At 45.2% G+C, this 72089-nt stretch overlaps 1 protein-coding gene across 2 annotated transcripts; it reads right to left on the reverse strand.

Annotated features, from left to right (window-relative positions):
* Nucleotides 1-27153: 27153 nt before the first annotated feature.
* On the reverse strand, nt 27154-39881 carry SMIM20 (small integral membrane protein 20). Of its 2 annotated transcripts, XR_009519448.2 has the most exons (4): nt 39670-39881; nt 39187-39241; nt 28708-28764; nt 27154-27944 (listed from the first exon to the last, which is right to left on the reverse strand). XR_009519448.2 is itself a non-coding variant. In XM_060011776.1 (3 exons), exons 1-3 carry the CDS (start codon nt 39776-39778, stop codon nt 27907-27909), a joined length of 204 nt encoding a protein of 67 aa, XP_059867759.1. In that variant the 5' UTR covers nt 39779-39880; the 3' UTR covers nt 27177-27906. The 2 variants fall into 2 exon arrangements, 1 of the variants encoding a protein (XP_059867759.1); XM_060011776.1 differs by lacking the exon at nt 39187-39241 and having other exon boundaries at nt 27177-27944; nt 39670-39880.
* Nucleotides 39882-72089: the final 32208 nt, after the last annotated feature.

Genomic DNA, 72089 nt, shown 5'->3' on the forward strand with positions numbered 1-72089 from the left:
TTGCCTGCCATTCTTCTCCATTAGCCATGCCTCAGAGAGGGTGTGATACCTGTGAGACATAAATCTGGAGATCCCTTGGTACATCTCAGTTCCTTCTAGCTTCTCAGGCTAATGGTGCAAACATCTCCGTGCACTGAATTCCATTCTAGTTTAAAGATGTGTATTTTTTTTCATGCAGCACAGATCCTCAGATGCAAGCCAAATGTTTCATCTTGTGTTCTGCTAAAGAAATAGCTGTCTGTTCTCACGCTGGAAGAAAAACTGCTGCGTGGGACTCACTGAAAGATGCCGTGGATGCAACTCTACTATAGTATTATTGCTACTGTTATTCTTCATAAAAGTATAGTATTTCAGGTCCATATTAAATTGCATGGGCTAGCCTGGGCACCTAATCATCATTTAAAACATCATCCTGCGATCCCTCGCCTTTCTGCCTTTCCCTGGCTGGTCTCTCTTCTTGGCGTGCCCTGAATACTTTTTTGACTGGCTAATATTTACTCATCTTTCAAAATCCAGCTCAGGCAGGCATTACTCCTCCTGGAAGCCTTCTTTTACCCACTCTGGTTGAATTGAACATCCTATCCTGTACCCCAGCGAATGTGTTGCTCTGCATGGTCAAGGGCCCCTAACGTGTCTGGTTCCTTCGCTGTTAGGGTCAATTCCTTGAGGGTAGGATAATGATTTTATCTCCATAATCCCTGAAGGCTAACCCATGCCTGGTTCCTAATAGACTTGGAACAAGTGTTTATTGAATGGATATGGAAAGTACTTGAGCATGTGCTGCCTCTCTACCTGGGATGATGTTCCCTTCTCCAATATACACAGGTTCTCGCTCTCACCCACCCCCTGCAATCTAAACTGTATTCATCCTTCAGTCTTCAGTTAGCGTGTCCACTCCAGGTCCTCCAGCTACAGTGCCGACACCCATACCTGTGCTTCTCTAAGACTCGTCGTCGCTCAAGTTACTATTTTCTCAACATTTGTCTTCCTGGCCAGACTGTCAGCCCCATAGGGACCAAACTTCATCTGCTGCCCCTTCCAGTGCCAACCACAACATTGGACACCCAGCAGGCACCCAATCACTGTTTGTTTAATAAATGAACAAACAAAGGAGTCAGTGGACAATTATATTTTTGAGTGCCCCAAAGTCAAGACTTCCATTTGTGGCCAAACACTGGGATTTCTACCCAGGACCAAGAAGAGTGAGGAAAAAGAAGTGCTAGGGGCACCAAATTTAAGAAGGGGCTCACATAAGATGCCAGCTGCGCAATTTCAGGAGCCGGAGCGAGGTCTCGTTGCACTGTGGGCCGGGGTGCCTCGCTCACTCGCCCCAGCCCTGTGCTGTGCCCCTCCCTCCTTATATAGCTCAAGCCTAATTTTTTTTTTTTATTTTTTTTATTTTTGCGGTATGCGGGCCTCTCACTGTTGTGGCCTCTCCCATTGCGGAGCACAGGCTCCGGACGCGCAGGCTCAGCGGCCATGGCTCACGGGCCCAGCCGCTCCGCGACATGTGGGATCCTCCCAGACCGGGGCACGAACCCGCGTCCCCTGCATCGACAGGCGGTCTCTCAACCACTGCGCCACCAGGGAAGCCCCAAGCCTCTCTTGATGTAGGCAACAGAAATCTAATATACTCATATCAAGCAAAATGCTGGAATTGATTGGCTCATATATAATAAAATCAGAGGAGGAGAGGGCTTAGGCGTTCCTGGAACCAGGAAATCCAATGTTATTGGAACGCTGTTTATTTCTCTTCTTCACTCTCCTCTGTTCCTGTGTCTCATTCTCTCAGAACAACTTATTTTACACATGTAAAATCTCCTCTTGGTTCTGTTTCTTGGAAGAGCCCTGACAATACAATGCCGATAGAAGTTTTTGGAGGGAATGGATTCATACTACCTCCTACTTAGCCCCCCCTTGCCCTGCCTCACTGTGCACTTGGTGTGTGGAGAAAGTGGCAGGCAGCTTCCCAGGCCACCCTGTGCTCCTAGGCGCTTCCTTCTGTATTGCTCACATCATGGTGCTAAGACCATCCAAAGGGCAGAGGGGGCCCTGAACCCCACAAGGGAGTGCAGTCTGTGGCTCTCAGAATGCCTGCTCCAAATAATTCAGGGAAGCTACAGGGCTGGGAGGGAGATTGTGGCTGAGATGAAATGAAACGGCTGGGTCTCTTCCCGTCAGGAAGAAGCGGAACAGTTTAGCCTTTCTTAGCAACCCGCCCAGAGCCTCCCCAAGTGATGCTGCTCCCACAAGGGCTTGAGGAGAAGATAGAACCTACCAATGCGCAACCGTCCATCCCCTCCTCTCCTTGCATTATCGCTTGCGGGGGTGTTTCCAGATTGTTAGAGGGAAATAAAAGTCCCTGGCTCAGAGAGTGGCTGGGACCATCGGAGCTCTCTGCAGTCAGAACCCGGCTCCTGCTACTATGATTATCGCTCCAGAGGGAGGGCCATTCTGAAGAGAAGCAGACAGACTGGTGGTCGTTTCTGCCACCAAAATGCAGTGTTTCTCGCACTTCGGTGTGCGTGAGAATCACCTGGAGGACGTGTCGAAACAATTCATCGGGTCCCACCCCCAGAGTTTCTGGTGCAATAGGGCAGGGCAGGGCCTGCGAATCTGCATTCCCACCAAGTTCCCAGGTACTACTGCTGGCCTGGGGGCCACACTCTGAGAACCGCTGGTGTCACGTGGCAGCGCGCGGGCCTGGCCGCACGCGAGACTCACCGGGGAGCGCTATACACACCCTCGCTGCCATTCTGATTCAAGTGGTTTGGGGTGTGGCCTCGGCACCACATCTTTTCATGCTCCCCACCTTTTCTGCGTGTGCAGCGCTGGGGATCCCTGGCTCTCTGGCTGTGCGGGGGTAGTGGCCGTGCACACGACGTCTCGGTTAGTAGACTGGGGGCTCTGCCAGCTTAGCCTCGAGTCTTCCTGGGGAGGATATGGTCCAGATCCCACACTCAGTTGAAAATTTTCCTCTCCTGGTGCCTTCACCCAGCCTCGCCTCCATTTCTCCACATTGGCATCTCCCGCTGCCCATGTCTGGGTCCTGTGAGGTCGCCACCCAGGTCCGGAGCCCCGAGACCCAGGTCAAGGCTCACTGAGGTGGCAGGTCCTGCTGACAGGCTTCTGTCTCTGGGTTTAAACCTCTCTTGTGTTGAGCTTCCAGGGCCAGGAGCCCCACCACTGACCACCGGGTACCCCCTGGATCTGGGCTCTGACCTGACGCGGGCCGAGCTCTCCTATCACTGGGCCCGGCTGGGCGCTCGCCCCCTGGACTTGCCCCGGGACCTGCTCCCTTTGGGCCCAACTCATGCATCAGGGCTTCTGTTTCCTTTGTGAAGCCTGTGATGTTCTAGGCGTTAATTTAAAACAGCAGCAAGGGACTTCTCTTGTGGTCCAGTGGTTAAGAATCCGCCTTCCAATGCAGGGAATGCGGCTTCAATCCCTGGTCAGGGAACTAAGATCCCACATGCTGTGAGGCAAATAAGCCCCCGTGCTCTGGAGCCCACATGCCACAACTAGAGAGAAGCCCGTGTGCCACAATGAAGATCCCGTGTGCCACATCTAAGACCCAATGTAACCAAATAAATAATAAATAAATATTAAAAGAAAGAAAAACAGCAGCAAGACAGGTAAAGCCTTACTTTTTTTTTTTTTTTGCGGTGTGCGGGCCTCTCACTGTTGTGGCCTCTCCCGTTGCGGAGCACAGGCTCCGGACGCGCAGGCTCAGTGGCCATGGCTCACGGGCCCAGCCGCTCCGCGGCAATGTGGGATATTCCCGGACGGGGGCACGAACCCATGTCCCCTGCATCGGCAGGCGGACTCTCAACCACTGAGCCACCAGGGAAGCCCATAAAGCCTTACATTTAACTTTCAGAAGGCGACTCTCCTTACCCTTTGATGGTCCTGGTACAAACCGATCTGCAAAGGGTATAATATTTACCTCAGCACCTCAGCTCCTTAAAAGAAAAAAATGCTTTATTGTTGAAACACTTCATTTCTAATTAGAGCCTCGGCCAGGCTGAGGACGCAGGGGAAGGGCCCCTCCCACCTCCTGCCTCAATCCTCCACACCCAGGATCCTCAGACCCTGGTCCACACCCCAGCACGCACTGCACCTTCAGTCTCATCTCCCCACTCCCTGCCCCCAAGCTCTCCTTCTTGAGACCCGCTCGCTAAGAGGACACAGTTAGGACCCTAGGTACCAGTCAACTTCCAGCCACCTTCTGGGATGGAGGTGGGTGGGGTGATTTTTTTCTTTTTAACTATTTTCCAGCATATTTCCAAGTCTCAGCAGGGACTTCTTCTCCACTGCCTAGGGCACCTCCTGGCCTGGGTCCTCTCCTTCCGTGTCGGTGAGGATGTGATAGGTTATGCTCCATCCCCAAATCTCAGAGGCTTACCCCACTCCTGGGGTTTCTTCTCACTTAGGCTAAATCTGATATAAACTGGGCTTTCCTCTTCCATCTTGAAGCTGCGCTGTCTTGAAACTGTGGCCTCCACGGTTTCACTGTGTGACAGCAAGAGAGGGATGGAGGAGGGACACTGGCTCCTAACCGCTTGGGCCAGTACATGACCCATGTCACCCCTGCTCCCAGACCATTGGCCCAAAGCAGTGGCGTGGCCCTGAGCTGACCATAGGACACACATGGAGTTTGGGGTGAGCACCGGCTGCTACATCTTCTCTCCCAGTCGGTATGACTCGGGAATATACACCGCTTTCAATACGTTGCCCTGGATTCCCCAGTAAGAAACAGTCTTTGGGGGGCAGGGGGCTGTGGATTCTGCATTTACCTCTCTAGATCCATCCTCTGTCCTTCTAGGCCCTGGAATCTGCTGGATTCCACTGTCCTTTGACTTCCAGGTGGGTTCAGTCAGGGGAAGATGAGTGCTGGGAAATCACCAGCAGGAATGGGAAGTTACCAGCGGGGGATCGGGAAGCTGGACGAGGGGGAAGGCAGAAGGCACTGTTCCTCCCACTTCCTCCCTGCCAGCCTTGGTTTGGCAGCGCTGCTTCTCCCCACAGCAACAGAGCCTGTAAGGCAGCCTCAGTCCCTATGACGATGCTCGTCGGATTCCACTAACTCCCCTTGCTCTTCCTGACATCCTGCTGTTGCTGGTCCCTGGATGCTTCATCATCCTTTCTTGGCTGCCTTAACGCCACCTAAGCCTCTGAAAATATAGCATCTTTGTCTTCATTAACCTCTTTTCGACTTCCATTTGAATTAACCATCTTTCCACTTGGAAAGGATCATCTTTCCCAGCCCTACCCCAGGAACAACGTCCACGAACATGTGGGGGGCAGTGACGAGGGGTCAGGCACCATTCTAAGCTCTTCTTCTGGATAGACAGATATAATCCTCATGATAACCCTTTGAGATGGCTTATATTATTCTCCTCAATTTTCAGATAAAGCAACCAAGAAACAGAGAAGGTAAGTAACTTGCCTGAGATCACACAGCACTTGAATTTGAACCTAAATAGTCCTTGCTCCTAACACCTACCCCCCTATCCCACACTTCAATCCACAGGTTAAAGAATAGGCTCTAGTACATGTTGGAACAGTGGATCCCACCCGTATAGGTGGGATCATGTGGCCCCAGTGTACCTCCTCCATCCCCTGTGGCCTTGCCAAGTGTTCCTGTGGCCTCCATCCCCTGGTTTCATTGATTACTCTGGCTCCCAGACCCTTAAACTTCTAGGCTCCACGGAGGCTGCAGTTGTATGGTCTCTGGGCCTCTATCTAGTGTGAGGCCTCTGCTATCTTATGGTTAAATAATGCATTTTGTTTCAGCTCTCCAGTTCAGCAAAGTATTGCCCTTTGTTATGAGCTGAACTGTGTCCCCCAAAAAGATTTGTTGAAGCCCCACCCCCCCAGTACCTCAGAATGTGCCCTTATTTGGACATGGGGCGGCTACAGATATAATTACTTAAGATGAGGTCATACTGTAGTATGACCCATACTACATACATATACATACTAGTAAAACCCAATACGACTAGTGTCTTTATGAGAAGAGGGAAATTTGGACACAGACACGCATAGGGAGGATGCCATGTAGAGACAGAGGCAGACACTGGAGCAGCGTATCTACAAGCCAGGGAATGCTGAGGATTGCCCACAACAACCAGAAGCTAGGTGAGAAGCCTGGGATGGATTCTCCCTCACAGCCTCCAGAAGGACATGACCTTGCCAACCCCTTGATGTTGGTCATCTAACCTCCAGAACTATAAGACAGCAAATCTTTGCAGTTTGAAGCCACCCAGTTTGTGGTACTTTGTTATGGTGACCTTAGTAAAGGATCACACCTTTTACCACCACGGTTACTGCCTCTGTCCCCATCTCACACCACTGCCCTCTCTCTCAGCAGTGCTCCAGCCCCACTGGCCTCCTTGCTGTGGTCAGGAGACTCCAGGCAATTTCCTGCCTTAGGGTCTTTGCACTCACTGTGCTCTCCTCCTGGAGTGATTTACCTCAGATGTTCACAGGACACCTTCCTTCATAAAACATTCTTAGGAGGTGGAAAGTTTTAAAGACAACCACCCACCCTTCAGGCACTTGGAGCCTCTTGGAAAATACATAAATCTGCCAATACTATAAAAAGCAATACCTAAAATCTCAAAAAGTATTCACTAAAAGTACGCAAACCTATTGCAAAGATATCTCTGAGGAGCAGACATTCTAGAGCTAAATTGAATCAGTTTTCCCACCTTCGCTCTTCTGAATCAACTATTCCACTGCTTCATGTCAGAAACTGACTCTCTAAATGGAAACTTTACAACACATCTGTCAGAAAAGTCTTTGGCCTCCAAAATCTGTACAGACACAAATAATAAATGTCTTGGTACATTTGGAAAACAAAAACCCTCAAGAAACTGACAGACTTGTTAAGGACTATAGCAACAGAGTAGGATTGAAGACAAGGGATCGAGTCAAGAAAAAGAAACTGACATCAGGTAAATGCACAAGTAGACATTTCTGCAAAGAAGACATACAGATGGCCAAGAAGCACATGAAAAGCTGCTCAACGTCACTAATTATTAGTGAAACGCAAATCAAAACTACAATGAGGTATCACCTCACACCAGTTAGAATGGGCATCATCAAAAAATCTACAAACAACAAATGCTGGAGAGGGTGTGGAGAAAAGGGAACCCTCTTGCACTGTTGGTGGGAATGTAAATTGATACAGACACTATGGAGAACAGTATGGAGGCTCCTTAAAAAACTAAACATAGAATTACCATACGATCCAGCAATCCGACTACTGGGCATATACCCTGAGAAAACCACAATTCAAAAAGACACATGCACCCCAATTTTCATTGCAGCACTATTTACAATAGCCTGGTCATGGAAGCAACCTAAATACCCATCAACCGACGAATGGATAAAGAAGATGTGGTACATATATACAATGGAATATTACTCAGCCATAAAAAGGAATGAAATTGGCTCATTTGTTGAGGTGTGGATGGATCTAGAAACTGTCATACAGAGTGAAGTAAGTCAGAAAGAGAAAAACAAATATCGTACATTAACGTATATATGTGGAACCTAGAAATATGGTACAGATGAACCGGTTTGCAGGGCAGAAATTAAGACACAGATGTAGAGAACAAATGTATGGACACCAAGGGGGGAAAGGAGCGGGGGGGGTGGGGTGGGGCTGGTGGTGGGATGAATTGGGTGATTGGGAATGACATGTATACACTGATGTGTATAAAATTGATGATTAATAACCTGCTGTATAAAAAAATAAATAAAATTCAAGAATTAAAAAAATGAAATGTACACAGTTCCAGGATTTTTTTTGAATTTTGTTTTATTTAGTTTTTTATACAGCAGGTTCTTATTAGCGACACATTTTATACATATTAGTGTATATATGTCAATATATACACTTTCATCAGTGAATGAATTTCTTACTATGAATTTCTTTCATAGTTTTCTGCATACACCTCTTTTGTCTCCCTAGATACTTTTATTCCTAGGTATTTTATTCTTTTTGTTGCAATTGTAAATGGGAGTGTTTCCTTAATTTCTCTTTCAGATTTTTCATCATTAGTGTATAGGAATGCCAGAGATTACTGTGCATTAATTTTGTATCCTGCAACTTTACCAAATTCATTGATTAGCTCTAGTAGTTTTCTGGTGGCATCTTTAGGATTCTCTATGTATAGTATCATGTCATCTGCAAACAGTGACAGTTTTACTTCTTCTTTTCCAATTTGTATTCCTTTTATTTCTTTTTCTTCTCTGATTGCCGTGGCTAGGACTTCCAAAACTATTTTGAATAATAGTGGTGAGAGTGGACATCCTTGTCTTGTTCCTGATTTTAGAGGAAATGCTTTCAGTTTTTCACCATTGAGAATGATGTTTGCTGTGGGTTTGTCATATATGGCCTTTATTATGTTGAGGTAGGTTCCATCTGTGCTCATTTACTGGAGAGTGTTTATCATAAATTGGTGTTGAATTTTGTCAAAAGCTTTTTCTGCATCTATTGATGATCACATCGTTTTTATTCTTCAATTTGTTAATACGGTGTATCACATTGGTTGATTTGCATATATTGAAGAATCCGTGAATCCCTGGGATAAATCCCACTTGATCATGGTGTATGATCCTTTTAATGTGTTGTTGGATTCTGTGTGCTAGTATTTTGTTGAGGATTTTTGCATTTATATTCATGAGTAATATTGGTCTGTAATTTTCTTTTTCTGTAGTATCTTTGTCTGATTTTGGTATCAGGGTGATGGTGGCCTCATAGAATGAATTTGGGAATGTTCCTTCCTCTACAATTTTTTGGAAGAGTTTGAGAAGGATGGGTGTTAGCTCTTCTCTAAATGTTTGATAGAATTCACCTGTGAAGCCGTCTGATCCTGGACTTCTGTTTGTTGGAAGATTTTAAATCACAGTTTCAATTTCATTACTTGTGATTGGTCTGTTCATATTTTCTATTTCTTCCTGGTTCAGTCTTGGAAAGTTATATGTCTTTCTAAGAATTTGTCCATTTCTTCCAGGCTGTCCATTTTATTGGCATAGAGTTGCTTGTAGTAGTCTCTTAGGATGCTTTGTATTTCTATGGTGTCTGTTGTAACTCGTCCTTTTTCATTTCCAATTTCATTAAGTCCTCTCCCTCTTTTTCTTGATGAGTCTGGCCAATGGTTTATCAATTTTCTTTATGTTCTCATAGAACCAGCTCTTAGTTTTCTTGAGCTTTGCTATTGTTTTCTTTGTTTCTATTTCATTTATTTCTGCTCTGATCTTTATGATTTCTTTCCTTCTGCTAATTTTGGGTTTTGTTTGTTCTTCTTTCTCTAGTTCCACTAGGTGTAAGGTTAGATTGTTTATTTGAGATTTTTCTTGCTTCTTGAGGTAGGATGGTATTGTTATAAACTTCCCTCTTAGAATTGCTTTTGCTGCATCCGATAGGTTTTTGATCATCGTGTTTTCATTGTCATTTGTCTCTAGGTATTTTTTTTATTTCCTCTTTCATTTCTTCAGTGATCTCTTAGTTATTTAGTAACATATTGTTTAACCTCCATGTGTTTGTGTTTTTTACGTTTTTTCCTGTAATTGATTTCTAATCTCATAGCATTGTGGTCAGAAAAGGTGCTTGATATGATTTCAATTTTCTTAAATATACTGAGGCTTCATTTGTGACCCAAGATGTGATCTATCCTGGAGAATGTTCCGTGTACAGTTGAGAAGAAAGTTTAATCTGCTTCTTTTTGGATGGAATGTCCTATAAATATCAATTAAATCTATGTGGTCTATTCTGTCATTTAAAGCTTGTGTTTCCTTATTAATTTTCTGTTTGGATGATCTGTTCATTGGTGTAACTGAGGTTTTAAAGTCTCCCACTATAATTGTGTTACTGTCGATTTCCTCTTTTATACCTGTTAGCAGTGGCCTTATGTATTGAGGTGCTCTTATGTTGGGTGCATATATATTTATAATTGTTATATCTTCCTCTTGGAGTGAAGACTTGATCATTATGTAGTGTCCTTCCTTTTCTCTTGTAACATTCTTTATTTTAAAGTCTATTTTATCTGATATGACTATTGCTACTCCAGCTTTCTTTTGATTTCCATTTGCAAGGAATATCTTTTTCCATCCCCTCACTTTCAGTCTGTATGTGTCCCTAGGTCTGAAGTGGGTCTCTTGTAGACAGCATATAGATGGGTCTTTTGTATCCATTCAGCGATCCTGTGTCTTTTGGTTGCAGCATTTAATCCATTCACATTTAAGGTAATTATCAATATGTATGTTCATATTATCATTTTCTTAATTGTTTTGGGTTTGTTTGTTTGTTTGTTTTTTGCAGTACGCGGGCCTCTCACTGTTGTGGCCTCTCCCGTTTCAGAGCTCAGGCTCCAGATGCACAGGCTCTGCAGCCACGGCTCACGGGCCAAGCCGCTCCGCGGCATGTGGGATCTTCCCGGACCGGGACATGAACCCATGTCCCCTGCATCAGCAGGCGGACTCCCAACCACTGTGCCACCAGGGAAGCCCCCTTGGGTTTGTTTTTGTAGGTCCTTTCCTTCTTTTGTGTTTCCCAGTTAGAGAAGTTCCTTTAGCATTTGTTGTAGAGGCTGGTTTGGTGGTGCTGAATTCTCTTAGCCTTTGCTTGTCTGTAAAGCTTTTGATTTCTCCATCGACTCTGAATGAGATCCTTGCTGGGTAGCGTAATCTTGGTTGTAGGTTCTTCCTTTTCATCACTTTAAATATGTCATGCTACTCCCTTCTGGCTTGTAGAGTTTCTTCTGAGAAATGAGCTGTTAACCTTATGGGAGTTCCCTTGTATGTTATTTGTCGTTTTCTCATTGCTGCTTTCAATAATTTTTCTTTGTCTTTAATTTTTGCCAGTTTGATTACTATGTGTTTGGCGTGTTTCTCCTTGGGTGTATCCTGTATGGGTCTCTCTGCACTTCCTGGACTTGGGTGGCTATTTCCTTTCCCACATTAGGGAAATTTTCAACTATAATCTTTTCGAATGTTTTCTCAGCTCTTTCTCACTCTCTTCTCCTTCTGAGACCCCTATAATGTGAATGTTGTTGTGTTTAATGTTGTCCCACAGGTCTCTTAGGCTGTCTTCATTTCCTTTCATCCTTTTTTCTTTATTCTGTTCCACAGCAGTGAATTCCACCATTCTGTCTTCCGGGTCACTTATCAGTTCTTTTGCCTCAGTTATTCTGCTATTGATTCCTTCTAGTGTATTTTTCATTTCAGTTATTGTGTTGTTTTTCTCTGTTTGTTTGTTCTTTAATTCTCCTAGGTCTTTGTTAAACATTTCTTGCATCTTCTTGATGTTTGCCTCCATTCTTTTTCTGAGGTCCTGGATCATCTTCACTATCATTATTCTGAATTCTTTTTCTGGAAGCTTGCCGATCTCCACATCATTTAGTTGTTTTTTTGTGTGTGTGTGTTATCTTCTTCCTTCATCTGGTACATAGCCCTCTGCCTTTTTATCTTGTCTATCTTTCTGTGAATGTGGTTTTTGTTCCACAAGCTGCAGGACTGTAGTTCTTCTTGCTTCTGCTGTCTGCCCTCTTGTGGATGAGGCTATGTAAGAGGCTTGTGGAAGTTTTCTGATGGGAGGGACTGGTGGTGGGTATAGCTGGCTGTTGCTCTGGTTGGTAGAGATCAGTAAAACTTTAATCCTCTTGTCTGTTGATGGGTGGGGTGGGGTTACCTCCCTGTTGGTTGTTTGGCCTGAGGTGACCCAACACTGGAGCCTACCCCGGACTCTTTGGTGGGGCTAATGGTAGACTCTGGGAGGGCTCATGACAAGGAATACTTCCCAGAACTTCTGTTGCCAGTGTCCTTGTCCTCACAGTGAGACATAGCCATCCCCTGCCTCTGCAGGAGACCCTCCACTTGTACAGGTAGGTCTGGTTCAGTCTCCTATGGGGTAAATGCTCATTCCCCTGGTCCCGATGCACACAGTACTTTGTGTGTGCCCTCCAAGAGTAGAGTCCCTGTTTCCCCCAGTCCTGTCAAAGTCCTGCAATCAAATCCTGCTTGCCTTCAAAGTCTGATTCTCTAGGAATTCCTTCTCCTGTTGCAGGACCCCCATGTTGGGAAGCCTGATGTGGGGCTCAGAACCTTCATTCTAGTGGGTGGACTTCTGTGGTATAAGTGTTCTCCAGTTTGTGAGTCACCCACCCAGCAGTTATGGGATTGGATTTTATTGTGATTGCGCCCCTCCTACCGTCTCATTGTGGCTTCTCCTTTGTTTTTGGATGTGGGGTATCTTTTTGGGTGAGTTCCAGTGTCTTCCTGTCGATGACTGTGCAGCAGTTAGCTGTGATTCCGGTGCTCTCGCAAGACAGAGTGAGAGCACGTCCTTCTACTCTGCTATCTTGAACCAATCACACATGTAATTTTTATTTTATATAAATTTATATGCTATCTATGCAACTCTTAGTGTACAAGAATGTACTTCCCTAAAATAGCTAGTGGAATATTCCAGCCTCAGGTTAGACCTGGTAGAAGTGGTTGGGCTAAGCTCTCCCCTCAAAACCCACAGTTCCAGTTTTGCAAAATGAAGAGTCTGGTTGCACAATAATGTGGAGGTGCTAACTACTGAATTCTACACTTAAAAATGGTTAAGGGCTTCCCTGGTGGTGCAGTGGTTGAGAGTCCGCTTGTGGATGCAGGGTACATGGGTTCGTGCCCAAGTCCGGGAAGGTCCCACATGCCGCGGAGCGGCTGGGCCCATGAGCCATGGCCGCTGAGCCTGCGCGTCCGGAGCCTGTGCTCCGCAACGGGAGAGGCCCCGCGTACCACAAAAAAAAAAAAAAAAAAAAAGTTAAGATAGTAAATTTTATGTTACGTACATTTTACCAAAAGTAATTAAAATTTTTTTTTAATTAAAAGAGGAAAGAGAAGGAGGAGAAGGGGAAGGGGAAAGAGGAGAAGAAGAAGAAGAAGAAGGAGGAGGAGAAGGAGGAGGAGGAGGAGGAGGAGGAGGAGGAGGAGGAGGAGGGGAAGGAGGAGAAGGAGAAGGAGAAGGAGAAGAAGAAGAAGAAGGAGAAGAAGAAATAAAACTGATGAGACAGAGCGAGAGCAAGAGCAAGCGCGCGCGTGTGCGATCTCAAGGCCGGGGTTGGGGGTGGGTGGTTCCTGTTCAGCTGTGGTCTGTGAGCTGTAGCTGCCTTGTAAACGGTGTAGCCCAAGCCATTCCTTCAGCACATTCTGGGGCAGGAGTTTCTTGAAGAAGAGAGGCATAAATGAAGCGGATATCTCCCCAAACCTAAAATCCCTCAAAGGTTAAGACCCGCTCTAGACTAGAAATGCCCTGCTTAAAATAGAAGGATAAATGCAATGCTCTTCTTTGGTTGTTCTTCTTTTCAATTGTAGTTTTGAATAGGTAATACATGCATGCTGTACAAAATCCAAAAAGTACAGAAGGTACATGATGTACAAATAAATTTTCCTTCTCCCCTGGCCCAGCCACCAGTTTCTCTTCTTGGAAGCAACAACCATTGATTTTCTTTGCGTCCTTCCAGAGGAAGGTAGATTTACGCCCCGCCACCAAGGTCCCCCCCTTTTTTTTAACCCGAATGGTAGCATTCTAAGCCCATTAATCTATCTCTTGCTTTATCACTAAAAATATATCCTGGCGATCATTATATCCTGTATATACAGATATGCCTCCTTCTTCTCCTTGCCCCTCCCTCCTCCTTTTCTTCTCCTCTTTCCCTTGTAAAGAAATATGTTTAATTAATTGACATGGAAGGGACCACAGACAGCCTGTGGTCTGATCTCCACACTTAGAAAGACAAGCTTTTGAAAGTCACACTCACTTCCTCCTCCCAGTGTTTACTTTTTTAAATTTTCAACAAAAATAAGGAAACTAGTACAGTGGAGCCCCATACACCCATCACTCAGATGCAATCATTATTAAAATTATGTGGCATTTACTTTATCCATTTAAAAGTTCTCTTTGTCTTTTGTTCTCGGTTGATGTTGTCCAAAGCAAAGCTGGCATTGTGTCATTTCACCCTATGTTCTTCCCTGTGCAGCTCTAAAACATGTCAACACCGTTTCACAGAGTTATGACTGCGTGGAACAAAATTAACAGTAATTCTCTGATATGGCCTTATACGCAGTCCATAAGCAAATTTCCCCAATTGTTGTAAAACTGTCCCCTTTATAGTTGGTTTGTTCAAAATGATTCATACATTTGGTTCTTATGTCTCTTCACTCTTTTAATCTTTTTTCCCCCCATTCTCTTTTAACCTTAAATACTCCTGCCACCATCTTTAGGTCCCATCACTAACTTGTAGAAATTGGGCCAGTTGCCCTAAAAAATGACCCTCATTCTGGATTTGTTTCTTTGCCTTCTTGTAGTGTCATTTAAGTCATCTTACTTGTTCTAATCCTCCATAAGTCCTGTAAATGGAAACGAACTCTAGGGGCACAACTGGCTTTTGTGGCAGGAACCCCTTCTGGTGATACCACATGCTACATATCACATCACATTGGGAAACACACAATGTCCTCCTTTCAGTGATGCTAAGATTAATCATTGGTTCAGGAAGTGACAGGCTGATCCCTCTGTGGTCAACTTTCCCACCAATCTTTCATCTAACGAGTTCATGCATTGATGACCATTGTCTGAATCAATGATTTCCCTAGGAGTTACAAAATGATGATTTTCTAAGTCTCTCATGCCTTCCACATTCATCAGGCAGAATTCTGCCTGTTTTTAAAGAGCTGGAGAATCCACCTTACCCACAAGTCTTGCTCTGAATTATATAAGGCTATTTAAACTCAAAGTCACTCCTAAAATACTTTGTTTCTCTACCATTGAGGAAATTCCAGAGACTGTGACTTCAACTCAGAGAGCAACAATGAAAAGGGAATTGTCAAAATTGTTTCCCCAGGGGTGGCATCATTGAGATAAGTACATGGCTGTTCAAGGTGCCTGATTTTTTGGGCATATAACTTCTAAAAGTTCTCTTTAAAACAGAAATCAGTCACATTACTTAACTACCACACCCTCATGCACACTCATGCATGCACACACACACACACACACAAATATTGCAAACAGATCAGGAATTAAATCCTAATGCAAAATTTATTTTATGCAGTGTTTTCTTTCAAAAACCTATGTTTCTGGGACTTCTCTGGTGGTCCAGTGGTTAAGAATCCACCTTCCAATGCAGGGGAGGCGGGTTCAATCCCTGGTCGGGGGACTAAGATCCGACCTGCCACGGGGCAACTAAGCCAGCGTGCCACAACTACTGAGCCTGCACGCTCTGGAGCCCACGCCACACCTAGAGAGAAGCCCACGCACCACAACAAAATATCCCACATGCCACAAGGAAGATCCCACGTGCTGCAACTAAGACATGATGCAGCCCAATAAATAAATAAATATTTTTTTTAAAAAATTGAAACAAACAAACAAAAATAACCTATGTTTCTGCCCCTGGAGCACCCACCACCCCACCATGAGAGAGGTCGTGTTGGAGTAGAGACATGAATTCCTGCTAAGAGTTCTGGGAAGATCACGATCAGGAACAAGACACCCCTGAAGCAGTCTGCTGTCTTCAAGAAGGAATCTAAAAACAAGGCTTTGAGGAAATCCATATTTTAACAACCCTCTTGCTCATAACCTTGCCTGGGCTTTATCAGAGCAAGGCCTCTGGTCTTCCCTTCCTACCAGCTAGCACACTGGTGAGAGTAATTGCCCAATGATCACCTTTGGCTGAAAGGAGACAGGTTTCAGAACACCCCTGCTGTGATTGCCCTCACTTCCATTTGTCTACTTGACACTTCTTTGCTCATCTCTGGGCTGCTTGCTTGGGATTAGCCCAACTGAAGGGGAGGGGTCATTTCATTTTTACTCAGGCTAAAAAAAAATCAATCTCAGAAACAAATCAATTCTAAATCCAATAAAATCAGAGATTGTGAGAGTTGGAAGGGGATGTGTGAGGACATTGAGGCCATCAGAGTCAGAATTTTTGAGCTAAAGGACATGTTCGAGAGCTTATAATCGATTCTCTATTTGCAGATGTGGAGATCGAGGCTCAGAGGGATGGCGTGATTCACCCAGGATCTCATGACAAAGTTAAGACTGGAAACCAGGTCTTCCCACTATATCATGAACTCCCCCTCCCCATTTTCCACGTTAGGAGAAAGAGGTCTGCAGGGGGTCATGTCACTTGTCCAAGGTCAAAGAGTTGAGCACTAATTGTCTACTATGGGCCAGGTACATGCCAGGCTTGTAATTGCACCACACTGCTTCTGGAATGAGTGAATGTGTTTTTAGTACTATTCTTCGGATGCCATGCAGCTGTTTCCCACAGAGAAGCTCATTTGCTGTCGTAAATATTCAGCATTTTGTCATTGTGGCTAATTTATCTCCCAGTGGGTAAAATTCGTTTACTGTGCTTTTTAAGGAAAATTTTGGCTCTGTCAAAAGATTCTCCAGATGAAACAACAATCCCAGATTCTCCACAGTACGCCATTCTCTTCCTGTGTGAAGCGAGGAGTGTGAAAATAGGAGTCTAGAGCCCCCTTGTAGCCCTTGCCCTTCATCTTGAGCTGAGTGACCTTGGCTAAGCCCCTTGGTCTCCCCTGGCCTCAGATGCCTCCTGTGTAGAACATGGGGGTTGGGTTAATTTAGTGGTTTCCAACTGTGCTCACACCAAAAGCCTCTGCTTAGAAAGAGCCCTTCAAACACCAATGCCCTTGATGAAGTAACAAGGTGTTTCCCCTCTTTGTAGAAATTAATCACAGATCCATTATTGTAATCACTTTTGATCGGCATAATACTGCATGTCATAAGAAGGAGAGAGGCCTCCAGACCCCAATAGTGAATGTAAACGTTTACCCGCATGGTTTGGTCATTGGTAAATGGATGACTTCTCTCAGGCTATCAGAATGTTGAGTGCAGTTTGTAGACCTTCCCTCCTACCTTGATGGAACTCCATCTCTAACCCATCCCAAGAAGTCTTGGGATCCACTGGGTTAAAACTTTCTTTAGTCCTCTGGTTCTAAAATTATTACAGGGGTGAATCCTGTGATCTTCCTCAGGGGTTAATATTTGAGTTTTCATCTACTGGTCAAGCTCAAAGCTTGTTTTGAAGGAGATGGCTTGCAACCTTCATACGTCAAACCAGGAAACTGGTTTAGGTTCCTTTAGGCTAAAGGCAGATGCTGAAATAAGGGTTTAAAGACATGCCATTTATTTGGAAGGTGATGTGAGAAGAGAGAAATGGGACAGGGAAAAGAAGGATGCCAGTTAAGTGGTGTCAGTGAGTGGACGGCTGCTATGCACATCTGGGGATCAGTCCCATGGCGGGGTAAGAAGGCTGGGGTGTTTCTCCACCAACTGCCATCCCCTTCTACTGGGGGCTGCTCCTTGGGGTCAGCTCCCTGACAATTCTGACTTGCCCCATGACCCAGGATGCATCTGCTTGCTGGGAACTATCCGTAGGTGACCACTAGGGTGGGTGGAGGACCATCAACAGTGGGCCATCAACAGCTTTCCCAGGAGGCTAAACAGAAAGCATCCCACTGTTAAAAGTCACAACAATATCCACCCATTCTTTCAATAAGTATTGATTGAAAAGTATCGATTGAAGTTAGATGCTGTTTGAGGCGCATGGATATATCAGTGAGCAAAAGTGACGTGGATCCCTGCTTGTGTGGAGTGTATATTCCAACAGGAGAAGAAGCAAACACATACTGTACGTGATAAATAAGTGAATTATATGCAGAGTGTTACAGAATAATATTCACATGTAAACATGCAAAGTATACAGTGCCAGTGGAGGGTGGAAGGGATTGGGAGTGCTGGGTTCTGTGAGGAGAGGTTGCGGTTTTAACTGCGGGGATGAGGAGACTCTCTCTGAGACAAGGTTTGAAGGAGGTCATGGGAGGAGCCATTGGGAAATCTGGAGGGAGAGAATTTGAGGTGGAGAGAACAGACCCATTAAGGTGGAAGCATGAGCAGGCCTGGTGTGCTCCCCGAGTAGTGAGGAGGCTGTTGTGCCTGGAGCAGAGAGAAGATGAGAGAAAATAAGAAGACATAAGGTCGGAGGTGGGGAGAGGCCAGATCATGGAGGGTGTCCTGTGGCTTTTATTTCAAGGGCAACAGGAGACATTGGAGGCTCCTGAGAGAAAGAGGGACATGCTTTGCCTTGTGTCCCAAGAGGATCCCTCACTATGACCAGGGTGGGGAGAATAGACTGAAATGGGGTGTATCAGGTATCCATTCTGCATAAGTAATGACCACACACTTAGCAGCTTAAAACAACACAGATTTATTGTCTCTGTTTCCTGGGTCAGCAGTAGTCCAGTTTTGGGCCAGCTGGGTCCTCTGCTAAGGGTCTCGCCAGGCTGAAATCAAGGTGTCAGCTGGGGCTATGATCTCAGGATCCTGAGCTCAGTGTCCTCTCCCAGGCTCACTGGTTGTTGGCAGAATTTACATCCTTGTGGTTGCAGGACTGAAATCCCATTTTCTTGCCAGCTGTTGGCTGGGGGTAGCTCTTAGAGGCCGTTCTCAATCCTTGCCCTGTGGTCCCTTCTGCAGACAGTTAACAACATAGCTGTTTGCTTCTTCAAGGCCAGAGGGGAATCTCTCTTACACTTCAAATCTCTTCCTTCAGGAAGGACCCAGCCCCCGAAGGGCTCACCTGTCTAGGTAAAGACCAACCAAGATATCCCTCAAAGTCAACTGATCAGTAACCTAATCACAGCCTGACATCCATCACATCTACAAGTCCCACCCGTGCTCAGGGGAGGGGAGGGGAGTATGCAGGCCCAGCGTAGAATTCTGCCTACCACAGGGGACAAGGATAGAAGCTGAGGGTGCTGTTAGGAGGCAGTTGCCATAATCCAGGCAAGAGCAGATGGTGGCTTAGACATTGGTGATGTAACAGTGGAGGGGATGAGACAGCTCAGAGTCGGGAGGTTTTGGATGGGTGAGTCCATTGGTTTCTTGTCCAACTGACTGTGAGAGAAAGAGAGAAGGCAAGGACGATGCCAAGGATTTTATCCTGAGCTGAAGGTGGGAGGGAGTTGCCATCTGCTGGTAATAAAATCACAGCCCAAGGTAGCCATGCCACTTTATGCCGAATGAATGGTGTGAACAAACAAGACAAAGGAGAAAGTAGTCTCCCCAGACTGGTAATGTCAGGGAAGCCTTGGGGGTGGGGACAAATTTAAAATAGGTCTGGAAACAACTGCGGTGTTTAGATGGGTGAAGAGAAGGGAGGAGGGTGTTCCACAAGGACTTAAGGTGAGCAGAGGGGTGGAGGGGGCAGGAAGGCACTAATGGTATTTTGAGGGTCATGAATAGATTAGGGGGGCTATGGAGGGTCTCGTGGGTGAGCAATATGGGAAGGAAGGCAGTGTAAACCTTGGAGGAAATTCAGCCTCAAACTAAGGCCATGATTCTGTAGGACAAAGAGATTTTATTCTAGAGAACTATTCACAAGAGATGATAAAACAACATCCAACAAGTGTTTACTGGCCAACTACTGAATTAGTTTCCTGGGGCAGACATAACAAAGTACCATAGACTGGCTGGCTCAAACAGCAGAAATTTATTTCCTTGAAGTTCTGGAGGCTGGAAGTCCAAGATCAAGATTATTGCAGGATTTGTTTCTTCTGAGGCCTCTCTCCTTGGCTTGTAGATGGCTGTCTTCTCCCTGCGTCCTCACATGGTCCTGCCTCTGTGTGGGTCTATGTCTTAATCTCCTCTTCTTATTAGGATGCCAGTCATATTGTGTCAGGGCCCACACATATGACCTCATTTTATTTTATTTACCTTTTTTTTTTGGCAGTACATGGGCCTCTAACTGCTGTGGCCTCTCCCACTGCGGAGCACAGGCTCCGGATGCGCAGGCTCAGCGGCCATGGCTCATGGGCCCAGCCGCTCCGCGGCATGTGGGATCTTCCCGGACCGGGGCACGAACCCGTGTCCCCTGCATCGGCAGGCGGACCCTCAACCACTACGCCACCAGGGAAGCCCTGACCTCATTTTATTTTAATCACCTCTCTAAAGACCCCATCTCCATACACAGTCACTTCCTAAGGTGCTGGGGGTTAGGACTTCAACCTATGAATTTTGAGGGGATGCAATTGAGCCCATCATACCTACTAGTCCGTGTAATTGTGTTAGGCATCTAGAGACTAGAGAAGCAATTACCGTCTTTGTCTTCCCATCCCTTTACTGGAAACACATCCAGGAGGCCAGGGCCCTGGGGACTGGCTGTCCTGTGTTCTCTGACACTCGCTCACTGCAATCACTCTCATCATCACTGAAAACTACTGTGTTTCGCAAGAGCTGCCGCAAACGTTAATGGGGAGCCTCAACGGGCTGAGTCGTCACGTGTTCAGTTAGAGAAGAACAGGAGTCACCCTTGTGGAGTCTCCGTCTGCTGCCTAACTTGTTCTCCAAAGCCGCAGACCGGATGTTCAAAAGGCAGGGACTGGCAAAAATTAAGTCCTGCTCTCTGCGTTACAGAAACCAAATAATGGTTTTGTGCTTCGGTATTTTATGTCTGTAATGTGAGTCCACACCAAGTGGCAGCACAAATAAAAATAGCTACTTTAGAAAGCAGATTTTGCTTATTCCACAAGATAAATCACCAGAGCTGCCATTTTCCTGGTAATTTCAAAACCAGACACTTTGTTATATTTTTTTCCAAACACAATTGTCTTCATTTGAACTCCTCAGAGGGAGTGTGCCCCTTGGGGTTTTCATTCAACTTTGCAAGGGCAGCGAGCTGCGTGCCCCCTACACATTTACCCTGTATTCCAGCACCACACGTATGAGGCTTAAGTGACTCTGATGTACTCCAGGGTGCATGTACTTAGCAGCAAAGTTCAGAGGCTGGCAACTCACATTTGCCCAAACTGATTCCACATCTGCTTTAAGTAAACCTGCTCCTTCTGATACAAACATGCTTGCTTTTTTTTTTTTTCCTCCCCTTGCAAGTCAGCGTATGCTATTAGAGGTTGAAAATAAGGAGGCTATTTTAGACAAGAAGAAAAACAAGTTAAAAGTCAGCCTGAGGTTCAGAATATTGCTGTGTATTACTGTTCCCTCTTGGAAGAAACTAAGTAACTTTGCTAAGATATAAGACATTTCAACCCTAGCTCATTTGCTCACATGGCACAATCCTTTAGTGTGATAATTTTGTTATGGGAAAATTCTCAACCAACAGAAACATCAAGAAAACTTATCCATTCAGAACAATGCAGAAACAGAAAGCAAATACCATTAAAAAGAGAGAGAGAGAGAGAAGAAAGGAAGGAAGGAAGGAAGGAAGGAAGAAAGGAAGAAAGAAAGAAAGAAAGAAAGAAAGAAAGAAAGAAAGAAAGAAAGAAAGAAAGAAAGAAAGAAAGAAAGAAAGAAAGAAAGAAAAAAACACCTCAGGGCAGCCAAAATGTCACAAGGCCCTGCCATTATCCTTACCAGAGCCTCTAAATCCACATTAAAGGCATTTCCTTTCATTTGATGCCAGATTCCTGAATTTTGGCTAATGCTTTCCAATCTCACTACAGACGACAAGCAGCAAATTCAAGATGAAGCCACAGTCTGCTCCTTACAGCTGTGAGGCAGGGCAGAGATAAGAAAAACAGAAAAGCCAGAAATCTCACTAGCACAGCAGGTAAATGTCTGACCCACCCCAACAGCCCCTTAGGGACAACTGTATAATAATAATAAGTCCAAGTCATAAAGGGAGGCTGACTTACGTTCAACATGCTTTATTTAAGGTGGAAATGACATGTGGAATACATTTTAGAAAAAATGATTAAAATATGAAGTTGAGATGCGTTGTCAAGATTCTCCTGGTTGCAGGTGACAAAACCCAATCTAAACTGGTGCAGAAAGGCAATTTACTAACATTATTTATTAATCCAGAGATATCCTTGCTTCAGACACAAGTGGACTCAGGAGGTGTGAACAACATCATTAAGACCTGGTTTCCATCTCCTGTTGTTTCCTTCTACAATGGTGTTAGTCTCAGATCAGCCCTCATGGTGGCAAGGTGGCTGCCAATAGCTCCAAATGTGGTGAAAGAGAGACCCTCCTCTAGTTTGACCACACAGCCAACAGGCAAGATTAACTCTACTAGCTTGATTAAGCTGACTAGCTTGGTTTGGGCCCCATGCTCATCTCAGATCCAATCTCTGAGGCCAGGAGTTTGCCCAGTGTTCTGATTGGCCAAACTTGGACCAGACGCCTGTTCCTGGTGCATGGGGTGAAGTCAGCTCCACCCAAAACAGGGAGACAGAGTGGGAGGAAGATGAACAAAACTTAGAGTTGGGAGTAAATGTCCCCATGAGAGAGGGAGTAAGATGTTGGGCAGAGAGAGCAGCTAATGTCAACCAGGAGAGAAAACCTGTAACTACTGAAGATATCCAGCATGACTCTTTCTTGAGGGCGCTGGATATAACTGCATTTTACATTCACAAATGATTGTGACTTAATGACGTTTACAGTTTAAGAAATGATCGTGACAATAGAAAACAATTGTGACCCTGGAGTTTTCAATTACATGACTGAATTCTCTTTTTGCACTATTTGGAGCTTGGTTTTCTGTCACTCGCAACCAAAAAGGTCTGGACAAATCATCCCATCTTTTTGGGCATTTATTTTAATCACATAAGGTGACACACAGAACCCCAGGCAGAGACTGCGGCGCACCGTTGCTTGACTCTTATAAGAAGCAGTGACTCCTCGTTCCTCCCCATTGTGTTCAGATGATCGGAGTTTGGGAAACACCACTTAGCAGAAATGAGGAGTGAAAGGCACCCTGCTGCTTCCAGTCAGCTGGGGGATCCTGGGGAGGGTGACCTACTGCCACTGCCTGGCTGACCTGCTCCAGGGAAGATGGTGGCGGACTTAATGTCCCTCTTCAGGCCACATTTAGTGGAGCAGCAGGCCCCCCAGTGTTCCTGCTACCTTCCCAGGCACAGGGGTTGCCAGTGAACTGTGTATTTTGTTACCAACAGGCTAGAATAAACTGCCAGAGGCCTCCCACACTCAGCAGGTGCTAGTGAAGTCTGGGAGAGTGAAATCACTTGTCCGTGGAGGCCAGCCCTGGGCTAAGAAACCAGGGTGTTTCATCTGCTGATGCCTCAGAACCCAGAGCCACCAGCAGGCAGGGGGTTCTTTCACCAGCTGAGCACACAGGCTTCTGAACCTTGGGGCCGGACCCAAGAACACCCTCTCAGATCCGTCCTCCAGGTCAGTGCTTTTCAAACTACCTGGGGTGAAGCCCAGTTGTTTGCTTCTAACCACCAATCTACTGAAGACCTATAAAATACAATAAAATTAATTTTATTAGAAACTTTTAAAAAGCAAAAAAGTACAAAAGGAAAGCCCAATTTTTTTTTTTTTTTTTTTTTTGGTACGCGGGCCTCTCACTGTTGTGGCCTCTCCCATTGCAGAGCACAGGCTCCGGACGCGCAGGCTCAGCGGCCATGGCTCACAGGCCCAGCCACTCCGCGGCACGAGGGATCCTCCCGGACCGGGGCACGAACCCGTGTCCCCTGCATCGGCAGGCGGACCCTCAACCACTGCGCCACCAGGGAAGCCTTGAAAGCCCAATTTTTAAAAAAATTGAAGTATAGTTGATTTACAATATTGTGTTAGTTTCAGGTATGCAGCAAAGTGATTCGGTTATACAGATATACATGGATGTATCTATGTTCTTTTTTTTGATTGTTTTCCATTATAGGTTATGACAAGATATTGAATATAATTCCCTGTGCTATACAGTAAATCCTTGTTAAGGAAAGCCTCATTTTTAAACACCAGATTCAAAAGATAAAAACTACTCTGTCAAACTGCTATTGATGTTTCTTACTACTTATTCTTTGTTTCTGTACCTTCCTCACGCAGACAGGTAACGGTCTTGCACTGCTCCGGGGATGGAACTCTGGCTTTGTTGGAAAGTTTTCAGACCACTGCCTGCTTCCAGTACTCCATGTCTGTAAATTAAGTAAAGCTTGTCAGCTAGACATTTAAGGGTGACCACCACGTGGTCTTAAACACCATTCCCTTCATTTGTTCCCTCAGTCTTTTTTTTCAATTACTCATTTGATCCATCCAAATACTGACGAGTGCCTGCTGTATGTCAAGCCCGGGCCGGTGGTGCACAGGATGGGCAAAGCCCCTGGGTCAGTGGTCTCCCCACACACCACCACATCCCAGCCAAGCCATCCCTCAAATGCTTAGCTTTGCTGCCTCTGCACCTGTGTCTCTCACCGCGTGTCTGAGTCCCAAGCATTTTTTCATAGCTCTGTTTAAATGTCAGCTACTCCATCAATGATAATAGCTATCATTAATCTGACCTCTCCCAGGTCCAGGTATTTGCTAGGCATCTCACATACAGTATTCCTAATTTCCCCAACAACGCTGAGGGGTACGTTTTATCATCCCTCCTGAAACCCACGTTCCTCCCACCAGACAACGTGCTTCTCTGGAAAGTTTCCTGATTCCACAATCTTTGCATCTCTTTTTAAAAATTTTACTGAAGTACAACATACACTTTGAAAAGTACGTGAACTTGTGCAGCTCAGGGAAGCACTCAAAAACTCAATATACCTGTGTACCCTGCTCCCGGATCAAAAAGTAGCATATCAGCACCTTGAAGACCCCCTGTATCCCTTGCCAGTCGCTACAGCAACGCCTCTTCCTAATAGTCACTATCCTGACTTCCAACTCTATGGCTTAATTTACCATTTTTATTCTTTCTCTAAATGGAATCTAAAAGTACTCTTGCAACTTGCTTTTGTTCATTCTGTATTGTTTGTGAGATTCATTGCATTGTTGTCCCTTTTCATCACCATATTGTATTCTATCGTGTGAATATATCACAGTTTATTTAGTCATTGTACTGTTGATGGGCATTTGGGGAGTTTCCAGAGCTGCTGGGAACATTCTAGTCCATGTCTTTTGGTGGATTTATGGATGCATTTCTGCTGCATAAATAACTAGTAGAACTGCAGGGACACAGGGTTTGCATGTGCCCAGTGTCAATAGACACTCCGAACCTCCTTAAAGGTCCTTCTAATATTCGACATCATTTTAATCTTATCTGTGAATTTACATCATTTCCCTTACTAGATTATAAGTGGTTTTTCAATTGAATAAATACTGTCTGTGCGCTGGCTCATTTTTAAATGATGGGTCTAACATACAATATAAGATAGGAAACTGAAGTGAGAAAGCAGAAAGGAAAATAAGGTCAGGGGAAAAAAAGAATGAAGGTAATGTAATGGCCCAAATTCATTCCACAAGGTACTTTTTAAAAATCTGGACCACAAATGTGGTTGAGCTTCCTATCAGCCAATACAAAGAAGGAAACAAGTTACGCAAATCAATGTTCACGGGATAAATGTACCAACTCTTCAGCAGTGTGGCTATTTCTGGTGCTGAGATTAAAATTAAGTCAACCAGAGTCTTCCTAAAGAGGACATTGAAAATAAAGGATCCAACTTCATTTTGGCAATAAGGACGGGAAATTTTGTCAGTTTCTCCCCTCCTCTTGTAATTTCCCTCAACAGGCAACTCTGAGGGAACTAATGCAAACAGATTAGACTCAAACTGTGGTACCTGGAGGGGTCTCTGGAATCTTTTTAGGGGGGTTGCATGATCAAAAGTATTTTTATAATACTGTACTATCAAAGGCTTTTTGCCTTTTTTTACTCTCTTCTTATGAGGGTGTAGTTTTCCAGAGGCCACATGACGTGTGATACAGCAACAGATCAAATGCAGAAGTAGATATGAGAATCTAGCATCTTCTATTAAGCCAGACATTAAAGAAATTTGCAAATTATGTTTTCATCTTGGTAAATAAATTTTTCACACAAAAATATGTCATAGTAACCTATGGGTTTATTATTGATATTCGTAAATGAAAAATTTGTTTTAATTTCTAATATAGTAAGCATCTATAGATATAACCCACCTAAGAAGAAACACTTTGGAGTTCTCAAAAATTTCTGAGTGTTAAAGGGTCCCGAGACTATTTGGAGAATGTTCCCAAAAGGATGTTGTTGGTCACTAGGCCCAGAAGATAATTGGTAAAAAAATGTTCTGTGATCAAATACACTTGGGAAATGTTACGTCTCTCTTGGAAATTGTCAAATTAGAAGCAAATAAACCTAATTAACTTGAACTCTATGTTTCCTAACTGTATTTGACTAAGATCCCCTCTTTCGAGTGCTTTCCTCATCATCCTGGAGGCACACCTGGGAGGAGTGTGGATGAACCACCAGGCCCTCAGTCAGTCTTCCCAAGTAGCATCTCTTACAACCTGGCTTTTGTCAAGCGTGGGCAGCACAGACTGACACTACAGCTCTGAGAACATCAAGAGCAATCCTTTTATAAGCATCAAGGCAGCTGAGCAGCACAGAAAGCCTCTTTATCTCTGCAAAGAGGTGGACCAAAGGTAGGGTCAAGGCCAGGACATAGGTCTCACTCAGGAGACTAAACTGAGTCTGTTTCAGCCGACAAACAGGCCATCGAGGCCCCAAAGTTCTTGTCTATGACACGCAGACACAGTCATTTCAGCCTGGATATCTTCCAAAGCAGATGTATAGGCACTGGCCTCAGTCACAGAGGAATCTCGATTAAGCACCCACAAGGGGCTTGACTCTTAAGTCACACAACCTTTTGGTGCCCCCTCCAAGGAAAAGAGTGGTCAAATGTCCCCCAAATGAGTCAGTTCTTTTATCAGGCTCTTAACTGTAAGTCAATTAAATGTTAGGGAATGCCTACCAAAAATGATGACTTTGGTTTTGGAACTATCAATCTTTTTTTTTGACAGTAATTAACATAATTATGCCAGTTGTCTGTTAAGCCATCTCCCAGTTCACAATAATAAAATTATGTCATCAGGTAGCTCATCTAAAAGACAGCGTACAGTAATGTGCAAGGCACTCTGGGAAATGTAAAAACAAAAAAGATGTGTCTTTCAAAAGCACATGATCTAGTAAGGGGCCAGAGAGAGCACTAGAGAAAGAAATTCGTATTCTCATGTTCATCTTTGCAGCACCTGGTGAGGTATCTGGTAGAGAATCGCATTCAATAAATATCTGTCTCAATACATTTGCTATTTACCTTTAAGATTTTTACTTGTATACAATTTTACTTGTATACAAACACCAAACAGTCAAATACCTAGTCAAATATAATGTAGTCAAATAATACTTCTGGGTATCATTTAATGCGCTTACAAAGAAGGATTTACAAAAAATCTTACACCATTGTGAAGTAAAAAGAAATCATTTTAATACACATATTTTCACTCAGTTAATTCAACATGATTTCTACTAGGCATGCATACCCATTTAGCTTGATTTGCTTCATAGTTATTTATTTTTCAAAATGCAGCAACCCTCCCAATGAGATAGTTGAGTTGTACTCTTTATTCTTAAAGAGTACAATGTACCTTGTCCTCAAAGAGTTTTATCAACTTTAACATTTTCAAAGAGCCCTAGGAGGCTGCTCAATATGGTGGGTTTTCACTGAAACTTCTTATTTGGAAGACGGCAGAACAGACTAGGATCTTCCCAAGTCTACGGGTTGCTTGTATTCATGTCACAGCTCAGGTGGGTAAGAGGTAGAGACTGAATAATAAGTAGATCGCCTCCAAATGCAGCTGGGTGAGAAAGCTTCATTTTTAGAAAGGAAACCAAATCATGAAAACCTTCGTAATGGTGTGATTTGTTTCAGGGTTCTTTTGATACTTAAGAAGGGAATTAATCCTGGTGCACACTACTCTTCTTTACAGCCTTCTAGAGTTTTCTTCTCCAGCCATCGTTCTTTAGCCAGGTGATTTTGTACTTGCTACAGAAATGAAAGCATGAAGACTCTGTCTACTTTCATAATCAGAGGTGGTGATAGCCTTTTCATTTCCTGCCAAATGGATCCGACCACACTTTTAACCCTATAGAAAGAAACACGAATAAAAACAGGATTCGTTTTTAAATTTCCTACCACTTCCCTCAACCCCAAACAACTAAGATGACATCAGAATGAAGTTGTGCAATTTCCACGTAGTTGGAGTTAGTGCGGGCAAGTTGCCGGAACCCCGGAACAGGACGGCTGGGAAGCCGTGGCAGCTGACAAGAGACTTTTAAATGGCTCAGAAATTGCCCCACATCAGGGAGATATGTATCTGGCCTAGTTAAAAAATAAATGAATAAAAAAAAGACCGCTGCCACAGATTACAAGAGTTTTGGCTAATAAGCTAGAAACCTCTCATTCTCAGCCAACTTGGATCGTCTCAAAGTAACTAACCATTCAGCCATACAGGGAACTTGTGAGCTTCTGTATAAAGCAGAATCCCGCATCGATTAAAATAGCTCATAAGTAAACAGTATTTTCCCATGACGGTGGTGTTTAAATAGGTGCTTGGTAAATATGTCTGCAAAACATCTACTTATGCTTGGTAGTTAATTGCACACTTGCTACACACTTATGCCCACTTATCAAATGCAGAAGAGAAACGTGCAAACTTGCAAAACCTCTTCTGGAGTAACATATTAAGAGGAAGTCTTGGGGTGGCAACCTCTAAAACGGCAACTGCTGGGAAATAACGGCACAGTTACAATCCAGCCTCGAAGCAAAGATTTCTCCTGCTGCAAAGCACCACTCCCAACGACAACACACTAGTACACGTGAGACTTTGTTGTGATTTTTACGTTTACCTGGTGGCTGCACATCTTCTTGGACAATACCAGCTCGATTTATGGTTTGTTCCTTCTCTGAGAAACACAACAGAAAAATTACTCATTAGAGAGGGGGCTGTGGGGCAGGGCAGTGGAAATCTTTTTATCTACGTGGAACAATGACACGGGACAATCAGGAAACAATATATCTGAGTGCTATTAAATTCAGAGCTGCCATTGCCCAAAGCTTTTACGTTACAGAAGTTAGATCCTATCAAGCAAAAAGACTGGATATTTTCAGTGAAAGAAAGAAAGCCGTACTTCAGAAGAAAAGCTTCTAATGAACATCTTTTCCCAGTGATCTCAGCAGTTTGGAAAGGCAACAAAAACAACAGCAAAAGAACAATTTTGAAAGAACTGGTGGGTGTGATATGAGGAGAGCAAGGCTGCTGAACTGCAGGAACAAGTACAATTCAGGAGAAAATGATGCAGTTTAGGTGTCTAAAATGTACTCCACTGAGGGCCTAGACCCAGAGCTAAATATGCTATGTTTTTCCTAGGAAATAGAGCAGAAAATTAATCTTTGGGTGGGTGGCTTTGGTTTGGATAATTGAAGCTTCCCTAATTGACTGCAGGTGCTACGCCAATTAGTAAGCACGTTTTAGCGTCAGCAGCTTAGCCAGTCTCTTTGGAGATGTCCCACAGGCGAAGGCCAAGAGAAACTGGGCATTTTATGTCTGTGGGCTTCAAGCCCTCACACATCTTTCTAAGTGGTGTCGAATAAACCTAAGGCCTGTGAAAACAAAGACTTATTATTTTAAGTATCTTGAAAAACAAATGGTGGCTTTTCAGCAGAAAGACTTGCAGCCAAAGGATGTTTACTACTATATTATAGTAATTAAGTGTTGTAATCAAACCTTTCTTTTAATCAGGCTGACGGTGTTTCTTTAAATCCACGTTTAGCTCTTATTTAATACTAGGCAGTTTTCTTTATTCTCATAAAGATACACAAGCATAAAGGTATAGGAAACAGGGCTTTTCCAAATCAAATATTCACTGAACTTGCTTCTCCGGTGATGTGACGGAAAGTCAATCCTAAGTGACCTGTCTGAGAGTTTTATCAATGCTAAGTTTTGCTTTGGCAAATAATACACCGGGCAGCAGGGATTATCTGAATCTTGACATCCAATTCTAAGCAAGACAGAGGAGACACAGCATGAGGAAGCTGCTTATACAGAAGGGTCTGGTGGCTCCACTGGGCCTCTCTGAAAAGTAGCAGGTAAACAACAACCAAGACCCTGTGGACCAAGAGATGCCAAAAGAGTGGGTGACAATGGGACCTCTGAGGCGTCAGACTTCCTAAAATAACACAAAAGGCAATCTCATTTCCTAAGAAGTTAAATTCCTGTAGGAGTGAGCCCTACCATGCTGTCACCATGTAAGTCTCCAAGTACGGATCTGTCTCAAACATGCTCTTAGAAAATGCCAACTAGCAAAAGACTACACTGTCATCGATCGTGCCAGGAACAAAAACAGATATCATTTTTCACAGCTAAAAGGTCCGTTCTCCAGTATCATGGAAGAAGGAAGAGATGAATTTTTAATACATGCTTGATTGCCAGAAAGCATTCTAGATGTCCAGGTTTGAGAGAATCAGACAACCTGGTGAACGGAACACATTCTCCAAGAGGCAGGTCCTGCAAAGCCAAAGAAGCTGGCAGGCTGCCAAGCATCAGAGGAAGTTGACTTCTGGTGGCAAAGGAATGCCTAATTTGTGTTCTCACCTCTTACAATGAAATGGAGAAACAAGTGAAGAGAAAAGAATCCCTGTCTTCACACTTCCTTGCTAATTGCTAATGAGGTTGGAGAGAGGCTGAGGATTTATTTTAAATAGACCATAATCTCTTTATAATCCTTGTCCTTATGCAACCCCCTCTTTTTTGGCTTGGATGGGCAATTTAAACCCATTTGCAGAAGGAGTTCCTACCAAGTGATAACCGGTATTAGCGTCCTATCTACATCCCCTGGTTCTTTAATCCATTAATGTTTTATAAATACTCTAAGGCCAAAGCAGTCTTATATAAATTCATGATATGACACAAAGACACTTTATTTGTGAATGCGAGATACGCTAAAGGGAAAACAAACTGGTCCCTTGGGACTTAGCGAGCACATCTTGATGAGGTTGACAGTAGGTTTCTGTTTTGCTATCATTAGAGAAACAGCAAATGTCTCTCAACCTCTGGAAAAAAGGGCAACACAGAAGTCAGGGGTTTAACTATGTGGGCAAATCAGGATAAGCTAATTACTGACCTTTTAGTAGTGAGCATGCTTCTATCAGGAGTGAAATGACAGAAACGCAAATATGCAGCATGGGGCCTGGAGCTTTGCGATGCCCGTTAGAAGTTCCCTCTCCAGTGTCTCAGCAAGCCCGACTCTGCCCCCTGGTGCTAAGGCAGTGAGCTGATTTGCAGTTTTTTTTTGTTTTTTGTTTTTTTTTTTAACATCTTTATTGGAGTATAATTGCTTCACAATGGTATGTTAGTTTCAGCTTCACAACAAAATGAATCAGTTATATATATACATATATTCCCATATCTCTTCCCGCTTGCGTCTCCCTCCCTCCCACCCTCCCTATCCCACCCCTCCAGGCGGTCACAAAGCACCGAGCTGATCTCCCTGTGCTATGCGGCTGCTTCCCACCAGCCATCTACCCCACGTTTGGTAGTGTATATATGGCCATGCCTCTTGTCTGTCATACAGAGTGAAGTAAGTCAGAAGGAGAGAGACAAATACCGTATGCTGACACATATATATGGAATTTAAGAAAAAAAAAATGTCATGAAAAACCTAGGGGTGAAACAGGAATAAAGACACAGACTTACTAGAGAGTGGACTTGGGGCTATGGGGAGGGGGAAGGGTAAACGGTGACAAAGTGATTTGCAGTTTTAATTGAGGATCCTTAGCTCTACTCAAAGGGCCAAGGCAGATTATTTAAAACTTAGTAATACATGCAGACGGGCTCATTTTTGTATGGTAGCAAAAGAAGCTACCTCGTAATGTTTAAGTCTTTGAACAGGAAACCTATCCTTATATTAAATGTCCATACTGTGAAATCTGTGTGACTTGCTACTTTATTTAACATTCACAGCAAATTGATACAGCGTGCTCTAACTGCCAGCCCCCTCAGTGGTCTTGTTACTGACTAGTTGAGGGTGCTCTTGGGGAGGACCAGCAGATAAAAACCTAAAAGCAGGTGCAGAATCTGACCTCGGAGTCGGGGGCCTACACAGTGAAACCATCACCTCGGGAACACCCCTCCATCTCCTCCTGCCAATGAACAGTTAAAATAAAAGCAACTCACCACCTGAGGTAATTGGACAAATGTCAACATTTGAATATGGACTGTATATTACATAATAACATTGTGTCAATATTAAATTTCCTGGATTGGATAATTGTGATTATGTAAGAGAATGTCCTTGTGCTCAGAAAATACATGCTGAAGTGTTTAGGCATCAAAGCTCACAAGGTCTTCAACTCACTCTCAAATGGTTCAGCAAAATAGTAGTAACGATTATATATGGGATGTAATTATATATGAACATATGCGTGTCCATATGTATGTATGTATAGACGTGTAACATATACATAGCGAGAGAAAGCAAATGTGGCAAAATGTTAACAACTGGTAAATCTAGGTGAAGGACATAAAAGGATTCATTGTACTATTCTTAGATCTTCTCTGTCGGCTTGGATTTTTTTTTTTTTTAACAACAAAAATACACAACTGCAAAACAAGTATAAGCAAGTCCAAGAGCACTGTGACTATTCCATGATGATTAATTGAAAGTCTCTTTTAAAAATAGCAAAAATAAAATAAAATAATACTTTTCTAATGCTCCCACTTTGCTGCAGTCTGACTTCGGGGTGATCCAGAACTAGACGTGTGTATTGGGGGTGAGTGTGAGCCAGCGGTTGGGGGGACCAAAGGGCCATCGGAAGCGTGGACTCCTTCCAATACCATGAACACTTTAGTTTCTCACCAGGGTGTGTGGTAGAATCCAGGCAGCTTCGTAAGGCCTGTTAGAAAATAAGACTTTAGTCTGCGCATTTCATTTGACTCTAAGGTGAAAAGAATAAAAAGCATATTCTGAGCACTTGCCATATAATCGGGAAAATGCCCTTCCAAGGTAAGAGGCATTTCTGAGTCAAGTGATTTCTCGCAGGCCTGCTCTGACTCTGTACCACACGCTTGGGGTTGGGGGCGGAAGGGGAACGGGAGGAGAAGTGAGGTATCACAGCCCTCCCACGTAACCTTTGGCTTTACTGGCAGACACTCTCCCCTGTCCTAAAAGCAGGTGAAACAGGGCATCATTAAGCAGCAGACAAGGCTGGGGAGTTAGGGTCTAGTGTCTATCCAGGAATAAATGTGCTAGGTGACCTTGGACAAGTCACCTAAATGAGGGGACTGAATGAACACAAGATTTCTGGCAAAACCCTTTGTGCTTCTGCACATCTAACTAAAGTTAAGCATGAACAGGATCACAGAAAATGATCTTATTCTGTCTCATTTCACAGGTCGCCCTGAAATGCTGTTATTTTTTAAAGCCACATTCAGGATCACTGTCTGGTTCCAGGATGCAGAGACAAAAGGCAGACCAGCCTTCAAGTTATAGCGCCTGAATGTGCGCTATACGTATAGCTTCAAGTATGCTTCCCTGAATGTGGGCTCTTCCCACGCATCATGCTGTGCCAATAGGCTGAAAGCTAATCAGCAACGTCTGGATTCCCTCCAGAAGCACAGCAGAACCATCCCCACACTTCTGGTGTGGGAATGACAACTGCCAATGCCAACTGCCATCTCCCCAGTGCTCATTTCACTACTCAGGTATCACGTGTGGAACTGACCTTGTATTCCCCCTAATACTCGGTGAAGTCTGGCTGAGTTAGTGAAAGAGCTAGAGATCACACTGAATGTCAAAATGAAATTCAACACAGCAGTCTGTGATAATGGCCTGTCTGCTTTTAAATCGTAGAAGATCTCCTTGGCTTTATTTTACCTAAGCAGCCTTGTGCCTCTTTTCTACTGCCTTGAGGCTTATTCCAGCAGGGGCCCTAGAGCCTACCTGTCCCCATACCCAGGCCGGCCAGCATCAGTCAGGCTGGCCCAGATGAAGGGTCAGCAGTGTCTCGACACTTGGGCCCTACATGGCCTGGGCTCCTTGCTAGCCTCTGGCTCCCCTTCTCAAGGACTGGGTGTCTGCCCGGCCTTTCCAAGGACTGTGGGCTTCTCCTCGGTCTGCCCAGAATTCTGGGGACCATAAATGTATGAAGGACGCTCAGAAGAGAAACAGCCAACAAGAGAGGCTAAGGAGTGGTTGAAAGGCAGGAGCAAAAGGGCAAAGCCAGGAGTACTGGCGGAGGGGCAGTCACGAAGCCCAGGGAAGAGAGTGTCTCAAGGACGGAGAGTCTGGCTGGGGCGTGTGCCTCTCACGCATAGTCACCTGACCTCCTGCGTCACAAAGAGAACAGAAGCCACAACAAACAGGAAGCATCCACAACCTCCCAACATCACAGCTACATCTAGAGGTATCCACACCTGCCTTTCTCCTCAGTTGCTGGAAGAGGTGTCCTGCCTTTGGTCCAAGTCTCCCTCCTCCATCTGATCTCAAGATCCCATGCCACCTCCCACTCTATGGACTGTCTTCTCTCTCCAGCAGTCTTCTTTGTCCAGAGGCTCTCTTGGCTCTCCCGCTGCTCCCAGCCAAAACGAAAACACAACAGCCCCCTCGACCAGCTGCAAAATAATTCGTCATTCTCCTCTCCATACAGACCAACATCTTTAAACAGTCAACCCAATATACTATTTACTCTTCAATCCACTGCTATCTGCTTTCTGCCATCAAACCATTGAAAGCACTTCTAACAAAACAACCAATGAGCTTTATCTTCTTTTTGCTAAATCCAATGGATATTTTCACTTTTTTTCTTTCTTACCATCTTCAAGCAGCCTAGCCCTGCTGACCACCCCCTTTTCATGAAGAGCTATCTTCTTGGGGCTTGAGACTGCAGCCTCTTCTGGTTTTAATCCTCGCGCTCTGGCCACTCCTTTGAGGACCCTTCCTCCTCTGACCACTTGCTCTTCAGACCGTCAAATGCTAGTGTTCACCTGCATTCTGCCCTGGACAGCTTGTCTTTTTCAATCTCTGAATGCTGCCTGGGAGCCCCACCTACTGCAATGACTCTGCTTCCCATCCAATGCCAGTGACGCGCCAGCTCCAGCTCCAGCTCAGATCCTGTGGTTCAGCTCCCATCGCCTACAGGAAATCTCCAGAAGCATATCCAGGTACCTGAAACTCAATACACCCCAAACCGAACTAGCATGTCCTCTCGTCCCCCAAACAGACTTCCTGTATTTCATAATGTCTAGCACCATATCTCCTCAGCTGCTGGACCCAGAACGCTGGGTGTCAATCCTTCCTCTGCCTCCCTCAGCCCTGAGCTAATCAGTCACAAATCCCTGTAGAGGATTTATTTCTTAAATCTGGCTCCGGAATTCAGTCCTTCTCCCCAGTCCCATAACCACCACCACTCTGGTTAAGGCTACAGTCACCTCTCCCTGGGGTCACAGGAAGCACAGCCTTCCCGTATCTGGCCGTCTTACCTCCAACCTTGACCCTCCCAGCCCCTCCGTCACACACAGTCAGAGACTCCTGGAAAGAGTGAATCTGATCACCTTGCACTCCAGATTCAAATTCTTCAATGCTTTTCCACCGGCTGGACTCTGAGGACAGCAGAGGGTTACTGAAGTATTTTGACTAAGCGAGTGAGAGGATCGAATTCAAAGAGCAAACAGCACAATAGACTTTCCGACAGCCACAATGGAAGACCTGGAGTTCTATACATTCTCTGACACACAAGAATGGATGTTCCCAGTTACAAATTCTCACCAAAGAAACACAAAGATGTATTTCAGAATGAAGAAAACTGAAACTAGAAAGGTGTGAGATGAAAGAAGGATCAGTGAGTAAAGAATGAGGGTAAAGAGAAACAATCAGTGACTGTATAAAACACGGATGGTACTAAGTCATCTGAGGAGTAATAAACACAAGGCAGGGCGGGTGGGGCGTCTGGGACCGGAGCTAAGGCATTCTAAGGTCTTTGTATATTTCATAGGAGGTAAAGATATTGACTAACTTTAAACTGTCACCACAAAAGAAAAAGAGAATGTAAAACTTTCAAACTAGTAGAGGGTAAGAGAATTAAATAAAGAAGCCTTGAAGGCAGAAAAGGAGAAAAAGGGAAGTAGAGAAACAGAAGAATAAATAGAAAACATAAGATAGGAAAAATAAAGTAAATATATCAGTAAACATAAGTGAAAATGATCTCAATCCAACAGTTTAAAAAGATTATCAGATTGGATTTTTTAAAAATCCCAGTTTAGGGCTTCCTTGGTGGCGCAGTGGTTAAGAATCCACCTGCCAATGCAGGGGACACGGGTTCGAGCCCTGGTCCGGGAAGATCCCACATGCCGCGGAGCAACTAAGCCCATGCGTCACAACTACTGAGCCTGAGCTCTAGAGCCCGCGAGCCACAACTACTGAGCCCACGTGCCACAACTACTGAAGGCCGTGTGCCTAGAGCCCATGCTCCACAACAAGAGAAGCCACCGCAATGAGAAGCCCGTGCACCACAATGGAGAGTAGCCCCCGCTTGCCGCAACTAGAGAAAGCCCGCGCCCAGCAACAAAGACCCAACACAGCCAAAATTAAATAAATAAAATAAATAAATTTATTTTAAAAAATCCCAGTTTAGGCTGGTTATAAGACTTAAGGACAAATAAAGGCTAAATATAAGAGGATATCTACATCTATATCTCTCTATATATACATATAGATATACACACACACCAGGAAAACACTAACCAAAAGAAAGCTGGTAACTATGATAATATCAGATAAAACAGAGTTCGGGAGAAATATTAGGGGTAAAGAGGACTCATATAATAATAATCGAGCCCCCCCAGAATATTCTAGATTGTGTGCACAGAATAATATGGCCTCAAGATATCTAAGTCAGAATTAAGAATGATCTGGAACCATCATATACAGAACTCTGTACTCCCAAACAAGAGAATATACATCATTCCCAGCAAACAGGGAACATTTGCAAAAACTGACTTGTACCAAGTCACAAAGCAAATCTTGACCTATCAAAAAATCAAAATCATATAGTCTGAAATCTTTGACTACAAATGCAAAGAAGGTAGATCAGCAGCAACACACTAACCAGAAAGACCACAGTGGCTGCTGGGTAAAGAATGGGTGGTCCTGGGGACCAGTGAAGCAGGGAGACCAGCTCAGAGTGCAGGGAGTGGGTGGGGGACTAGGTACGTGTGAGGCAGTGACATGAGAGAAGAGCTCTGACCGTCTTGTCCGGTCACATACATCTGGCACCTAACACAGTGCCAGACACACAGTAATTGCTAAAATCCAGGTTTAAAAAAATGAAAAGGAAGCTAACTAAATGCTAGCTGAATGTGCTGAAATGAACTGAAGCTCCGTCCTCACAGAGGGTTCCCATGACCCGGTCACGAATGCCTCACCTGGGTCGGTCCACCTGCTTAAATCTCCTTGTCTCACTTCCCTGCCCTTGTGATTCCTAATTTTTAAAATGTTTTTATGGGAAGCCTAGTGTAAAAATATACTATGTGTTTCTACACCTGTTATCTCATTTAATTCACCCCAAAACATGTAAATTCAGTCCTGCAAATTCCACTGTTACAGATGAGGAAACAGGCCAGGCTCCGAGAGGTTGAGTAACACACCTTAAGGTCCTCCTCTAGTAAGGGATTTACACCCTCATCTGACTTACTTCTCTCACCCTCTTAGAGAGGCAGTATGGTGCCCTGGTGTCACGATTAAGGGCACTGGTGCAAATCCCAGATCCAGGACTCATCGGTTGTGGGTCCTTGTACAAGTTAACTGTTCCATACCTCAGTCTGTCCACATATAAAATGGGGATGATGATCACACAGCAGCTACAATGAAGGGTTGTTATGAGCACCAAATGGATTGATATATAAGAAGTACTTAGAAGAGTGTCAGACATATAATAAGCTTTCAATAAATATTAGCTATTTAGTATCATTACCTGTTTAAGGAATCAATTATGACTCTCAGATAAGAGTGTTCAAATTAATTAAGACTGAACCAGAAAAGTGGGCAGGTGTTGACTGCCTTACAGTTAAAAATGCAGATATTGTAGCCACACGCACTAAATGTTCACTTTAAAGGCCTAATCCGTCTGTCTCAAGGCGACTCAGACAACCATAGACTCCGGACTACCCCTATAAGACTGTTGTTGGGAGACAGCGCAAACCCACACCCTGAGCATCTGACCCAGAGGAAGGTTTCTCAGCCTTGGCACCATTCGCATTTTGGGCCGAATAATTCTTTGTCAGGGGTGGCTGTCCTGTGCATGGCACAAAGTTTAGCAGCACCCCTGGCCTCTATGCACTAGATGTCAGTAGCACACACTAGCCCACCCTATGCCGTCCATTTTGTGACAAGCAAAAATGTCTCCAGATAGAACCAACTGTCCCTAGGGGGACAAAAACCATTCCCAGTTGAAAACCACCGCTCTAGTCTTCGTGACTGAAACTTCTCTAGTGGGATCCAAAGCAGACCCCCTTGTCCCAAGTTCAACTCTAGAGGCTGTCATCAAACAGCGTGGGGCAAGGATGCAGTAAGGACGGATAATGCAGATAGATTATACAGGGCTTCACACAGCCCCATGTTCACCCTCACGCATGGTGCATGGAGACAGGCTGGGAGGCAGAATGCAGAGGCCATTTCAATCTTGGCTGATGAAAAGAAGCCACAAGGAAATCTGTGTACTTAAAACGCTCTAACTCAGAAACCAAATGTTGTAGCATCTGTAATGGGCAGAGCATTTACATGGAGCTTTCGCCTTCAAATCGCCAAGCTTTCAGCCTTCGCTAATATTGTCAAGGGGCACAGTTAGCCCTCTTCCATCTTCAAGACGGTTCAGGTTTCCTGGAGAACAAAATGAGCCTCTAATGCCTAATATTTTCTCTCTGACAGATGGTTTCAGACATATCAAAGTGCTAATCCTTGCTGAGGTATAGGTCTCAAGGAAGGAGAGCTTGGCTTTTAGAATGATACGACTTGAATGATTAAGGAAGAAAATTACTCGCAGGATATTGACCATTGTCATGTGAGCAACAAGCTTAAAATGAAGACAGCAGAATCTGAAAAAATATTTGAGGAGAAAGGAGAGGAAAAACTCAAAAACCCAGGTTAACAGTTTAGGTTTGAAACATTTCCACTGAAAGACATCTTTGGGAGTGGAAATGAAGTGCAATAAAAACACCTTCAAGCTCAGGATAATTAGGGTCCATCTCCCTCCCCTCAACATCATCATTCCCAGCTTCAGTGTCTGGAAGGTCTGGAAACAGAGGTGGGAGTAGGAATACTTGTCTTGCCACTTACTAGCTGTGTGTTCTGGGGCATGTTGAACAACCTCGCTGAGCCTCAGTTTCCCCATCTGTAAAACAGATAATAATACCTACCTCAAAGTGAGGTTGTGTAAATTAAATGGTCCAATGTGTGCCTAATGAGATACATTAAAAGACTCCGGTGAATATGAACTACTTTTTAGTGTCGACCTACTATGTGCAGATTGCTTTCATTACCACCTTTGAGTCTCACCAAAGGCTACATGATTTTATTATACAAACAGATAACTACTAAAGGGGTTGCTGAGATTCTGAGAGATTGAGTCACTTGTCCACTGTCACAAAGCTGCACACAGCGAGATTCGAACCCGGGTCTCCCTGACCGGCGAACAAAGCTCTGACCATGGCCCCACGTGGGGAAGGGAGGGGAGTTACTGAGGCCAGGCCACCGCGTGGGATCAGAGGTCACTCTCAGTTACTGGGCCCAGGCCACCGCATGGGGCCAGAGGTCACTCACGGTATTCGTCCAGCCGCATTAGGGGCCGGAAGTAGATGGGGTAGAAGGCGGCGCCGATCAGGGAGATGAAGCCGCCGAAAATGAGCGCGGTGCGCAGGTTCGCGGTCATGGCTCCAGCCGGTGACCGCCCTGACCCGCCGAGCAGCCCTCACTCTCGGAATCCCGGATCCCGCCGGCGGTATCGTGACCCCGTTCGGAAAAGGAGGAGTTGCTTTCGCTTCCGGGCCTTGGGGGCGGGGCTAGGAGGCGGGCCGGGGCCGTGGCCGGGGGCGGGGTGGAGTTGGGGCAGGGGTGGGGCCAAGGGCGGGGTCTAGGATTGGGTGGAGCTAGGGAGGGGCGGGGTCAGGGACCCGGCGCACCGCCTCCCGGGCTCTCCCTGGCAGCTCGTAGCGCTGGGCGAGCGGGATACGCGGCTAGAGACTGGAGCTTTAATTGATTCCCTGTTCTGCCCCCGACCCCCCAGCCTGGTTTTTCTTTCAGCCGCTCCACCCACCTATCTTCTGACCTCGTTTACCACTCCCTCCTTTACAAACCACGTTTTTTCGTTCTTCCCCCATTGATTTGATTTTTGTGACTATACCAGGAGGTGGATGCTCTCTATGGCTCGTTGATTTAATCCTTGTATTTTTTACAGGTGAGGGAATCCTGGCTTGGCTGCGCGGATTTGGACAAGTCACTTGGCCTAAAGGGCGGTTTGAGGGGATTAGAGACAAAGGTGCAAATCGCCTGGCCCAGGATGGCCCGCAGGGGATTCAGAAATCGGAGCCACAGGGGCTTATGAACCACCTGGGAGGACGGTTTCAACATCCGAGCTACACCTCACTCTGATTTTCCATGCCCTCCTCTCTCGTTCTTCCCTTTGCTGGATGTCAGGGTTACGAATGAGGATGGGGAGTAGAGATCAGCACAGGGCGGGGAGCCAGCAGCCAGTCCCACTGATGGGACCTTGGGGCTCTGCCTTGTGGCCTGAGGTGGGAGCCACTGAGGACAGACATCTGCTTCCTCTTCCTGAGATTGCCATCCTCCCTGCTTCCAGGTGGGCTGTGCCGGCATACGACCCACCCAAGGGTACTGGGCAGCTGAGACTAAGATTCCTTGGGCCTTCATTCAGTCCTTTATTAAAAAGAATGATACCAGTGGCTGGGGGCTGCAGAGGAAAAAAGACCCCAGCACATCCTGACCCCAGCATCATTAGTTAGTCCAGAAAAGGTCTACAATCTTTCAGAAATGGCGTAGAGGACACAGGTTTCCTCTTTCTTTGTAGTTTTGTAGTTGAGTCAAGCCATTTACTTCCGTAGTTCCAGAAGCATATAAACCAGGTGTTTGATCTGTCGGCAGATTTAGGGACTGTCTGCTATGCCCCCAAACATCAGGCAAAGTGCTTTGGGGGCCACAAAGATGAATAAGACGTGACCCTTGTTCTCCAGGATCCTGCTATATGGATGAAGAGACAGGACATGTACATAAAAAGAGAACTAATGACCAGATGCCACCTGTTGCTGGTGAGTGATACGGTCCTGTGGGCTACCAAGTTCAGAGGAGGAAGACAGATGACTGTAGAGTGAGACAGCTGCTCCTCAGGCGCTTGCAGGAGCTTGTTAGGGGGAAGACAAAAGACTTCATAGCAAAGAGGGAAGCTGCAACGCATGCTTTATATCACGTGATATAAAAATCCCAGGTGTAGGGCACATTTGTTGTTTTAGCCACCCTGCATCCACTTCTCTTTCTGTTAATAGTACCCCAAATATCTTTTGGCAAACCACTCCTCTCCCGATTTGTGAGGTAAACTGGGGCTTCTCCCCCAACTTCAATCCTTACTCTTTCCCAGCTCTGAAGGTTAAGCATATAACCAGGCCTGACCAAGCTCCCTCACTCATGGGGATGATAGGCCCTGGACCCAGGCCTGATTGTCCAGTGTGGCTGCATCCAGATTGTCCAGCCTGGCCACATTACCCATGTTGAGCCAAACATAGTCTATCCCAGCTGCTGGGAGGCTGGATTTGAACTTGAAGGGATGAGACTCTGGAACTGCTGGGGACCATGGTTTAGAGACTGAGAATGAGGACATTATAGCAGAAGGAGAGCTGAGAGATGGAGAGAAATCAGATGCTGACACTACGTTTGAGCCCCTGAAGCCAACTGTGCCCCAAACTGGATTTCTCAGTAACATGAACCAGTAAAGTCTCCTCTTCACTGAAGCCAGTTTGAGTTGGGTTCCTTTTTTCTTTTTAATAGATCTTTATTGGAGTATAACTGCTTCACAATACCGTGTTAGTTTCTGTTGCACAACAAAGCGAATCAGCCATATGCATACACATGTCCCCATATCCCCTCCCTCTTGAGCCTCCCTCCCACCCTCCCTATCCCACCCCTCTAGGTCATCGCAAAGCACCGAGCTGATCTCCCTGTGCTATGCTTCTGCTCCCCACCAGCGAACTATTTTACATTCAGTAGTGTATATATGGCAATGCTACTCTCACTTCGCCCCAGCTTCGCCCTCCCACCCCATGTCAGCATGTCCATTCTCTATGTCTACCTCTTTATTCCTACCCTGCAACTAAGTTCATCAGTACCATTTTTTTTTTTAGATTCCATATATATGCATTAGCATATGGTATTTGTTTTTCTCTTTCTGACTTACTTCACTCTGTATGACAAACTCTAGGTCCATCCACTTCACTACAAATAACTCAGTTTTGTTTCTTTTTATGGCTGAGTAATGTTCCATTGTATATATGTGCCACATCTTCTTTATCCATTCATCTGTCGATGGACATTTAGGTTGGTTCCATGTCCTGGCTATTGTAAATAGTGCTGCAATGAACATTGTGGTGCATGACTCTTTTAAAACAGAAGGAGTTCCTGATGAAATCACCACAGGTGGGATTTCATTTGCTCAACATCTCCATGAGCTCCAAGTCAAGGATTACTCTGTGATTTAGATCAGGTCACCGAGAGCAAGAGACCTCACACCGTTGGCTGAGCCAGGACCAGGACTGAGCGCTCATGATTCCTAATAGAATATGCTCCTCCATGACATCCTACTGTCTTTGCGAGCAAGCTTGGCAGATGGCTGGCTGAGCCCTATCCTCAGAGCCTCTGAAAGCCAGTGTGGAGTGTGCCAGGGTGTCCTCATGAGGTACCAGCAGTGCTTCCAAGGCAGGGACAGGACCAATGTGGGACAGATGAGCCATCCCCTCTCCAAGGTGATGAGGGAAGTAACTGGTGGTTTCTCTGTCCTCTCATGCTGATCTAGAGGTTTTAGACTGGCCAGCAGCCAGCCTATAATCTATACAAATACACTAATCTACACAAACAATATAGTCCATCTATAGCTTATTAGCATCATTATACCATCACTTGCCTGCCACTGAGTCCTATTAAAACAAGTTCATCTCTTTGATCCCAATGTTCTTCCCCTTTCTAAGAATCCCACTGACCTATAGATTCAATCAGCAAATACTTATTGTGTGCAGGCAAAGCACCGTGCTTGTTGATCAGGAGCACAAGAAAGAAGCAACCAACATTTGCGTATTTGACAAAGGTTCACTGAGCCAGGCGCTCCTCAGGTGCTGGTGGACGCAGCGGTGAATTAAGAAGAGAGTCTGCTGTCCTCATGGTGGCTACAGTCTGGCGGAGGGATAAGATATTGGCTGTGGATAGTAATTGCTTTGTGGACACTCAGCCTCCCCTAATAATAGCTCCTGCTTCCTTTCAGAGAATGACCGCTCATCTTGTCATTCCTGCTTGGACTGTAAATCCAGGGACCCTGTGCGTTCCTAGCAGTATTAATATCAAAGCTGTAGAACACTTCCTTTGTGCCAGGTTTACCCAGTTAGTACTCACCAATCCCCAAGGATAGGCATCCCCGTTTACAGAGAGGGAAGCTGGATCATTGCAAAAAGGACTACCTCAAGGTCACATGGCTAGGAAGTGGCAGAGCCTGGATTCACATCCATGAGGCACCAGAGACCTGCTCTCACCATCAGTCTAAACTGCCTTGCAAAGTTAGTGTGTTCATGTCGTCTGAGTATGGGTTCAATTCCAACTGGGTCCCATTGTTCTCTTTCTCCCAGAAATAAGAATCATGAGGATGGTGACACAGGACAGACAGCACTGCTGCAGTGGATCTCTTCCACTGCTAACGTTCTGGTTAGATTAATGCATATCTCCCACTTGCCTGGGGTCCTGGAGCTTCCCTTGTTTTCCCGCCTTGCCGTCTGATTCTCGATTGTTCGTTGTATTCTTTCTGCAGGTCACCCCGTAGGCTTCTAGTAAACTCCCTTTGGATTTCAGTGAGTCAGAGTCAGTTTCAGTTGCATGCCATTAGGAGCCCTAATAGATAAAGAAATTCCCACATTTATATCCAACACATGACATAGATGAAGGGCTTGGGGCACCATAGCTGTGCTAATGTTTGTGAATGCCAAAGGAGGTTCGGGTCTGGGGAAGGTATTCATGCAAAGGGAGAGAGAGCTCAAGGGACGTAGGGAGACAGGACGCAAACCAAATATGTCAGGAGTCCTAGGGTGCACATTTTCATCTCAGTCACTGAGAGAAAAGTTGCTTTGGGCTCCTATCCGGCACTTCCTCCCTCTTGCCTTGGATGTGAAGATTGAATGCTTGCGGGAAGCAGACCACCAGCGGTGTCTTGCAGAGTTCAGACAGACCTCAAAGTTAATCCGCTCTCTGATCTAAGCAAAATGTGATGAGGGTTTCCTGGGACAGCAGCTCCACTAATTGTGGCACTGCAGCCCAGCTGCTGTATTTTTAGACTATTGTAGATTCCCAAGAAGTATCATTACCTTCTGCGGGAAAACAGACTAGAAACTTGGGGTTTGGAGTGGGGCGAGATCTAATACAGGACCCTCTGGACCTGTGCTTTTGAGAATATGAGAGTAAGCTGGGGAAATGCTTCCCTATTTTTCTTGGGCTCTGTGACTCTCTGAGTCCCTACCCATCTGTATAAATATTTCCAATTTAGATTACTTGTCAAGGTTTTCTTCTTTGATCTGTTTTTTACAGCTAAGAGATCTCCCCACATGTCCATGTTGGCTTATCTCTTGCCACACCATCCAGCCTACAGTTTTAAGTGGTATCTTTATGATTTCCAGGTGTCCAGACGCAGCCTTTCTGCTAAACTCCAGCCTCATGGGCCTGACGGCCATCTTCAGGTCCAAGACCCACATGTTTCTGCTCCCTCCTTCTCATTTTCAAGGTCACTGGCTTGGTTTGAGGCTTCACCTGCTCACTTGGCCATGGCGGCCCAACCTGCATGCGTCATCTTCTTCAGTCACTAACTGTCGCCGAAGTTATTTTCTGAAACCATAGATCTGGCCAATCACTGCTCTTCTCAGAAGCCTTCAGTATCTCTCTAAAGGATGAATTATTCATCCTGGACCCCAGGCTCTGGTCAACAGGCCATTAAAGGCCACTGCTGCATCCATGGGCTTCTGCTGCATGAAAGTAGTGCTCTATGTCCTGGTTGCCATGCTCTGTGCCCATGGCCATGGCTGATTGAATCAGCAGGTATGTAAGACCCAGAACATAGTCAGAGGCCCCAAATCTCTGCCTAAATGGGGAATGGGCTGACCCAGTCAGACTCTCTGCCTCTGGAATTTCAGCTGGAAGGTCAGAGAGAGTTGGAAGGTCGGCAGAGAGAGCAGAGGTTGGACAGATGCACAGGGGGAGGCGGTAGCAACACGAGAGGATCTGTGAGTAAGCCATGGTGATGAGTTAGCAGAAGCTGTGAGAGAAAAGCTGAGTAGATGGGGAAGGAATTGCCTGGGAATAACAAGAAGTGGAGCACAGTGGAGGAGAGTGAAAACCAAGATTCACAAATCCCTGCTGCTGAGAAGTAACGAGGTACCTTAAGCCCGCGGACTGCCTGGGATTCATTTATTCATTCATTGATTTCTACCAGTTTTATGGAGCACCTGTTATATGCCAGACACTATTCTAAGCTTTAGACAAAGTCCTTGCCTTCATGGTGCTTGTATTCTAGCTGGGGAGGTAAGTAATAAATAGATTTAAAAAAATAAATGGGGGATTCCCTGGTGGCGCAGTGGTTGAGAGTCCGCCTGCCGATGCAGGGGACACAGGTCCATGCCCTGGTCTGGGAAGATCCCACATGCCGCGGAGCGGCTGGGCCTGTGAGCCATGGCCGCTGAGCCTGTGCGTCCGGAGCCTGTGCTCTGCAACGGGAGAGGCCACAACCGTGAGAGGCCCGTGAACAGCCCCCCCACAAAAAAATAAATAAAATAAATAAATGGGGACAGTTTGACAATTTCTTACAAAACTAAACATACTCTTCCCATAAAATCCCAAAGGAGTCTCCTCTTAAAAACCTGCACATGGATGTTTGTAGCAGCTTTGTTCAAAATTGCTAAAACTTAAAAGCAACCGATATGCCCTTTGGTAGGTGAATGGATAAATAAACTGTGGAACATCCAGACAATGGAAGGTTATTCAGCACCAAAACGAAGGAGCTATCAGGACATGAAAAGACATGGAGGAGCCTAAGTGAAAGAGGCCAATCTGAGGTCTACATGCTATATGATTCCCACTACATGACTTTCTGGAAAAGGCAAAACTATGGAGACAGTGAAAAGATCAGTGTTTGCCAGGGGCTAGGGCACAGAGAGGGATGAACAGGCAGAACCCAGAGGGTTTTAAGGGCAGGGAAAATACTTTGTATAATACCATAATAATGGACTCCTGTCATTATACATTTGTCCCATCCCACAGAGTATGCAACACCAAGAGTGAATCATAACTCTGGACTTATGGACTTTGGATGATAACAATGTGTCAATGTACGTTTATGGTTTGTAACACATGTTCCACTCTGGGGGAGGGTGTTGATAGTGGGGGAGGGTATGTGTATATGGGGGCAGAGGGTATATGGGAACTCCCTGTACTCTCGGCTCAGTTTTGCTGGGAACCTAAAACTGCTCTACCAAATAAAGTCTATGCAAAAACAAAGTCCTCTTCCCCCACCCCCAAAAGTAGAAGAGGTTTTAGTAAGCTCTGGCATCATGGAGCCACAGGAGGAAGGAATGGATTCTGAAGAGGGAAAAAATCTATTTCGTAACAAAACACTGTGGGAAGGGGCTACTCCAGATGAAAAGAAACTAAAGGGATGAGCATAACTAACTACCTAGAAAGATAGATAAATAAATAAACAAATAAATAGAGTAGTAAGTGCTGGAAAGAAAAGCAGAGCCAGCAAGAGGACTGGGGGCCAGGTGGGGGACAACTGTTTTTATTTAGGTGTCAAGGAAGCTGTCTCCGAGAAGGCAGCAGACCCCTGAATGAACAGAAGGAGGGGCCCATGTGAATATCTGGGGGATGAGCCGTCCATGCGGAGGGACCTACCAGTGCAAAAGTGCTGAGCCCACGATGTGCTTGCTCTTCCAAGAGCAGCAAGGAGGTGGTGTGGCTGGAGCTGAGGGAGTGGAGGGGACATGGATGCGGCTGGGGCAAGAGCACCGTGCCCGGGACCTTGGAGGCTGTGCAGCGCTCGGGATGTCACTGTGCGTGCGATTGGGGTCGGGGGTGGGGCAGTGGAGAGCCACTGGGGGATCCGGAGCAACCTTCCAGTGCCAGGGTCTCTGGGGGAAGTCCACCTGCTCTGCAGTTTGCATTCTTCCCGCAGACGCCTGTCTCCCTGACCCATGGGGCCCCGTTGTTTCCCACAAAGCCCCTTTACTCAGAAGAGCAGGGACAAGTTTTCCTTCCTGGAGAAGAGTGACAAAGTGAGCGCATCCCCATGATATGACCCTGAACGACGCTCTGGATTTCTCTTTCTCCGTCTCACCCGTCTGTCCCAGGGCCTCACTCCAGTGGCGGATCTGTTTGCCAGGTGCTAAATACAGCCCGCCTTTGCCTGCCTCCAAGCTTTGCTTTAACTCTTCCCTGTCTCTGGATGACTTTCTCTCCAGAGCCTCTTGTCGCAGTCCTTCTCTCCTAGGACGTTCTCCAATCCCACGTCTTCTAGGAAACCTTCTAGACCACTTGACTGGAAATGGACTCTTCTCTCCTAAACTCCCATGGGTATTATTTTTGGCTGCATAACTAATGACCCAAAACTTAGTGCTTAAGAATTAAAAGAACAATTTACTATCTCTTGAAATGCTGTGACTCTACTAGGTGTTCTTGCGCATCACAGGTGTGGCTGGGCGCTGGTACAGCTGAAGTCGCCTGGGAGCCTAGCTAGACTGGACCATCTAAGGTGACTCATGCCCATGGCTGACAGCTGATGCTTAGCCGGGGCCGATGGGAGCACCCATAGGTGACATTTCTCAGATGGAGACTCCGTTGCAAGAGGGAGCATCCCAAGGAAATCCGGAGGGGGCCACAAGACTTCTGATGGTTTAGACTTGGAAGGCATCTGGAGTCATTTCAGCTACATTTTATTGGTCAAAGGTCATGGCTGGACCAGTTTTAAGGGGTTGGGGGGTGGGGCATGGGATGGGGGCTAGCCCCTAGCTCTGCAGTTATTTTTAATCCACCATAGCTCGCATGGTGATTTTCCCACATACTGATGAGAATGTTCATCTCCTTTTGCCTATATTTAAATTATTTAAGTGTCTTTTACCTCACATACTAGATTTTAAGTCGCTGCTGAGAGATTACATCTTATTTAACCCAATTCTTTCAATGTAATAACCACAATAGCAACAACAGATGTTAAGTGCCTGCTACGTACTTGATCTCATCTAAATAAAGATATAATCTCATCTAATCTCTACTCAGATATGGTAGACGTTACCTCCATTTTACAGATGGGGAAACTGAGGCACAGAGAAATTCAGCCTTGCTCAAAGCCACCTAGTTGGTAAGTGGCAGAGCCACGATTTGAACCCACTGAAGAATCTGTGTTCTCATTCTCTGTTCTATTGTCACCTTACAGTTTTGGCACCAAGGAAACGTGCTCGAGTCAATCATCTGTGTTGGCATTACAGAAGTGTCACTGGGCAGAAGAACAAAAGGAATGAAGAAAGGAAGCAATACAGAAAGTGAATGGTGGCATGGAATTGTCATCAAGTGCTCCAGGTGGCTCCAGTCAATACACGGTCCAGGAGTCCAGTGCTGAGAGTCCTTTGCAGCCTGGTAGACGGAGTGCAGAGCGTTTGGGATCTCAGCAAGAAGTGGGAGTATTTATTTGGTCTGAGCACCTGATGCAAAACTTTCCTACCAAATCCCAATTTTCTATCTGCCAAGATAAGTGATGGAGGTTTGTGGTTCCCATTCTAGCACATCCACCCAGCCCAGGGACCTACAATTCTGAATTTCTGGCCTGCTTCCTTCTAGCTAGAAGTGAATCTAGATTTACTTCCCATCAGGAACAAGACAACCTCCGTGCTCCATGAGATCCTAGTTTTCTGTGGGTTTTTTTTGGGGGGGGTACACGGGCCTCTCACTGTTGTGGCCTCTCCCGTTGCGGAGCAACAGGCTCCGGACGCGCAGGCTCAGTGGCCACGGCTCACGGGCCCAGCCGCTCCGCGGCATGTGGGATCTTCCCGGACCAGGGCACGAACCCGTGTCCCCTGCATCGGCAGGCAGGTGCCACCAGGGAAGCCCAGATCCTAGTTTTAGAAGACTCCACTTTTATCCTGGGGACATCAATCTATGTGTAGAAGGCCCCTCTCTGTGGAAGAAGAGACACTGAAACAAAAAATAAGTGGAAACTTCATATCCAGGGAGATGACAAATAAAATTTCAATATTTCTTACATTAAACCACCTCTTACACCTCTGTTCTTTATGAACATAAGGGCATCGATGGGCCAAAAGTCCAGAAAACAGCCTTAGTTCCTGTCTTGGTGCATTCAGGCTGCTGTAACAAAATACCATAGACTGGGTAGTTTATAAACAACAAGCATTTATTTCTCACAGGTCTGGAGACTGAAAGGCCAAGATCATGGTGCCAGCATGGTTGGTATGGGCCCTAATTCTGTATAAGTTGGGTCCTTCTTGCTGTGTCCTCATGTGGTGGAAGCGGGGAGGGATCTCTCTGAACCCTCTTTTTTTTAAGGCACTAATCCCATTCATGAAGGCTCCACTCTCATGACTTAAACACCTCCCAAAGCCCCCACCTCCTAATACCATCACCTTTGAGGGTTAGGATTTCAAAAAATGAATGTTAGGGGACACAAACATTCAGACAATAGCAGTTCCTCAATGAGAATGTGAACAGTCAGTGCAGAGAACAGAGACAGATTTTTTTAGCCTCTCTCTCCTGTCAATCCCACATTCATAGGGGCTGATGGTCCCCTGCCCACAGGCTCACCATGCTGGAAGAACATTGCATTGAAAAGTTCTTGGACATCACAATGCAGGTGTGTCCATACTACTTCAAGGACACAGTCATGCAGCCTCTATGTACCTTGGAAATGAAAAAAGAATTTCACTGGTTGGCCCGGTCAGCCGACATTCTTAATCCTTTACAGTCAATTCTCCTTGTTCCAGGTCCACCCCGGAGCCCCGAGAAGGATAAAAGGGTAGGTCAGCTTATAAAAATAATACCTTAAGACCCTAGAAAGTCTGAAATGATGGAACTCTGCCAAACAACAGAGGAAATTCGTCCTGAAAATACCAACTAGTTGTGTAGGAAAGTCAATAGAAAATTGGGCTCTATCAGAGGCAATATGATCTAACATGGACTGTTGGTCCCATTGAATATTTTTGTCCCCTTTATTCCTGCCAGTCACCCGCATAACCATTCTTCACCTATAAGCCAGAGCTAACTTTGACAAAGTGAAATCAGATTGTATGACCTCTTGCGAAAATACCCACAAGTCTTCCCAATCACTTAGAATAGTATCCAAACATCTTACCATGTCCTTAGAATGTTCTAGATCATTTGCCCCTGCCTACCTCTTCCAATCTCATCTCCCTCCATTCACCCTCCATTCATCTCCTTGCTCTGTTTTCTACAGCACCCTCAACCTACCTGTTTACACATTCACCATTGCCCCTTACTCTAGAATGTAAGCATCATGAGTGCAGAAATGTTGTCTACTTCCCCACTGCATCTCTAGCACCTTCCAGAATACTTGGCACATAGTAGATGCTCAATAAATATTTGTCGAATGACTGAAGATATCTGTTTTCTTTGTTCTCCAGGCATTTTAGAAAAACTCTTGTACAGGGAAGATAGTTGGAAATTTAACCTCTCTTGGGAAGGCAGGAAAAGCTTTGCTTCTCATTAATTATTTAATTACCTTCAAAGCTTGGGATTTCAGGAAGATTAAAAATCCTCCCTATTCCACTTATCACAGCTACATGCTCTCAGGCCTAATCATAGCACCTGTGACTCTTATACTGCTTGGTGGTGTCTGGTCTCCTGAAAGGATTAGTACATCAAGAAAGCGTCTGCAGACTGTTACCATTGGCACCTTTTGAGATTTTAATTAATGGAGTATTTTTTTTTCTTTCTCATTCATGGTCAGGATTTTGATTATACTGTGACTCTATACTGCTTGGTGGTGTCCGGTTTCCTGAAAGGATTAGTACAGCAAGAAAGCGTCTGCAGACTGTTACCATTGGCATCTTTTGAGATTTTAATTAATGGAATATTTTTTTTTCTTTCTCATTCATGGTCAGGATTTTGATTACCTTGTAAGTGGGAGCTTTTCATTTAGAGGTGTCTGGAGGTGGGTGCTTAGGGCTGATGAGAGATGCCAGGGCTGCCCTTAGCTGCTGGTGAAGGAATTGGCGTATTCTAGCTGCTTCCACCCCGTATCCACGTGGTCCACACCCCATGTGGGAGGATGGACACGCACACGATTGTTGGCTGCAGTGGGTGGTTGGACTTGCCGGGACCTCTCTGCTGATCAGACATTTCTTTCTGTCTACAGCATCTTTGTGGACGTGGGGGTCCCCAAGTTTTCGGCCAGTGAGACCAGCAGGAAGCAGCTCACTCTGACGCTTTGTCATTTGGGCACCTTCGTCTCAGTGTTTGGACCTCCATCTAGGCTGCCTCAGCACTTCTGAATGAGCAATGTCTGGAAATAGTTCATCCACAGACCCGGCTCTGCAGGTGAAGGCTTCTCAGTGGAGCATGGGGTAAATCTGACCACTCCCCACTCTGACCTGTTCTGTATCTGGATGAGCTTTGCAGTGAGATAGATCTGGGTTTGCAACTTACCAATTTTATTTAAACTCCTAAGCTTCAATTTCTTCATCTGTCAAATGAGGATGATAACTATAACGTACCACACGATTTTTTAAAGAGGGTTAAATGAGACACTGCATGCAATTGTTTAGAATAGTAAAGGTCAGCTGATATTATTTGGGTTCAAGTCTGTGTATGGCACCTTAACAAGCTAATTCACGTCTCTGGACCTCAGTTTCCTCATCTATAAAATGGGGATAATGTGATTGTGTGAGGATGAAATAAGAATGCAGGATAAATAGTCAAAAGCACTGTACAAATCCTAGCTAATTTCATCAATGAGTCATCTGCATCTACCCCTGGCCATTAAGTTAAGTTGACTTTCTCATGAAACCCTAAACATGGACATGCTGTCTCTCTTACTCAGTTTTTTAAAATGTAGAAATATAAAATGGGGAGGGCTGTATGCAAACACTGCTGAAAAATTAAAAAAAAAAAAAAGAAAAAGAAAAAAGAAAATAGCATTTAAGTGATTATTGCATGAGTGACCAGACTATTGTCCCTCAGGGGGAAATATTTCCCAGTTTGCTTAGAGCAGCAAAAAGAGGAGAAAAAAAACGATTTGATTGTTATTTCAAAATCTGTCTCCCCCAGGGAAATTAAACCTGAGTTATGGGGTATTTTGCATAAAGCAAAGTCTAGTATAAAACTAACAAGTTAAAAAAACACTGTGAGGTAAACCTAAGTGGATTCAGGCAGGGCTTTCCCAAGCACACCGGCACTCCTGCCACAGAACCTCCTCTTATTCTCACCCCACCCCACGTCCTCAGCCTGGGAAGACGTCGGTGTATCCATAAGGAGTTGCCTCACCTGGCTGTGGTCCAGTCTCCCTAGCAGGGACATCCTAATGTTAACAGCTGATACGTTGATAGGCCCTCTCACCCTATGTCACTCCCAGCAGCCCTCCTTACCCCAGCAGTAACTGATGTGCTATGAGGACCACAAAGGCAGTAGTTTTATATTGAAGCAGCAAGTTATTATATCTAAGCTATGGTTTCTGTTTTTATTTTTTTCAAAAACTACACTGGATACTTTTCCAGAAGCCTGATGGTTTTTAGCCTCATTTAAAATTTTCTGTTCTATGGGCAATTTTAAGGATCAGGAGCATTTCATATTTAAATCTTTTCAGCATCTCTTTCTGTAACAGAACCATTGTTTCTGTAGGGACTCCATTTCAAAGGAGTCTGGAACTGCCCAGTTCACATATCCTATGCTCTTGGCTAACTAACCAGTCATTAGACTGGTTCCGACAGGCACATGATCTAAATCAAGCAAATTGGGATCTTTTCTGGATCTTTTCTGATGCTGCAATCAGGAAAGGCCATGTCTTTCCCCTGGGGTTGTTAGGCTGGGAGGATTTCAGTCTGAGGTTCCGCTAGCCACAGAAGGAGGGCCTCTTGGAGAAACAGGAGATCCCTGATTGCATTGTTTGCTCTCTGGATCAAGCCTTGCCTGAAGCCAAACAGTAGGGCATTATGTGAGCTAATAAATACCTTCCGTGCTGCTTTTTGAATGGAGTTTGAATGAGTTTCTGCCAGTTCCCACTGAAAGCATCCTGAAAAATACAGTTAGATTAGCCTGTATAGTAGGCTTTTTGAAAATCTTGAAGAATTGATACAATGGAATGAATGTAGTGGAAAGAAATGTGAACTAGAGGGTAGGCTGTAGGGTTAAGTTTGGAATTTCCTTTAAAAATAGTGTCTCCCATTTACTGAACACTTACTACGTGCCAGCTCTTTTATATACTCTCTCTTTTGGCTTCTCACCACCATCCTGCATGCTATACTCATTCTAGAAAGGAGAAAATCGAGGCTCCGGGGAGCTAAGAGACTTGCCAAAGACCATTCAGGTAGAAGGTAATGGAGCCAGGATTTTACACTCAGAATCGGGGCCAGATACGCCATATCACACAGATCCGTCTAAGATTATCGCTAATTCATTCATTTAGCACTAATCAGATATTAGGTATTTGCTGGGTGGTCCTAGGCACTGGGGATATGAAATAAATAAAATAGTGCACATCCTCCAGCTGCTTACAGTCCGTTGGGGGCCCTTCATTAGGGTCTTCATTGGTTTGAACTGTCCCCCCACAAAAGATGATCTTGAAGCCCTAACCCCCAGTGTCTGTGAATGTGACCTTCTTTGGGAATAGGGTCTGTGCAGATGTAATCAAGTTAAAATGAGCTCACTAGTAGGGCAGGCCCTCATCCGGTATGGCTGGTGTCCTTGAGAGAGGGAAATTTAGACTCAGAGCCACACAGGGAGAAGACCCTGTGAAGATGGAGGCCTTCTTCAAGGCCTCCATCTTGGAGTGATGCATCTCCAAGCGGAGGAACAATAAAGGTTGCCTGCTGTCACCGGAAGTTGCGAGAGAGGCGTGGAACAGATTGTCCCTATGAGCTCTCAGAGGGAACCAACCTTGCCAACACCTCGATTTAGGACTTCTAGCCTCCAGAACTGTGAGACAAGAATTTTCCATCATTTCGAGCCACTCAGTTTTTAAGTTTTTGGTACTTTGTTACAGCGGCCCCAGGAAACACATACAGTCACCCAGGGTCCTGTCCCCAGCAACCTACATTTATTTGAATCTCACCTAAGATTGCTCTGCCTGTGGCCCCCCCAGATCCCACCACCACCAGGGACAGGTCTCTGCAGCCAGGGAGTCCCACCTTGTCCTTCCATCACACCTTGCAGGTGGGCTCCTCTTAGCCACAGCTCCCTGCCCTCTCTGCCACAGGTGTGTGAAGCCACCAGGTCGTGGAGTGCCCATCTCCAGGACCCAACCTGTGTGGCAGCTCTTCCCTCCCCTGTCCTCTGAACACACTCTCTCCCCAGTGGCTGCCTGGGACCCCACTGTTTGCTCTGGATGGGCAAGTGCCTGGAGGCAGCGGACAGCTAATACCAGGGTGTTGCCCTTCCTTTATATTCCAAGACTGTTCCGTTTCCAGGATACGGTCTCGTGATTCCTCCTTCGTGATGAATGTTGAAGCCATGTCTTGATGTACTGTCTTAATAACTTGGTGAAGGCACACAGCCTTTGGTTGGCAAACGTGGCAGCGCTTTTATCTGACCAGCCCTCACCCCCGCCCATTCCTGCAAGGCAGGTAAGCAGCACAGATGTGGAAGAAGATGCAAGATGAGGGGAAATGAAGTCTGAATTAATCAACGATTTGCCTAGGGTAGTGATGAGCAACAATTTGGACCTTCTACCTAGCATTTTAAGCAATGGCCAACTTCCTCGAGTTGCCAAATGTCTCGCAGTGCCCACAGAACTCTTCTAATAAAAAGCATTCAACTGCTGATATGTTTGGAGGGCAAAATGCCAACTCATTAAAAATAGTGATGCTTCTAGTAACTAAAGCTTTCCCTGTGGGTGAACTTAAACTTTCCATACTCCAGAAGAAGGGGGCGATGGCAGTCATAATTACTCCCAAATGGGTGTTCTGTCACTAGATCATCAATACCTCAAGGCCAAGGCCCCATCTTGCTTTTTTTCTGGTATCTTTAAGAACATCTAACAGAGTGGGTGCTTCTGGCCTGCTGGTAGGCCTGATTAAGTACAGAGATTTAATTTGGGCCATGGTATCCCCAGTATGCTTTTTTCGGGTATGGTGGTTAAGAATTTGGGATTTGGGGCTTGGCAGTCAGACTGCCTGTATTAGAATGCTAGCTGGCTGTGCAACTTTGGGAAAGTTTGTTAACCTCTCTGAGCTTCAGCCTCTCATCTGTTAAATAAACTGTTAGAATGAGTCAATGAGATATGTACCTGAAGTGCTTAGCATTCAAGAAAATGACAGCCATTATTACTATTATTAACTAGTGACTGACAGAGCTGGGACTTACCCAGGCTTGTCTGGCTCCAGAGTCCCTGCCGTTGCCCATTTTGGGGACTCAGCGTGACTTCTACTGGATTGCTCTCCACCACAGGTTGGCAGTCATAACGACGGAGGACCAGCAGCCTCTTGCTGTAAGAGCCACGCTGGTCGCTGGTCATTGCTAGATCCCTTCCACAGATGGCTGGGCACTTATGTCCCCCACCAACTCATGACCGAGAACCCGCATCCTCCCACCCCATTTGGTGATCCAGAAATCTAGGGAATGTCCTTGCCTCTTTGGGGGGAAATAGTAGCTTTCCAGGCTCCTTTAGGTCTCTCTCTCTCCCAGGGCTTGTCAAAGGCCCATGGTGTAAGGACAGGAGCTCAAGGAGAGAAGACCACTTTAAGGTCCTGCTTAGCTCCCTGCCTCCCCAGATGGGCAGGTGCCCATGGTCTCTCGGATGCGGAAACAAGGTTGCCAGTTATCCATCAGTATTAATCCCCTAGGACTGCTGTAATGTGGTACCCAAAGCTAGATGGCTTAAAGGAGAAATTTACTGTCTCACAGTTCTGGAGGCTAGAGTCCAGCACTGAGGTGCTGGCAGAGCCATGGTGATGACTCCAGCGGAGAACCCTTTCCTGCCTCTTCGAGCTCCTGCCGTTTGCCAACACTCCCTGGCCTCCTTTGCCTTGTAGATGCACCACTTCAGTCACATGATGTCTCCTCCCTGGGTGTCCTCATGTGGTCTTTCCTCTGTGCATATCTGGCCATGTGTCCAAATTTCCCATTTTTACAAGGACATCAGTGCTATTGGATCAGGGCCCACCCCAAAGACCCATTTTAACTGAATTACCTCTGTAAAGCCCCTGTTTCCAAATAAGGTCACATCCTGTGATACTGGAGGTTAGGACTTCAGCATATCTTTTTTTTTGGGCGATTCAATTCAACTCATAACACCATCTGTGATGGTTAATTGTGTGTGTCAACTTGGTTAGGCCACGGTATCCAGATATCTGATCCAACATTATTCTAGATGTTTCTGTGAAGTTATTTTTCCAGATGAGATGAACACTTAAATCAGGAGATTTTGAGTAAAGCAGATTACCATCCATCTGATCAGCTGAAGCCTTAATAGAAACAGACTGATCTCCCTGGAAGAAGAGGATATTCTGCCAGCAGACCACCTCTGGACTCCAGCTGAAATCTTTCCCTGGATCTCCAGCCTTCCAGCCTACCCTGCAGATTTTGGACTAGCTGAGCCTCCACAATCACGTGAGTGAATTTCTTAAAACAAATTCTCTCTCTCTCTCTCTTGCACACCCAGTCCATATAGATATAGACATAGATAGAAACATATTTATACATGGTCTCTTTCTTCAAAGAGTCCTGACTAATGCACCGTCCAAGGGTCCTCGTCCCCAGACCCCTTCCTCCTTTGGCCTCAGGATCTTGGCAGGGCTGGCAATGCCTCACCTAGACCGAGCTGAACACCTGAGGCTGCCTTTCAACCCACTTCACCGTAAACAAACTATCGGTCACCCACTGAACAAGCATTTCTGAGCTTTTAATTTTTATTATTCCCTTGACAAAGGAAGGTTGAACAGTTCAGTCTCAGTGTGAATTGCTGTAAGAGATGATGGGGAAGAAGCGAGAAGAAATTCCTTCGCTTCACAAGTTGATACAGTTCTAGAAGCTGCTGTTCTGTACAAGGAGTTAGAGCAGAATCACTCTTTTAAAACAATGCATGGAATTTTAAAGTCTGTTACATGGTTCATGGTCTGGTGACCTATTGCTGTATAACAAACCATTGAGAGGCTTAAAATTGTGCCTCTTTTATTTGTTCAGGACTCTGAGGGTCAGCAGTTTGTGCTGGGCTCAATGAGGAGGTCTTCTGGAGTCCCTGAGGCAGCCTCCGTCACCCGGCAGCATGACTGCGTTCAGGCTGCTGTAACAAAAATGTCATAGACTTTGTGGCTTAAACAACAGAAATCTGTTCCTCACCATTCTGAAGTCTAGGAAGTCCAATATTAAGGTACCAGATGATTCAGTTCCTGGTGAGGACTCTCTAACTGGTTTGCAGGGGATGTCATCTCCCTGTGTCCTCTCATGATAGAGACAGAGACCATCCCTCTCATGTCTCTTCTTATACGGTTATTAATCCCATTCATGAAGGCTCCACCCTCATGACCTAAATACCTTCCAAAGGTCACACCTTCAAATACCATCGCATTGGGGATTATGGCTTCAACATGTGAATTTGGAGGGACACAACTCCATAGCACTGGGAATAGATGGTCCAAGATGACCTCATTCACACATCTGACAATTGGTATTGGCTGTTGGCTATACAATCGAAGTTCTCATCTTCAAGATGGCTAGCTGGGTCTTCCTTACATGGTGGTCCTGGGTTCTAAGAAGGTGAGAGCAGAAGCTGCAAAGCCCTTTAAGGCCTAGGCTCAGGAGTCAACAAAACATCATTTCCATTGTATTCCTTTGGTCAAAGCAAGTTACAAAGCCTTCCTACGTTCAGGGCAAGGAGGAATAGACCCCACCATTCAACAGGAGATGGTTCAAAGTGACATTGCAAAGGGATGTGCATGCACTGATGTGAGGATTTATTGCAACCAATTTTGCAAACAATCTACAATGTTCACTGAGCAAATTAAGCTAGTGAATGTAAAGGGCAAGTTCTTTCTGGAGGTAACAGCATGATACCGATCAGAGCCAGGGATCAGAGGGCCATCTCGGACATGCGAGGGCACGGCTGTTTATTATGCCATTTGATTGAGAATGCGGCACGGAAGGTTTCTGGACTCTGCCTGATTCAAAGTCTAGTCTATAAATTTTTTTCCTGTGAAATTAGATATTTACCTCATCTCTGTTACAGCACAGCCAGAGGCATCTGGTTGGGTCAGCTAACGTATGTTCTTAGATTTTCCTTTGCAGAAATTAATTTTTTTTCTTAAGAATTTTTTTTTCTTTCTCCAAGGCTGAGTCTTCGGGTTAATACCAGGGATCCACAATTCATAAATTTGTTCCTCGTGGTTCATTGTTTCAAAATGAGACTTTTAATAGATTCCAAAGACTTAATAAGACTGCTGCCTAGTCACATAATGAAGTTACGGTGCACATGGCTGACAGGTAGTAATTTATTATTATCCTTGTCCCTGATAAGAGTCGTGCCATGCACAGTGAGTACCTAATAAATATTAGCTATAACAACGTAAGTAATGGAAAAAGTTTGTCCCTTTGTGTTTCAACCAACCATTCACAATGCATTCTTCCATTACCATGGTGTCTATTTTCTGTTAATTTTATCAGTTCTATGTAGAGGGGAACCAGAGCTGTGTGTCTTTATTACTGTTAGCTTAAATGTCCTAATTTATCCTGTCGCCGTGTTTTCACTTAGCATAGCAAGTCACAATATTTTTCTGTCCCTGCAGTGAAAGACTGCAGTAAGTTGATCTTGCTAACAGGAGGTAATTATTAGCTTCCTCAGGAATGTTAGTGTATATGCATTGCTAAGCATTCCAGGAGGATTAATATCTCTGTGAATTTTGGACAAGACGAGGTAGCAGCACAGAGCAATAGGGCTGTTTGAATATTCTTACTTTCTCCATTTGCCTCTCCATCACTGGTAATTTGTTAATGCTGCTTGTGTTTCGTCTGAGGTCATGCTGAGAATTAATGCACCTCTACTGACTAATACACCCAGTGCCAAAGAGAGAATGAGGCAAGTCAGAACCTTGGACGATCCCAGCAGTCACAAGGTTTGCATTCAAGAGCAACTTCTTCGCAGGGTGATGCTTTTCTGAAAAGTCGGCCGTGAAATGGCAGTTTAAAATCATGGTTCATTGATGTTCAAGGGTTTCTTCCTCAGATGAGCAGAGCAATTCTGGCGCTTGGAATTGTGCACTTTTTTGGCTTTTTTTTCTTATTTGTTTGTTTTTGTTGTTGTTGGGAGCAGACAGGAAGGCAAGGGGATTTAAAATTCAGCAGAGGACCACTGAGAGTTAGAGACTGGTGGGACTGGGAAATCTTTGATTGTCAAGCTCAGGGTCCAAAAGAAATGGAAACCTTCTGAAATATCTGGGCCTAGTCATCCCTTGATTATATTAGATACCCTAACCAGACTGCATATGTGTGTGTGTATTGAAGACATTGCATCCTTTTAATACATTTCCAGTGAATTCTTCTATCTAGAAAAACTTTAGATAAACCACAAGTAGGCAATGTTGACATATCAACTTGAAATGGGAGTTTGGCTCTCACTAGTAAACTTTTATGAACTATCTAGTTCAATCATGCATTGGTTCATTTAGTCAATCAACAAACAGTTATTGAAAGTCTCATGTGGGCCAGATGCATGGTGGGCTTTGGGAATACTGGAGGGGTTTGCGTTCTAGAGGAGGAGAAAGACAGCAGGCAGGCAGTTCCAATATGAGGGGATTTATGGGCGGCGTCAGCCCAGAGGGCTGTGTAGACACACACAGAGATGTCTCAGGCCCAATAGAGGCGGGTCTGGGTGGGCCCATCTGGAGGAAGTGACCTCTCCGGTGAGGCAGAAGGTGTGATGAGAAGTGAGACAGGAGAGATAAACAGCACCAGGTCTGTGGGATTTAGACCCATGCGACGGAGTTTGGCCAATGGGAGGCATGGACAGTTTTAAGAAAAGAAGTGACAAGATCAAGCTGAGGTTCTGAATACTATTCTGCTTGCAGTGGGGAGGGTGGCATAGAGAGGCGTCCTAGGTTGGGATGCCAAAGAGCTGAGCCTGAGACTGGCTTTCTGGGCCAGCAGTTTCTTGGGGGGATTGCTTTCAGGTGAAACCCGACAAGATGTGCGGGAAGCACGAATAGGGCAGGCGGAGACGTGGTCTAGCCCCAGCCTGATCCCATGGGGAGCTCTGGGACGTGAGGGCCTTGTGCCCCGTTATCAGGCCATCCTGGCCGTGGGCTGTCCCCAGAGGGGACACAAAACCTCCCAGGCATTTCCAGCGGAAAACGCCTGGTGCTTTTCTCCCAGGGCAAGTCTCAGGAGAAGGGAGCAGCTGTGAGCTATTAGCAGCTCCCGGTCAGGGGGACATGGGTCGGGTACCAAGAGCATCTACTCCCAAAGGGAAGGAAGAGCCCGAGAGGGGGTCTTGACTTCTTCCAAGGGGGTAGATTTCGGCTTGTTGTTGCTGGAAAGGAAAGGGCAAATTGGTTCCACTAATGGAAAATGCATTAGGCTTTCTAGAAGGAGCTGCTAAGCGAGGGGTGAGAACAGTGAGAGATTACCAGTGGTTTGTCTAAGAGCAAGACCAAAGAAGTGTACCATCAACCAGGAAGAAAAGAGACCCACAGTCCAGAATTAATCAGAGGTAAGGGGAGTGGGATTTGAGTAGCATTGTGGTACGTGTCAGGCAAGGCAGTGACGGGGCTATGCCAACATTCTAAAAACAAATAATTCTCTCCTGTTTCTATCCGAGGTGCTCAAGGTAATTTGCAAACATTTACAGGCAAGTTTTCACCAGGCTGAACTGAAGGCAAAGCTCCCGTTGACGTCACAGGGAGCTCCCAGGGGGACAGGCAGCAAGGTGAGGCTTCAGTTCTGGGTAATTAAGACTTATAGCACCCTTGTTAGTGATGAAATCCCTGTGCGCGTCATTGAAATGCAGTAGGCTCTGAAGCCCTATGACCCCTCGCCGGCTGTGGCCATCAGAAGCCCACTGGAACCATCATTAATTTTGCTCTCCTTCACTTCCTGAAATCAAAGGAGGACATCACTTTGATTAAGAGGAACAGTCACGTTACAGACAATCAGTGGAGTCAGCCTGCGTTGGTCAGTGTCCTTAGAGCCACTTACTGATGGTGGGGTTGGTGCTCCCAAGGGGAATATGAGTTCTGCGAGATAAGCTGAGAGCCCACCGTCACCTTCTGAGCAGGCAAAATTCTCCCCAGACCCCATCTGCACTCCTTCCTTAGTTTATTATTTTCTGTTTCCCTTCCTATCACCATCTCTGAGACACAAAGGTCCTCATTGGTGGTCAAGCCTGGATAAGAGGAAATGTCTCTAGAACACTCCTCTGGATCAGGGTGGAGGAGGGATGGGTAAATGAATGAGCAAGTGTCTACGGAGCTTCACTTCATGCAGGGTGCTGTGCTGGTAGCTAGGAAAGATACAAAGAATTCTGGAACACGATCCTGACCCTCGAAGAGCCTACAGTCTTGCAGAAGGGGTACATCTCTACCAGCCAGGGTTAGCAGCACAGCTTGGGAGGCAGACAACTTGGTTTTGAATCCTGGCTCTGCCACATGGGCTGTGTGACCTTAGGCAAGTTATACAACCTCTAAAGCCTCAGTTTTCTCATCTGTAAGATGGGGATAACAATAGTACCTACCTTGTAGGGTCATTGTGAGGAATAAACATATTAACAAAAGGACTTAAACCATGAACATTACTCAATAAATGTGAACAAAGCAACAGACATTTGTAGAGTATTCAGTGTGCTGAGCTTTATATGCTCTATCTATCTCATCTAATCTGCAAAGAGCATGTGAGATGAGTACCACTGTCATCCCCGTTTTACCAACAAGGAAGTGGAGGCTCAGAGAAGTTAAGTGACTTGTACAAAGCTACAAAGCGAGGAAGTGATGGAGGTGGAATTTGTACCCAGAGCCAAGGGTCCCTATAAGAAAATCCATGAGGGCTTTAGGTATGCAGAGAAGGAAGAGCTCCCTGAGAACTGGGGCAGTCAAGGAAGGTTTCTGCTGAGTCTCGCATTTGCATGGAGGAGGTTCATTTATTTATTCAGCCAATATTTGTTGAACACATAATATGACTGGGCCCAGAGCTGGGGATCTCTTGAGTAACGCATGGTTTCTATTCACAGTTTAAAGGGGAGGAAGTACACCATTAAATGCTACAACGGCAAGGAGGGGGATCTGTAAAGGGTGCCTCTGAGCAGGACCTTGACGGGGGAGAGGGATGGAAAGACATGGAAGAAGGGAGAGGAACAGGAAAGGATTCCTAAGGAGGTGAAGGCTTATGAGCAAAGGCTCAGAGGGATGAAACAGCTCAAGGAACCCCAAGTATTTACATGACTAAAGCCAAGGGTGAATGTGAATAGGAAGATAAGAAATAATTACAGTAACCGACATCCTTTGAATACTTGTAGTGTGTTAAGTACTTTGCACTATCTCTTATTCTTTCCCTGAAGTATTTAGAAGAACTATGGGCCAAATCTTGTCCACCACCTGTTTTTTGTTTAGCCCACGAGCTAAGCATGAGTTTTCACAGATGAATATTTGCAAAAGATTTTGATGATAGGGAACCCTAACTCTGAACCTAATTAAGCAAAATGCTATCTTTCCCCCCCAATAGAATTCCATTGTTCTCCGTATTATTAAAATAGCAGATCTATATTATTTTTAAAAAGTCCTCATTTATTATTATATTTTGAATTTTGCCAGTAGAATATGTTGTGGAAATTTATTCTCTCTCTAGTTATATAAGTACCTATATGGTACTTATATAACTAATTATATATAATTAATTATATAACTAATTAATTTTGCATCTTCACCAACAAAACCGGAAATACTACCTGAGCCCTTTATGGGAAAAGCCTGCCAACCCCTGTCTTTCCAAATGCCCACGGGGCATCACTCTAATTTAAGGAGGCCTGGGGAAGAAGCAAAGGACCTGAGCCAGAGCCAGGGGAGAAGGAATGGAGAGGCTAAAACTGCCTGGATGCGGAGACAAGCAGGAAGGAGGAGACTCCCCTGGCTATCCTGATGCGTGTGGACCTGGGCTCAGGGCTGGGACACAGTAGGAATAAGGCTTGTTTACCAGAAAAGAATTCCTGGCCAGAGGCATGGCATTTCCTGCTTGGATGACTGGGCATACTCCCAGCGCTGCAGGAAATGCCAGAGGAAGTGCATGTCTGGTGGGCTGATGGTGGGACACACAGGTGGAGCTGGAGATGCCTGGGGATAAATATGTGGGGATGTCCAGGAGAAGAGTGGGTCTCAGGAGCCAAAGGTAGAGTTGGGAGTCACTAGCAATGGAGGATGAAGCCTCAGAGAGTCAGAATCCATGCATTAAGGGAAGAAATTATTTCTTCTGTCAAAAGGAGTTAAAAGGTTCTCAGAATGGGAGCGGGGACAGAGCACTTATGCATCTTTGAAGCTCTGGGCTGGAGGGGAGTGTGGCCAAGTTCCTGGGTTCAGTGGATCTGGGAAAAGGAATCAAGGCTATTTTTGAAATGGGTTATCCATGTCGGTATATGATATCTCTTCTCTCTCTCTCTCTCTCTCTCTCTCTCTCTCACACACACACACACACACACACACTCCAAAGGATCATAAAGGATATATTTTTAAAACTCCAGTGTGTGCATTAATTTACCCAGAATTATCTGATTAGCTTCAGAGGCTGTTGACTTGAAGATGTCCAAGTAAAAGCAGAGGAGAAATGCTCAGTGTGATCGAGAACGCAAGGGGAATTTCCTTCCAGTGAAGTTTCAGGAAAACAAAAGGAGTAGCAGCCTCTGATTACATAATTCCAACTTGGGAAAGTAAAAATCTTTGATCATCTATTTATGCTCTGCCAAACTCAGAGCCCAGAGGAAATCAGGCAAGCCGAAAAGAAGCTGATTTCCACCACTTTTCCTTTTCCTCTCTCTCGTTTCGTGGCCTCTGTAACCTTGCAGAGCGGGGCTGCGCGGGCTTCAGGCTGCCGTGGGGCTCCGGGCAGGGTGGATTCTTCACTGCAGCCAGAGCGGCCGGTGAGGGAGAGACTGGGATGAAGGGAGAGAGGTGAGGATGCCACCGCCTAACCGGGGGCAGGACCAAGTCAACCTTGTCAGCTGCGAGGATTCTCATAGACCTACTGTTTCCCTAAGAATTCTTGGGGCAGATAAGGGGAAAAATGTGAGGCTGTCTGAAGTTTTATGGGAAGTGAGGGTTTATTGAAGTTTGGGGTATGCTCAGTCTTTGGAATTTTTGCCTTGGGTTTCCTTGGGGCCAGTCCTGGTCCATAAGGTGCCTGTGTGTAAGTTATGAAAAGATGACCCCCTGCCCCTGGCCCCCCAACCCTGGGCAGCCCAAAGCTGGGACTAATGTCAGGGCAGCATGAATAGCCACCCACTTGCCCTCTTGGATGAGCCTGGGGGCAGAACACACCTGTACAACTGCCCTACCTCCACCCCCAGTCCTGTGTGCCCTATTCATTAATTTGCAGAAAAAGCAGCATCTGGAAAGTGGGTGCTGCAGAAAACCTGATGACGTGGCAGGGTTCAACTAAGTACTTAATGCGTGTCCATCTCAAATACCGATTTGTCTTTCCCTTGGACAAATAATGTAACAGTAGGCCTGGGGACACCTGGCATTTTATGGTCTCTCTTCTCCCCTGGATTTAACCCTATGAGGGATCATCCAGGAGGCACTTTGAGAAATTGCAGCCACATTTTGAGCTGCTAGGATTTCCCTGAATAAATGATCATTTTAGTGTTCTAAATGGAACTGGAGAGCAAATCAACAAGATCTAGGAAATCCATTAAAAGAAGAAAAAAATGCAACATGGTCCCATATCTAATACGAGAATGAGATTTTCATGAGATGTCTTGCAAAGAGAAAAATGCATGTGCAGAAACACACAACAGCTGTATAAACTCAAATAATCATCTTTCCTGATTTGAAGGGAGCGTATAATGTAGGTGGAGGAGAGATTCATATATTTACCTCCGAACCTGACTTGATTTTCATGTCATTCTGTCATTTATGAACAGTTCCCAAGTGCCTTGTCAAAAAGAGTTGCTTATTAAGCCACTGACAGTATAAAAATACAGACAATCTAAACTGTGAATCATTTCACAAACAGCTGGTGGCCCAGACTGGATTCCGCACTGAGTTAAACAGTTGTGCAAACACGAACTCACCTTCCTTTGCATGGCAGATCCACTCCTAACTCCAGGTGAAGGAAGTTTCACAAGGCAACACCGTGTCTGAAAGTGTTCACAACTTAGTGGGGAAGAAGCGAACAGATTTTAAAAACACTATACAAGACAAGGTTAAGCCATTAGAAATCAATTAGAAGGGATCACTCTGAAGTTGCACTGAAGAATAGATTATGTATAGAGTGTGCCGGGAACATAGAAGAGGTGGAAATTAACCCAACCTAGTGGGGCTGGGGAAATGTCAAGACAGAGACATTTGAACTGTGTCTTGAAGGATGAATAAGAGTTTGCAAATGGCACGGGAAGTCTTTTCCACAGAGTAACAGCATGGGCAAAGGTTGGGGGATGTGACTCTGCCCAGCTAATGAGGGATCAGGAAAGAGGTCTCCATGGCTGGACGGCGTGGTGTATGTGAAAATGATGAAGGATGAAGCTGGAAAAGAAGGCGGAAGCTGGAAAAGGGCGGCTGGGCCAGGCTCTGTGTGAATATGAGCCCTGAAGATTTTCAGGCTGAGAAAGGCACAAACAGATTGGTGTTTTTTTGTTTTGTTTTGTTTTTTTGCGGTACGCGTGCCTCTCACCGCTGCGGCCTCTCCCGTCGCGGAGCACAGCCTCTGGACGCGCAGGCTCTGCGGCCATGGCTCACGGGCCCAGCCGCTCCACGGCATGTGGGATCTTCACGGACCGGGGCACGAACCCGTGTCCCCTGCATCGGCAGGTGAACTCTCAACCACTGCGCCACTAGGGAAGCCCCAGATTGGTGTTTTAGATGGTTTCTTCTGATGGCCTTTGATCTGCAGAGCCTCTCAATGAGATCTGCCTTAAGGTGATGCACAGTGTTTTTTTCACTGATTCAGAAAATTAACCCACTTCCTAAAGTCCTTTTTTATTTCCAGGGGGGTGTTTATACCCTAGAACAGGGGTCTACAAACTATGGCCCACCAGCCATATCTGGCCCACCACCTGTTTTTGTAAATAAAGTTTTATTAGAACACAGCCTCGTCATTTCATTCAGTGCTCTCTATGGCTGTTTTCCCACTATGGTTGATTTCAAAGCAGAGTTGAGTAGTTGCAACAGAGACTGTATGATTTGCAAGGTCTGAAATATTCATGATTTGGTGCTTTACAGAAAAAGTGTGCTGACCCCTGCCCTTTGGTTCTCCAAAGACTTTGCCAAATTTCTCATCAGACCAGAAACTTCAGAGATCACCATGAAGGTTTGCCTCATTACCTTGTGTACTGCTTACCTCTGCCTTTATCAAGTGGCCAAGTTTGACTGTGCTCTTCAAGTCAGTAGCAGGAAACAGAGTGGAGAGTCACATACAAAAGAGGCAGCCAAACACTGAGCACCAGGAACCAGGCAAGTCTGGTCAAACCACTCCATGTCTTCTCATCAGGAGTCCCCGAGTATGAGATCAGCAGCCTGCTAAGTATATTGATTGAATCAGAGTTCAAAAACCTCCCACCGTGTCCTTATAGATAGGGCAGAACTGATTAGGTGGTTATGTTGATGGTCAAACAATGGCCCCCAAAACACACAGATGAAAAGGCTGACGTCAGTCGTGGAGATCTCTAACAGGTACACGCAAGACTTCGGACCCAACTCCTGTCCTGCTCAGCATTTTTACTGGCACGGATAAATCAGAAGCCGTGTTATCAATGTGAAGCTTGCCCACAGCTGGGGGATGGGGAACAGCTAATAACTGGCATTGATATGTTGGCATCACTGTTCCAAACAATTCTTGATAAGCTAGAGCAGTGACCAAAATGTGCTTTCCTAAGGGAGAAATGTGAAGCTCCTAAGGGTCCACCCCTAGCATTCCAGGGCCCTGGGGTGAGAGTACAAATGAAGACCAGCTTACCATATATCCAAATATTTAGAAGTTAGAAATCAGTCTAACAAGCTTCTAGACAAAATATGTTCCATCTTCCTACCTTAACACCACCTAGAAGCCTAGATTCAAATTCAGATTCTCCGAGTCCTCAGAGTCTTAATGCTGGAAGATGGCAGCATGGGAGAGCCAGCCCTAGTCCCCCAGGTCCCAGCTGTTAACCCACCTTTCTATTTTCTGATCTCACCTAAACTCCTCAGCAACTTCTCTCCAGTTGTTTCCTCTTTACTGTCTCATTTGTTATATCTGTCATTTGGTGCCATTTATCTGGCTCTACCCTCTGACTTCTATACTTAAACCCAATTCTTCTTGCATTGTGGATTAATCTGTTTCCACTCTTTTCAGGTAACCCTGGTCTAGTGCTTACATTTGGCAGTCCCCAGGTGACAATGTCCCTGATGGACTTCCCCCTAAGGCTAGGAAACAGAATCTGGCCAACTCCCACCTACCTTCCAGCTCCCAGGTCTTCTACGATAACCCCTCTCCCTTGCCAATACCTCTTGAACTTAATCACAAAGGATGAACACATACTTCAGCAAATTGGAGGCCCTGGGGGTGGGAGGTAGTCCCACCCACAAGCAATATATTTCTCTGAAAGCTAGTGTTTTTATTTTCAAAGGGTCACATGCTTTAAGAAAAAAGTTTTAATCATTGGAGTATGATTAAATTAAATATGTATAACTGCGGCGAGCCGCCTCCGACCAGCAGAATGACGAGTCGCCACACGCAAGATTCTTCTCGTATCACACTTTATTGGAGCACAGCTTGGTTAAAGAAAAGATGGAAGGAAGACACCGCAATCCTATAGCAGTCTGCTTATATAGGGATTAAGAACATGTGTCGCTCTGTGATTGGCTTTTGCCGATGGTGCGACTTGTGAGCCAGCATCGGATAGGTCGCTACTTTAAAACCTCATTAGTATACTTAGCGCAAGCGCAGTGGCCACAGGAAGGATGATTCAGCTTACTTCAGCTTCCTGCTGCGTGGCAGTTAGCTGACCGCGCCCTACATCTCCCCCCTTTTTATTTACTAGAATCACCAAGCAGAATGTAGCCCGTACAAGTGTTCACCTCATGATGTGCTCACTGTTCGAGGGCAGCCTTCCGTTGGCATGTCTGAGACACCTTCCTGCGTGCAATGCCAACAAGGGCTGCAGGGTGCAAAGGCTGACTCAGAATAAGTTTTGATTCCCTATAGAGGTGCAATGGCAACAGGGCCTCTCCGTGCAAGGGCAATCCATTCGAATTGTTTAGGACGGAGATCCAGGCTGCGGGAGAATCACCTTCACTAACAGCCAAAAGTGCTTGAGTGAGTAGGACCTTATCTCGATGTGCCCTGACGCGCATGCGACAGACCAACCAGAGACATATTATAATCCCAAATATACAGCAGAGCCCAAAGATCCCCACCCCTACCCACTCTTTAAAGAAGGAAAAGGCAGAAGAGAGCCAAGAGGTAAAATCTCCAAAGGTAACGGGTTCCAGCTTGGTAGCATTCAGTTGCATAATCTGAATCTTTTGCTTAAATATCATCCGTTCAGCTTCTTGAGACCAGTTTCCCTTTAGGAATTCTCCAATCTCTGCACTCCTATTCAGGGCATCTGTAAAGTGGCCAAAGCAGAAATATCCATGCCTACTCCTGCCTCATTAACTAATAACCAAGAATAAAATGGCCATCCTTCAAAATACCACTTTGTACTATCATTTCCTTTTGTCTCATTAGTATCATTTCCTTTTTCCTTTCTTCCCATATAGGACTTTAAATCAGGGGAAAATTGAAAGCCTGAACTAAGTTCATACTTAGCATAAGTTCCCCCCTGACAAGGGGTAAAGACTGGGGGTGTTGATGTGGCTGGCTCACAATAGGGGGCGACAACAGTCCTGTTGGCACTTGTTTTATCAGAAGCATTATTTCTTAAAGGAACTATCCCTGTATGTTCCAAAACTAAAGTGGTAATATTCATCTCATTTTCACTGGAATTCCCTATACCTGAACCTGAAGTGTGGCCTTGAGTTATCTTGCTCAAAGCTTCATTCAACATATTCAATGGAACCAAATTATTTCTAAGTGGATTGTTCCAAGTGGTCAAGGTTATCCTGGCCAAAAGGATACAATCCTTTGTGGAATTCCAACTAATACAAAGACTTCGATTCAAAATAAAATCACTGGCATTATACGGTGCCCAGTCATAATTCAATGGCTGGGTACAGGCCGTATTCATTTCACAACTAGTGGAATAAAATATTGGAAGAACTCTGCTCTGAGAGTGAACCGGCATGGGAACTGGCCAGGTCCGGCTAATTCCCCAGAACGTCATATTCTCTGCCCTAAGCAAGGGAAGAATCATCAGGAACATCCAGCTCAGCATCTTCTCTGAAGTTTTCTTCAACAATTCTCGTCAGTCTTGATGGCACCCAGATCGGATCTTGATCCGACGGTTCACTCCGTGTGTCGAGTTCTGAATCGGTCCTCCATGCAGGGCGCGAAGTTCCCGGGTTTCGGCACCAAATGCGGCAAGCCGCCTCCGACCAGCAGAATGACGAGTCGCCACACGCAAGATTCTTCTCGTATCACACTTTATTGGAGCACAGCTTGGTTAAAGAAAAGATGGAAGGAAGACACCGCAATCCTATAGCAGTCTGCTTATATAGGGATTAAGAACATGTGTCGCTCTGTGATTGGCTTTTGCCGATGGTGCGACTTGTGAGCCAGCATCGGATAGGTCGCTACTTTAAAACCTCATTAGTATACTTAGCGCAAGCGCAGTGGCCACAGGAAGGATGATTCAGCTTACTTCAGCTTCCTGCTGCGTGGCAGTTAGCTGACCGCGCCCTACATATAACATGCATTCCAGAAAGTACACAAAACATAAATAGACAGCTTAATGAGGTATCACAAGGTGTATGACCACCAGGTAAACAAATGCCCCCAGAAGCCCCCCTACCCCTTTGTGCCTCACTATCTTCACCCCAAAGGAAACCAACTACTGTTGGTTTTGGGAATTTTATGTAAATGGAATGGAACGCTCTTTATTCCTTTGTATGTGGCTTTTTCACTCAACGTGAGATTCATCTACGATGCTCTGTGTGGTTCTAGTTCACGCACTTTCATTGCCATGTGTGCGTTATGTGAATATTCCACAATGTATCTATATATGTCATCGTTGATACGTTGGTTATTATGACTAATACTTCCGTGAACATTCTTGTAAATATCTGTTGGTGCACCTGAGCACGAATTTGGGATCGTATATATCTGGAAATGGACTTCTGGTTGGTGAGTTTTGCATATTTCAACTTAGTCAATACTCCCAAACAGTTTTCCAGAGTGACTGAACCCATCTGTACGCCCACCTTCAGTCTGTGAGAGTTCTTGTGACTCCACATTTTCATAGGTTTTTTAAAAAAAATTATTCCTCATGATATAGCCATGTTTGTTTCCATGTTGAAAAATGGTATACCTTTTTTGCCAAAAAGGGAAAATGACCCTTCCGAAAGATGTACCAAGTTAATTCTGTGGCTTCACCTGTCCCAAAGTGGAGGAGCTCAACCAAGCTGACCTCCTGGAGATTCTTTACCCAGAGTCATGACCTTCTAGCCTTTCACCAAACTGTTTCGTATTCAGGGACCAGCTTCCCTCCTCTGTCAGTGAAGAGGATCCACTGCTGACCTTTAGTTTATTTTTCCAAGACAGTACTTATCTGAATAATCTTATTTCGATCACATGTTCATCCGTTTGTCACTTCGATTCGCCTCTAAGTCCTTTCAAGGAAACGGACCATATACTTCCTTAATATATACCTCTGTTACCTGCAAGAATTCTTGGGACCCCATGGGGAGCAGTCAGGATCTGCTAATGGACTGCCTGGCTCAATGTAGCTTAAATTCCATCTTTATTTTTATATGATAGTTTAAGTGATTTAATGAGTGGCTGTCACTGACAAGGCATTTGGGGACTGTGCATAAAATGACACAATAATTTAAAAATAAAGCTTTGCTCAGAGACTAATACACAGAACTGCCTTCCACGTACACCTCACTCTTTATCCCAGAGGAAACAATTCTTTCTTTGGTCAAGTGCCGTCTCTTTTCATTGATAAAAATAAGTAAATCCACATTCCCTTCTCCTGCCTTGTTTGAATGCTTACAAAATCAGGAATCATATATAATATTCATTTCAGCAATGAATATGCAGAAAGTTCTGCATCTCTTTATTTAGGGATTTTAAACATTGCAGTCATATTCATCATGGTGACTGTAGGCTTTTATATCTAAGACAGACTCATTTCTCAAAGTTGTATTTAAATATCTCACATGGTACTGTTGGCCTCTTGGGTATTGAACAACATACAGCTGAAGAAGGAAGGTTAACAAAGCAAAAAAGAAAAAAGAAAAAAGTAAAGTAATGGTGCAGCTGTGGATATTTCACTTTTAGGAAGCAGCAGGATCAGGGAAGAGAAGAGGAGAATTCTAGGGGAGCCAACTTTGCAATGAGAATCTGGATGTTGGCTTCATTTTAAAGCACAGTGTGGGAGTTGTTCTCTAACTCAATGACGCTCTAAGTGAGGTATACAATTTTTTCTCAGTTGTTTT

This window comes from Delphinus delphis, chromosome 5, assembly GCF_949987515.2.
Source record: "Delphinus delphis chromosome 5, mDelDel1.2, whole genome shotgun sequence".
Classification (NCBI taxonomy): Eukaryota; Metazoa; Chordata; class Mammalia; order Artiodactyla; family Delphinidae; genus Delphinus; species Delphinus delphis.

Coding starts and splice junctions, on each gene's coding strand:
- SMIM20 (XM_060011776.1), bottom strand. CDS start 39,778: ATGACCGCGAACCTGCGCACCGCGCTCATTTTCGGCGGCTTCATCTCC. Junction 28,765..39,669: donor AATGCGGCTGGACGAATACC/GTGAGTGACCTC, acceptor TGTGTTTCTCAG/AGAAGGAACAAACCATAAAT. Junction 27,945..28,707: donor AGAAGATGTGCAGCCACCAG/GTAAACGTAAAA, acceptor TTCTTTCTATAG/GGTTAAAAGTGTGGTCGGAT.